At 36.8% G+C, this 72,089-nt stretch overlaps 2 protein-coding genes and 1 long non-coding RNA gene across 3 annotated transcripts; 1 reads left to right on the top strand and 2 right to left on the bottom strand.

The window, feature by feature from the left end:
• The first annotated feature begins 34,826 nt into the window (after positions 1-34,826).
• Positions 34,827-36,974, top strand: LOC114299883 (protein FAR1-RELATED SEQUENCE 5-like). The gene is made up of 3 exons (XM_028244713.2): positions 34,827-35,042; positions 35,577-36,651; positions 36,772-36,974. Exons 1-3 carry the CDS (start codon positions 34,827-34,829, stop codon positions 36,972-36,974), a joined length of 1,494 nt encoding a protein of 497 aa, XP_028100514.2.
• A 7,850-nt stretch (positions 36,975-44,824) lies between these two features.
• Positions 44,825-47,572, bottom strand: LOC114281190 (uncharacterized). Its single transcript, XM_082918805.1, has 4 exons — positions 47,198-47,572; positions 47,094-47,154; positions 46,245-46,313; positions 44,825-45,214 (listed from the first exon to the last, which is right to left on the bottom strand). Exons 1-4 carry the CDS (start codon positions 47,570-47,572, stop codon positions 45,042-45,044), a joined length of 678 nt encoding a protein of 225 aa, XP_082774931.1. The 3' UTR covers positions 44,825-45,041.
• An 8,723-nt stretch (positions 47,573-56,295) lies between these two features.
• LOC114299873 (uncharacterized) lies at positions 56,296-57,046 on the bottom strand. Its single transcript, XR_014363288.1, has 2 exons — positions 56,985-57,046; positions 56,296-56,523 (listed from the first exon to the last, which is right to left on the bottom strand). It is a non-coding gene; the product is annotated as an uncharacterized LOC114299873 (long non-coding RNA).
• Positions 57,047-72,089: the final 15,043 nt, after the last annotated feature.

Below are 72,089 nucleotides of genomic sequence, written 5' to 3'. Positions count from 1 at the left end.
AATAAACTCTCAACTCAACCAAACCCATCTGAATTGTAACCTATTTGAGACTTTCCTAAGTCTAACAATGGAATAACTAAAATTGTGGATTAATTGACAAAAAATGATAAAAGTAGCACCCAATTTTGTGTGTTAAGTACTTATTAATTTAGGGAGTAAATGAGTATTTAAATGGTGTAGCTAAACTATGTGCTTTGGCCAAATTACTTTTTTGAGGTGTGAATGCAAACTCTCAAATAATATATCTATGCATTGAGTATTGTTTGATTGTGACAAACCATACCAATGCATTTAACTAAACTTCTGTCTATATGCTCTATTCTATGTAAGTCCATTCAATATAAACGTTATATATAACTTTGCATTGAACTCCAAAAGCCTAGAAGAATATTAAATGTTACAATACTGTCAGAAATCAAGAATTTAGAAAAAAAGAAAAGAAAAAATAATATGTGATTCATATTCATTTTAAATGTGGGCCTCACCATATTAGAATTGAATTTAAAGCACACTATTTTTCTTGGTACTTTTTAATGTCTGATAATGATATTGAAAAAAAAAAAAAATCTTTCAAAAGTGATGTTTTTTGTCCACAAAAGTGATAATTAAAATTTTATAATTCTCTCTCCATCTCATTTTATGTTTCCATCTCCCCATTTTTGAAAATTCATTTTATGTGTCCTAGTTTGAGAAGTTTGAGAAGTTAAAAAATTTTAAGCATTACTTCATTATTTCAAACTATATTTAAATACAAATTCAATTACAATTGACATCCTTGCAATTTTTTTTTTTTTTTTTTGTAGATGGCTGTAATTTTTGTTTACAATGGAACTATTAGGTGTAATTTTTGTTTTGTAGATGGCTTTTGGCATTGACATTGACATTGACATGTGGATCTCCAATTTTTTTGTAGTTCGCACTTTTGAACATATGGAAAGTTTTTTGTCGTCCTTTGCTTTTTGTGTGGAATTTGGATGAATTGTACATAGATTTTTTGGTGGGGTACATAATACTTTTGACATGAAACTTGTTTTTATTGTCGTGGTATATATAAATTACCTTTTGTCGTGATACATATTACCATGGTATGCCAAATGGTTATTACAATGCATAGTATAGTAAAAATATTTTTTGTGTACGGAAGATATTGTTTCGATAATGTGTTTGTTATGTATGACGTTATTATTTATAAATGGAATGTATATAGTTGGTTTGTATATAAGTTTACATTAAAAGGTATTCTTTTTTGTTTGATGGTTGTAAGTAAAATATGTGTTATGGAATAGTTGATAATATATACATATTGTTTTGTTTGTATACTTATTATAGGTTGTGGTGGATACATACAGATTGTGGAAAAACATATTAAAATGAAAAAAAAAATGAAAACATAAAATGATCTTTTTGGCGACAAAACAATTGGTAGCCAAAAATGGAGTTAAATATTTTTAGTGACTAAAAAGCTAGTAGCGAAAAAAGAATTAAATTTTTTGGCGACTAAATATTTAGTAGCCAAAAAGAACTAAAAACAATTTAGGCAACTAATTATTTAGTAGCTAAAAAGAAAAACACTTTTGGCGACTACAAATTTAGTCACCAAAAATATAATAATTATATCATAGGCGACAAAACCTTTGGTAGCTAAAAAAAATTAGACTTTTGCCAATTAAATTGTGTAGCAACTAAACAAGAAATCAGACTTTCCGCGACTACACATTTAGTAGCTAAAACAACACTATTGGTAACTAAAACCTTGGTCGCTGTAGATACTTGAAGTTTTGGTGACAAAAAATTTAGTAGTTGAAGATGTGATTTAAATTAAATTTAGTATCCTTTGGGCGACTAATAGTTTAGTCGCCAATTTGCCTCATCAGCGACTAAATCTATTTTGTCGCGAATAGCTTTCAGTTTTGCCTACTAGAACGTTAGTCGCCATTTTGTAGGACTTTTGGTGACTAAATTTTTTTGAGTCGCCAATACCTTCTCCGACAATCTTCCCGCGACAAATCCAGCGACCAAAATATTTAGTCGGGAAAATATTTCAATGACTAAAAACCTTACTTTTGGCAACTAAAAATTTAGTCGTCCCAAGTGCAATATCTTGTAGTGGATTATGAGATTTAGGAAAGAGGAATCTTGGAGGGAGAGATTTTAGAGACTTGTAATTCAAAAATTTTGATATATTTTTTTTTTTTAATCTATAATTACTTTGTTAGCAGCCAATAGAATTATTTTTAAATATTTTTAAAATCACAAAAATTAGCAATTGTCGAATGAGACTTTAGAACTCTTACAAGACTTCTCACTAGAAACCCCATTTTCTTATATAATATACTAGTATATCACCCGTGCTATGCACGAATTGTGTTTACAATCTTTATAATATATTAAGCAAAAGGAGATTTTTAATCTCAAGCCTTGTGAGAGCTCCAATCTCTAAATCTAAATTTCTTGATTTTTTTATTTTAAAAAAAAAATTTAGCATTTATTAACTTCTCCCAACCCCCAAGTCTTACCCTCATAATAACACTTTAATGCATTAAGAACAAACATACAAAAAAAAAAAAAATCTATGAAATCCAACACATATGAATTCCTTGAAAAGTCCCAACACATATGATTATTATCCCTCATAATAACACTTTAATGCATTAAGAACAAACATAAAAAAAAAAAATTTCTTAAAAAGTCTAACACATATAATTATTATCAAAATATTAAACTTTAATATAATATAATAAAAAAAGACATTTCCTTGAAAAGTCTAACACATAAAAGAAATTTTTTTTATACTTGTTCTTAATGCATTAAAGTATTATTATGAGGGATAATAATCATAGGTGTTGGGACTTTTCAAGGAATTCACATGTGTTGGATTTCAAAGAATTTTTTTTATGCTTGTTCTTAATGCATTAAAGTGTTATTATGAGGGTAAAACTTGGGAGTTGGGAGAAGTTAATAAATGCTAAAAAAAATTTTAAATAAAAAAATCAAGAAATTTAGATTGAGAGATTGGAGCTCCCACAAAGCTTGGGGTTAAAAACCCCCTTTTGCTTAATATATAGTACAGATAGATAGATATAGATAGATAAGGTGCATTTAAAAAAATAAAAATAAAAATTGTTTAAAATTTTTAAAATATTCTCTAAAAATTAAAAAAAATAATTTTAAAAAATTAAAATCAAACACACTGAATGTGTTTCAAAGTTAAATATCTTTGACAATACATTTGTTGGACCAAATCACATAAACGACTGTTGAAAATAAAATCTTTAGCATATTTTTCATTGAAAATGTGAAGGAAAAAAAATAGAATCATCCAGAAGTGGGATACCAGAATATGAAAAATGTTTGGGGGCCCTAATTCTGTGGCTCAAATGTGGCTCAAATGGCCAAAATGACGTCGTTTTGGCCATTTTGATGTTGTTTTGTACTCAAAACGACGTCGTTTTGGCCATTTGAGCCACATTTGAGCCACAGAATTTGGGCCCTCTAGCATTGCTCCCAGAATATTGCCGGTGATTTCTATGCGTTGTAGTACGAAAGGTGGAAAGGTCTCTATATGGTAGAGAACTTCATATTTTTATTTTTATTTTTATAAATATAGTCGTTAGTATAGATGTTCCCTTAAACTCTTTCTTCAATAAAATCAAAGGAATGGTATCCAGCTTAAAGTTAATTAATTGATTGATTCCAGCGGCTGTTGTAGTCTTGTAGATGCGATTGTAGTAAGATTTTCCACTTTTCACTATCCAAGTGGGAAATAAGATTCTTTTTGATAGATCTATCGGTAAGAGTCATGTCGTGTAATTCAATTGTCCATATTTAAAGTTCAAGAAAAATTACATCATTAAAGTTGTCATATTTTAAAAAATAAAATCATTGTAAAAAAATCATAACATAACATATTTATTTTGGAAGTGACCCAAAAGATTCTGAGTATGCGTATTGTTTAGTACCTTCCAATTCACATCGTGGACAGTAGAGAAGTCTGTCCTTGCCAAAAATGGTTATTCACATAATCAAATCTGAATAAAAGTTTTTTTTTTTTTTTTTTTTTTTTTTTTTTTTTGGGAGGGGGGGCATCATTTGGATCGGCAATCCACATTGACAGTAGCATAATAAATTTCACAGAAGGTTAACTTATATTGTATTTAGTTTATGAATATAGGGAAAAATTTGGAAATGAAAAAAAAAAAAAAGTGTAAAACGTAGATGAGAGGGTAATTTTTGGGAAAAATTGGGCCGAGCTGCGAGTTGGGCTTTAATTCCCGAAAACGCGAAGGACTAAGTAAAAAAGGCCGTAATGGTTACTCCGGCCCAGGAGAGCAAGGTTACTCCGGCCTAGGAGAGACAGAGTTACTCCGGCCCAAGGAGGTGGAATTACTTCGGCTTACGAAGTAACAGAGTTACTTCGGTTAGAGGATTGTAAAGTACTTCGGTTTGGGGAGCAACTTGAAGTTAGACCGGTCTTGAAGTTAGACCGGCCTTAGAGGTATACCGGTTTGAGAGTTATGCCGGTCGAGTCGTTGGTTCGGTCCGAACATACCACGGTTCATGTATGAGAGAACCGAGATATGATAGCGTGAAGAAGAACCGAACAACTGTTAGTACGGCCTACTTTGTGGCTCGGCATAGCCATTTTTACTTCGGTCAAAAGGAAGTTCGGCCATAAAGAGAACCATCCCACTTGGTTTAAGCAGTGGGGGAGGGTGTGAAAGGATAAGCATTATCCTTAAGAGTATGAATCCTAGGAGGACTCTGCATGGAGAAATACAAGTCCTACTAGGATTGTGCCATATGAAACTTATAAAAGCTCACAAGCATCACCTTGGAGGAGGTAATTGCACACAATCTTTCTGAGAACTTAGAGCTTTGTCTATTTGTCAAGTTTTTTGACTTAGGCATCGGAGAGGTTTCCGGCACACACCCGCCGGCTAGCTCACGTTTGTGTTTTCAGGTGACAAAGCAACGTCGTACGGAGGAGCGTGGACTTGGTCAACAGGATTATATGAGGAGAATTATTTCCTCCCCGTACAATTGGCGCCGTCTGTGGGAAGAACAGACAAGAACAAAAACCTCTTGACTAAGCTTCTCCTTTTCCCATTCAATGGCACACATTGAAGACTTGCCGCAGTCCGCCGTCGACGGACTAACTCCAGAGGGGGGCGCAAGGCGTGAAGGATTACCCTCTGTCCCTCCCATGGCGGATCTGGAGCCCCAACAACATAACTCCAGGAGAAGTGGCAGGGGAAGGCGGAATAGCAGCCCTTGTCACTCTCAGAGTCCTGACAGGCAAAGGAGGAGGATTGATCCTCAAGCCCTGGAAGATCGCGTGAAGGAACAAGATGAACTAATTCGAAAGATGGCGGCGGACATGGAGGCTTTGAAACGCCAGATGAAGACTAAAGATGTGGCGACAGGAGAGGGGCGCAAGCACAAGACGCCCCCTCGCCACTCAGAGAATCGTAGTAGGAATACCACACCCTCCCAAGGAGAAAGCAGAAGCCTCAGGACAGGCGACACTCACTCCTTATCTTCAAGAACTCGTCACTCCAGGTCTGAGAGGACGAGGTCCGAAAGATCATACACTGAAGGAAGCACGTATTGGCCTTCACATTCACACCAAACCAGATCCAGACAAACAGAGCTACCCAGGTCATCCGACTTGCGAACCGTGCTAGAAGAAAAAGCACGATGCAAGGAGGACGCCAGGGCAAGGGATCCACACCGAGTTTCGGCCTTACAACGGTTGGCTCCTCGGACGCATGGAAGCGTCGAGGTTGGAATGCCAATACCGCGACCGGCCTACGAACCAACGGACAAGGCATTGGCAAGACTACAGACTTCGCCGTTTGTCCCAGCGATCGAAAACGCGCCCCTACCATCAGGCTTCCTTCAGCCGAAGTTCAATACATATGAAGGGAAGACGGACCCGTATTCACACTTGAGCCACTTTCGCCAAGTCATGGCTGTGTACAGGCGAAACAAGGCCTTAATGTGCATACTCTTCCCATCAAGTCTGGGCGACCTAGGCTTGACTTGGTTTGAAAAACTCCCAGAGGGCAGCATAGCCTCCTGGGCCCAATTGGCAGAAGCGTTCGTAACAAGGTTTCGGACAAATACTAAAACACCGGTGGAGATAGACCAGTTACTCTCCATCGACATGGGTGAAAAAGAGACCCTCAGATCTTACAACAGTCGCTACTGGGAGACATTCAACCAGATTGGAGACTGCCCCACCAATTTAGCCATTGCGCAGTATAAAAGAGGCCTACCAGTAGGGAACCGACTAAGGGATTCGATTACCATGACGCCACCCCTCACCATGGAGGCCCTGATGGAGAGAGTGCATCAGCACATCAGGGTAGAAAAGGATGGCGCACGTGCAAAAGCAAAAACTAGTACAACCACAATGCCAGAAAAGAAGACCTCAGCAAAGGTCAATACAGTAGATCGACAGAATAAAAACGGACGTGACAGACGAGATAACGGAGAAGACCCAGACAAAAGATGGTTGAGAATCCGCACTGCCATAACAACGGTGTTCAAAAAACCAATATATCGGATTCTGAGCGAAATAAAAGACAAGCCTTTTGTCAAGTGGCCAGCCAAGCTAGGGGAAGGTCAGAAGAATTACGATGACAGATCACGGTGCACCTTCCACAAAGAAAAGGGGCACCGAACTGAGAATTGCACGCCACTGAGACAGCACTTGGAAGAATTGGTGGCAGCAGGCCACTTGGACGAATACATTGAAGGAGCGCAACCGGCCCCCCAAGATCATAATGACCATCCCAATAGAATGCCAATCGATGCACCACCTCAAGGCATTATCAATGTAATTCATGGAGTTTTTGAACCCGAGCGCGTATGTGAGCTCAGAGGTTCAATCAAGAAGGCTGAGCACTTTAGGGAAGTATTAAGTGCCCAACCTGCCATCAAGAAGGGGAGGACAGAGGCAACAAACGTCATGACCTTTTCAGATAAGGACTTAGAACGAATTTACTGCCCCCATAATGATGCCCTGGTCGTCACTCTCCGAGTCAAGGATTTTGACGTCAAGCGGATTCTGATTGACCAGGGTAGTTCATGTGAGATCATGTATTACGACACATTCAAACAACTAAAGCTACAAGACAAAGACTTGGCACCTGCAGTTTCTCCCCTGGTTGGATTCAACTCCATGCCAGAGTGGCCTGTCGGCAAAATAATCCTTCCAGTCAGAGCAGGAAGTGTAACAAAACAAGCGGAGTTCTGGGTATTGAAGGTCCCCTCCACCTACAACATCATCCTGGGCCGAACATGGCTGCATGCCATGCGTTCGGTAGCGTCGTCGTACCATCAGGTAATGCGGTTCCCCAATGACGCCAGTATAATTGAAGAAGTCTATGGCGATCAGATCATGTCAAAACAATGCTTCGCCACAGCGAACGGAAGCCGAGCTGCCAAAGGATACGTTCATTCGGTGGAAGAACCAGAGAGTAATGAACTATTCGCGGACGTCGGCAAAGAGGCTGATCAGAAAGCGGTGGAAGACTTGGTGGAGGTAAAAATAGATGAGAAGAACCCGGATAAGTTCTTCTTGCTTGGCTCATCATTGTCCAGCGCTGAGAGATTAGAGGTCTTGGAATTCTTGACCTCTAATATCGAAGTGTTTTCCTGGACACCTTACGACATGCCAGGCATTGATCCAAACTTCATCAGTCACCAACTCAATGTCCACCCATCCGCCAGACCAGTCATTCAACGCACACGCAGATCGGCACTCCACCATGCCGAAATAGTGGCAGAAGAGGTAGGCAACCTGCTGGAGGCAGGAGCGATAAGGGAAGTGCACTACCCAAAATGGATCTCCAACACCGTCGTAGTGTCAAAAAAGAATGGTAAATGGCGTGTCTGCGTCGACTACAAAACAGTCAACAAGGCATGCCCCAAAGATAGCTTCCCTCTACCAAGGATAGATCAACTGGTGGACCTAACGGCAGGGCATAACCGTCTCAGCTTCCTGGATGCATACAGAGGCTACCACCAGATCGCCATGCATGAACCAGACCAGGAGGTCACATCCTTCACAACACCAAGGGGGTTATATTGCTACAAGGTCATGCCCTTTGGCCTAAAGAACGCAGGGGCGACATTCCAAAGGATGGTCACCAAGATGTTTGAACCATTGTTAGGCAGAACAATGGAGGCTTACATCGACGACATGGTGGTCAAAAGCAAGGATGAGAATGACCATCTGAAAGATTTGGGCGAGATGTTCCAGATCCTGAAGAAACACAAGTTGCGCCTCAACGCGTCCAAATGCGCATTCGGAGTTGGATCTGGCAAATTCTTGGGCTTCCTGGTGACCAACCGAGGTATAGAAGCAGACCCCTCTCAGATCAAAGCAATCCAGGAGTTGGAGAGACCAAACTCAGTCAAAGAAGTGCAGCATCTCACTGGAATGGCGGCTGCACTCAACCGGTTCATAAGCAGGTCATCAGACAGGCTACGACCATTCTTCCAAGCTTTAAAGGCCAAGTTTGAGTGGGATGAAGAATGCGACCGAGCTCTGGAAAGCTTGAAGGAGTACATGTCTTCCCCACCACTACTTGTTACTCCAGTACCTGGTGAAGAACTCTTTTTGTACCTGGCAGTTTCTCAGCACGCAGTTAGCGCAGTGTTGGTTCGTGCAGAAGGAATACAACACTTGCCCATCTTTTATGTAAGCAAGACATTGTTGGGAGCCGAAACAAGGTACTTGCCATTAGAGAAACTAGCATTAGCATTAATGATGGCATCCAGAAAATTAGCGCACTACTTTCACGCCCACACCATCGTCGTCCTCACAGCCTTTCCACTAAAAGCTCTGTTTGAAAGGGCGAACTTCAGTGGGCGAATTTTGAAATGGGCAGTAGAGTTGGGACAATTCGACATCAAGTTCCAACCCAAGACCGCAATAAAAGCTCAATCTTTGGCAGACTTCGTCGCAGAATTTACCCCTGGAAGTCATCATATCTGCCCAGTCGACCTAACTGACACAACCGAACTAGGGACGGAAGTTGACGCCGGAATAGCGCAACCCCTAGAAGTAGCTAGTCAATCAAGCACCAAGGCAGACCACACTAAGGACAACAAGGAAGAGACAAACAACGGCTCACCAACAGTTCAAACAGAGGACGAAGGGCAGACAGCCAATATGGACTTTGAAGAAAACACCATCCTTGACCCCACGGCATCGTCTGACCCTTCCACCTGCTGGAAACTATTCGTTGGAGAGATGTGGAAGCTCTTTGTGGATGGAGCATCCAACCGACATGGTGCAGGGCTTGGCATAGTCCTCATCTCTCCAGACGGCCTGGTTATAGAGCAAGCAATCAACCTTGGCTTCCCAGCATCCAACAATGAAGCGGAGTATGAGGCGCTTCTCGCAGGACTCAAATCGGCACACTTCATGAAAGCAACCGAACTAATGGTATACAGTGACTCTCTGCTGGTGGTAAACCAAATTTCTGGCGAATACGAAGCAAAGGATGACAGAATGGCCAAATACCAAGAGTTAGTCAGAACGGAGATCAAGAAGTTTGATGTGGTAAGGATAGAACAAATTGGCAGGGAGGAAAACAGCCGAGCGGATGAGCTAGCGGGCCTGGCCTCAATGGCAGATACATCAATCCCTCATCCATTACTCATCGACTTCTTACCAAGACCAAGCATAGAAGACCCCGAAGCAGAAGAAGTATGTTGCGCAGAATTAGGCCCTTCTTGGATGGATCCCATCATCCTGTTCCTAAAAGACGGCATCCTACCAGAAGAGAAAAAAGAAGCCAACAGAATAAGGGCAAAGTCGCAGCGATTTTGGCTATCTCCATCTTTGGCATTATACAAGAAGTCGTTCTCTGGGCCATACCTCAAGTGCGTTCATCCCAGCAAAGTAGAAGCATTCCTGTTCGAAATACATGAAGGGGTATGTGGAAGTCATCAAGGGGGAAGGTCGCTCGCTTACAGGGCTATTTCGCAAGGATATTGGTGGCCATATATGCAAGCAGACTCAGAAAAATATGTGAAGAAATGTGAAAAATGCCAGAAATTCGCACACCAAATACATCAACCAGCAAGAGAACTCCTACCCCTAACTAGCCCATGGCCTTTCGCAATGTGGGGCTTGGACATAGTAGGACCACTTCCAACAGCACCCGGGGGCAGAAAATTCTTCCTCGCAGCAACAGACTACTTCACAAAGTGGGTGGAAGCAGAAGCATTGGCGTCAATCAAAGAAAAAGATGTGAAGAAGTTTGTTTGGCAAAATATTATCACTCGGTTTGGCATACCAAAAGCACTGATCTCGGACAATGGAACTCAGTTCGACGGCAGAATCTTCAGAAGCTTTTGTGAAGAATACAAGATAGAGTTCTACAATTCCACACCGGCTTATCCTCAAGCAAATGGGCAGGCTGAAGCATCAAATAAAGTCGTCTTGGATGGACTAAAGAAAAGGCTAGAGAAAGCAAAAGGCAAGTGGGCGGATGAACTTCCTCACGTCTTATGGGCTTACCGCACCACACCTCGGCGATCAACTGGAGAAACACCATTTTCCTTAGCCTATGGCATGGAAGCAGTGATCCCACTAGAAGTTGGCCTCCCCACAATTCGAAGCGAAAATTTTGATCCAGACTTAAATGGAGAAGCCATAGCCTTAGAACTCAACCTTGCAGAAGAAAGAAGAGAAAGAGCGTTGGTCCACATCGCCTCATACCAACGAGAGTTAATCAGAAAATACAGCAAAAAGGTGCATCCAAGACAATTCAAGATTGGGGATTGGGTACTACGCAAAGTAATGGGAAACACCTTGGTCCTAGGAGACGGCAAGTTAGGCCCAAATTGGGAAGGTCCTTACAAGGTGGTTGGGTTAGCTGGCAAAGGGGCCTACCACCTAGAAGACAAGGATGGCAAGGCAATCCCTAGGCCATGGAATACGGCCAATCTCAAGTTATTTTACTTTTAGCTTAACTTTCAAACATATGTACTTTTCTCTTCCTTCAATAAAATGAGAAATTCTTTTCAGCACAAATTATTCTTTGTAAAAGTTAAGCTTTAAAGACTAAGTATATTGTAAGCATTCTATTCTAAGTTAGCCGTAAAAACTAACTCAGAGGTTGGCTGGATTAAACCAACACCCTTCCTAAGACCAGGATAAGAATCCAGGCTGCAGGACATTTGGTCGGAATAACCAAATACTATAAGTTAGCTGGAAAAACTAACTTTAATGGTTGGCTGGAATAAACCAACTCTTGTTACTCTTCAGCCGAAGTAAGGGTAAGGCTGAAGAGTGGTTGGCTGGAATAAACCAACACTTTGTACTCCTTAGCCGAAGTAAGTGCATGACTAAGGAGTGGTTGGCTGGAATAAACCAACACTTTGTACTCCTTAGCCGAAGTAAGTGTATGACTAAGGAGTGGTTGGCTGGAATAAACCAACACTTTGTACTCCTTAGCCGAAGTAAGTGCATGACTAAGGAGTGGTTGGCTGGAATAAACCAACTCTTGTTACTCTTTAGCCGAAGTAAGTGTATGGCTGAAGAGTGGTTGGCTGGAATAAACCAACTCTTGTTACTCTTCAGCCGAACTAAGGGTAAGGCTGAAGAGTGGTTGGCTGGAATAAACAAACACTTTGTACTCCTTAGCCGAAGTAAGTGTATGGCTGAAGAGTGGTTGGCTGGAATAAACCAACACTTGTTACTCTTCAGCCGAAGTAAGTGTATGGCTGAAGAGTGGTTGGCTGGAATAAACCAACTCTTGTTACTCTTCAGCCGAAGTAAGTGTATGGCTGAAGAGTGGTTGGCTGGAATAAACCAACACTTGTTACTCTTCAGCCGAAGTAAGTGTATGGCTGAAGAGTGGTTGGCTGGAATAAACCAACTCTTGTTACTCTTCAGCCGAAGTAAGTGTATGGCTGAAGAGTGGTTGGCTGGAATAAACCAACACTTGTTACTCTTCAGCCGAAGTAAGTGTATGGCTGAAGAGTGGTTGGCTGGAATAAACCAACTCTTGTTACTCTTCAGCCGAAGTAAGCATATCGGCTAAGGAGTGGTTGGCTGCAATAAACCAACTCTTGTTACTCTTCAGCCGAAGTAAGTGTATGGCTGAAGAGTGGTTGGCTGGAATAACCCAACACTTGTTACTCTTCAGCCGAAGTAAGTGTATGGCTGAAGAGTGGTTGGCTGGAATAAACCAACTCTTGATACTCTTCAGCCGAAGTAAGTGTATGGCTGAAGAGTGGTTGGCTGGAATAAACCAACTCTTGTAATCCTCAGCCGAAGTAAGCATATCGGCTAAGGAGTGGTTGGCTGGTAAGCGTAGTTTAAAAGCCAAAACCGAAGCAGAAATTGGTGTAATAGAAGACATTACAAATGCAAGCATACACACAACAACCGGAATAAGAGTTGCGTAAAATTTTCATTCAAAGAGAAGTCATTACATGGGCATACTTCGGTTACAAAGAAAAAAAAAAAAAAAATTAAGAAAAAAGTTCATCTATCTCGGCGTCAAAGGCAGCGTCACCATCAACTCGCAGACCGGTCTCAAGAGGAAGCTCACTCTCGGCTGCCATGATTCCTTCGGTTGGAACCACGTCTTCATTCGGCTGCTCGATAGGATGGTCCTCTACCATGGGTTCCAACCGAAGTGACGGGTCGGCACCAACAACCGGAATGTCTTCTGGAGCAGAGGAGTCATCAGTGTCTGAGTCCTCCAAAAACTCTTGTTGCAGAGCGTCTGCATATGCCGCAAGGGACTTCGGTATGAAGTATTCTAGAGGGTTGTAGACCTCGGCCTGTTGGTCATGACCGAGCTGCTCAACAGCCGCCCTCCAGCCACATTTGAAGAACAACTCCTTGGCAGCATCACATTGTTTCACATAGGCTTCCTCCGCCTCTTTGTAACCCCGCTTGTGCCCCTCCTTTTCGGCCGCCTCCATGTTCTTTTTTAGTTCGCTTATTTCGGCGTCCTTTCTCTTCTCAAGCTTCAACAACTCCCGCAGATACTTGTCCTTCATAACGATGGCTGCTTTCTGCTTCTCCGCTTCCGCCGAACTAACTAGATCGGCAAGACGACCGTTCTCCGCTTCTAGCTCGGCCATTCTCTTTTCGGCATCTAGTAGTTCGGCCGCCTTTGCTTCGGCTTCCGCCATCGCTTGCCTTGTGGTCTTGCGGAGTTCTTGGACTTTCCTATAAGTGATATTGTTCTTTTGCAAGGCCTGGCAAAACAAAGATTTCTTCTCAACCGAAGTAAGAGTTGGAAAAATTTAGACAGAAAAAACAGACAGAGCTACTTACCAAGATCATGGACTTGGAAGCAAACCGAATTGATTTCATTTCGGTGTTCAGTTGCTTCAAGTGGTGCTCCATGTCCTTGGGGAGGCACACACTTTTGGCCAGGTTAAAGGCCAGTTGGTGGTCTTTTTCAGCCACAACCGAGTCAGTGGCTTTGATGTTTCGGTCGTTGAAGATCAGCGGCGGAGCCCACTTCGGAGATCGAGCTCGGTCAGTTTGCTCTGGTTGGGGGACAGGATGAGGACTTTGGGGGACGGATTCGACCTCATCAACAAGTTGCTGTTCGGCTGACGTAGATCGGGCGCATTTGGAAGGGCGAGATGAAGAAGGCCGTTGTGAAGGAAGGGCCACGACGGCGGGCTGCACCTCAGTAGTTGGTGTTACTTCGGCCCTGGTTGTTGCGGTCAGGAGGGCCCTAACTCTGCTTTTCTTTGCCATTTCTTCTTCAGCTGTTAGTGGGACAAGTCTTATCTCGGGCAAAGTTTGGTCCGGTTCTGGGTCTTCCTCAAGAAGAAAATCGGTTACCTTTGCTTTTCGTCGACCGCTGTACCGGTAGGTCGGTTCAAAGTTCAGAAGCTTAGCCCAACTCCTTTCTTGACACCGTAGTGCGGCTCGCAAAATCGCAAGGTTGGGATAGCTATATAGAGAACGGAGGTGGGCAAAATCTGCAAAAAAGAGAAGTGTTAGTTCGGTCAATGGACTGAAGAACCGAAATACAATGCAAGGAAGAAGACCGAAGTTAAATTACCAGGCTCTCCCATTTTCCAATTTATAGGTCGGCCAGGAATTTGAGCTTGAAAATCCTCAAAGTTCCCAGAGACCCAAAAGAAATCATCATCATTAAGATCTTTGTCCGGAGTGTGTTTAATTATCTTCTCTCGGCGGCGGCGAATTCTAAGGTAATAGACCCACCCGGCATTCTTTGAGCCAATAGAGTATTGATGAAAGATCTCGGCCAGACCAAGATTTAGTCCGGTTTGGTGGTTTAATGCGGCTATTCCCATTATAATACGATATGTGTTGGTGGACAATTGGGTGGGGCACAACCTAGTCTGTCTAAGAAATTCACAGATTAGCGGTTGGACAGGAAACCGTAGTCCGGTTTCTATTATGGATTGAATGGTAAAAGGGACGAAGCCTTCATTGTCCCAGGGAGTAGCATCTTTCTTGGCCAACACCAGTTGGACATCATCAGGAATCTGGTAATCTTGCCTAAATTCGGCCATGCCACCAGGGGTTTCGACTAAATATCTATACTTACCCATTTGTTGTATAATTTATGAATAAATTATTTCGGTACAAAAATTAGGCTCAGTAGCTCGGTTGAGCACACGCAGGAATGCCTGGGCAACCTAAGTCTGCAAGGTAGAAAACAAAGGGGTTAAGCACAGATCGTTGGACCGCGCTACAAATTATAAGCAAGATATGCAAATCCTACTTCGGCTTAGTAGGCTGGTTCTACCTCGGTTTATCAAAAGGTTTGTTAGTTCGGTCTTGAGCAGACTAGACCGGTTTATCGTCTAGGGGCAGCTTTCTGAGTTCGGTCTAAAAAACTAAAGAAAGCTGGTTTAGCCCCAAGGCCTAAATCAGTTATGGAATGAATAAAGTTACTTCGGTTAAGCTTCTAGGGCGGCTTTCTGAGTTCGGTTTAGGAACCAAGAAGACCGGCTTGGCCCCGAAAGCTTAGTTCGGTTGACAACCGAAGTTCCTAGTTTTCTATATTCAAAATGTGGTGATCGTATTTCGGCTAAAGTAAGTCAGGCTCTGGTAACCCATTGAAGCTTTTAAGTTCTAGTTCGGTTCTTGACTACAGAGATCTACCTGTGGGGGCAAACAGGATCCTAGTTCGGTTACTATGTGATTTTGGATCTAGGGCTGGTTTTCTACATAATAGTTCATACATACATGGAGTTCTACTGGTTTCTTCATAAAAATCCAGAAGCAAAGCGGCAAATGAAAGAAAATGTTTGCAAAAAACATACAAAACAAAGCTATGCAGATACGAAAGCAAAACAGAACAAGAAGGAAAGAGAATTTGCTTACCAGGTTAAAGAAGAAGGGACTAAAGTTGAAAATCTGTTGCAGTGAAAAGAAGAACTTGAGCAGCGAGAAAGCAAAGAGAGAGGATGAAGGAATAGTAAAAGTGAAGATACCCTAGCCTCAGGGATTACTTTTGTTAGAGAGCCCAAAATTTGGGCGGGAACTGTTTCAAGATCACAAAGCACGAAGACGGCGTGACAGCCGTCCTTAACCAATCAAAAAATGCCACGTGTCATAAGAATGGGAAGCGTTACAGACACTATGATTGAAGAGACGTTTTTGACCGGACAAAACAGGGGCCCGGAGTAAAATTAGCTCGGCTGAAAAATTCGAGGGTTTTTAGCTCGGCTGGAACAGCTTAAAACGGCGTCAGCTCGGCTGATGGACTGGTAATCCCAATCATGCTATGCAGATGGAATTAAGGGGCAATTGAGAGGGTAATTTTTGGGAAAAATTGGGCCGAGCTGCGAGTTGGGCTTTAATTCCCGAAAACACGAAGGACTAAGTAAAAAAGGCCGTAATGGTTACTCCGGCCCAGGAGAGCAAGGTTACTCCGGCCTAGGAGAGACAGAGTTACTCCGGCCCAAGGAGGTGGAATTACTTCGGCTTACGAAGTAACAGAGTTACTTCGGTTAGAGGATTGTAAAGTACTTCGGTTTGGGGAGCAACTTGAAGTTAGACCGGTCTTGAAGTTAGACCGGCCTTAGAGGTATACCGGTTTGAGAGTTATGCCGGTCGAGTCGTTGGTTCGGTCCGAACATACCACGGTTCATGTATGAGAGAACCGAGATATGATAGCGTGAAGAAGAACCGAACAACTGTTAGTACGGCCTACTTTGTGGCTCGGCATAGCCATTTTTACTTCGGTCAAAAGGAAGTTCGGCCATAAAGAGAACCATCCCACTTGGTTTAAGCAGTGGGGGAGGGTGTGAAAGGATAAGCATTATCCTTAAGAGTATGAATCCTAGGAGGACTCTGCATGGAGAAATACAAGTCCTACTAGGATTGTGCCATATGAAACTTATAAAAGCTCACAAGTATCACCTTGGAGGAGGTAATTGCACACAATCGTTCTGAGAACTTAGAGCTTTGTCTATTTGTCAAGTTTTCTGACTTAGGCATCGGAGAGGTTTCCGGCACACACCCGCCGGCTAGCTCACGTTTGTGTTTTCAGGTGACAAAGCGACGTCGTACGGAGGAGTGTGGACTTGGTCAACAGGATTATACGAGGAGAATTATTTCCTCCCCGTACAGTAGATAAAATATAATTAAATTTTATTCATATTTTATTTATATTTTTTATTTTTAAATCTCTCTTAAAATTTGTGAATCAAACATAGACTTGAAGAATTTTTTAATTTTGGTAGAATTAACTTAAGGATTAAGCTTGGAAGTGTATGAAATGATGAAGTTCTTCTCTGGCTGCCAAAACGAGAAAATAAAATAAATAAATAAATAAAATCCTATGCCACCCAAGTCTTGCATGAAAATTTCAACGAGTAAAAGAATGTAAAATAAAAAAATGAGTGATAGCGCCTCACGATCTCTTTACCTATTCGTCGAAGTTTTCATGTAAAGGTGGCGAGTTCAATCCTACATACTCCCCTCTCTTTCTCCACATCGTTTGGTTTTAATTTTTAAATTTTTTGTATTTTTATTTTTAATAAATTTTTTAAATAGTTTAAATATTTTTTTTTACTTTTCAGATACACTTAATATAAATACAATTAAAAATTATAATATTTATGAAAAAATCTTTAAAAATTTTAATAAATATAAAAAATATAAAAAAAAAAATTCAATACATTTTTGTATCCCGTTTTGTAGACTTGTAATCCATAAGGTTCTAAATATTTTTTTTAGTGACTAAGTGGTCCATTAAATTATTGGTCGACTATTTTGCCAATGTTAGCATAGTAGGAGGACAGATGGCATGGCTATGTATGAGGAAGCTGATAGGGTATTTGTGTGTCATGTTGTTTGAAAAGTGCACTAATAACTTTTCAAAGTTTGGTTATTTTTAACACGTGCAGTATGGGATGTAAATTCCTTACTAATTATTTTTTGGCGTGTAACGTGAAGACACGCAGTAATTTTGTAACGCCCCATTTTTAATTTCTCGAAGTCATTACCAAATTCATTTACACAATTCAAGTTCAGAAATAGCATGCGGAAATAAACTCTTTAGTCCAATGAGTGGAAATAAATAATAATTCTCTTATCCGTATGCAAATTAAATACAACATGAACATTCTGAATAAAATGCCCGAAGGCTTACATCATTAAACAATCAAGAAGAAGGGTGTAACCCTTTTACATATATGGCATTCCGCTAACACAAAGAGGCCCCATGGCCAACAAATAAGAAAAATCCACATCTTGTAGCACATCCTGCTTAACACTTGAAAAAGATTCAACAACGTGGGATGAACATGTAGTCCAGTAGGGATCTCAACATGGCCCTCAACAATAACAACTTACAGATAGCTATGATCATGAATGCTCAATCTTATACTAGAATAGTAATGTGGCAGTTTATACAAAATATACATAAGTATGAACTTTTCTCGAAAGCAGTCATTTCATTCAATTGCTATAAGCGATTCATCTTTTCATTGCCCCTAATTCCCAAACTTTCATAACAATAACAACTTCTTAGAAAAACAATTTCTCTAAGCCCATTACTTTCCTCCCATTTTCCATGCTTATAACAGATGTCCCCTTTTTCAAAACATATTTTCAAAATACTCGATTTCCTTCACACTTTCCCAAAAACTCATAATGACATTTTGGTTTATTCTCAATTCATTCATATCTATACATGCATGCCTTTAATAGAAAGGAGATAACAAATCATCAACATGTATATAATCAACAAATGAGGCAACTCGACCCTCCAAAACTATAACCATCACAATCCATGATATACTCAGATACACTGAGACAATAACAATAAAGCTATGCTCTACCGGCTATATGCACAGTAAGCCAAGGATGCAACTCTCACAACAGTATGCCATTTTACCAGGTGCTAGCTGGAAGAGTGTGGTACCTTAGATTCTTAGCGCAGTCAGTTCTCCAGGCGCTAGCTGGAAGGTAACGGTACCTCTGATTATAAGCACAGGGTATAATGCCAATAATCACAATACAACAGAGTATAACCAACAAGTGTAATACATACACATAAACTATCAAGATACATAAGTAATGTGTTAAAGTATATGAACACATAGGTATGTGCGGAGTACATCCTCTATCTCCTCCCACACACTGGAGTACATCCCCTATCTCCTCCTAACAATTATACATATATAATGTATCATAGCACTTCATTACATACAATGTTCAATCAACACAGGTGTAATGCATACATGACAATTCAACACAACCATGTCATCCTCCACCGATGACCAAGGACAAAACTTCTAGATGCATGATTTTAATACACCTATTATAAAGACTCAACTCTCATAAGATCTTAAACCCACCAACGACACTAGTACGATAGGTAAGGGTAAAACCCCCAAATGTGTGTATTCAACACTCATGATACAATAATTCAATTCTCATATTTATTTTCTGAAACTCACATAGAGTCAACATTTTATTTCCCATTTTCAAGATCAACTTCCAGGATTTTCCAATTCGAAAACCCCTTTTTCACTTCACAAAACCAATTCCATTCATTATAAAGCCATAATCTGACTCGATTCAATACATTCATTTCAAACAACCCCAAAGCCATAGTTAATCCCTTAGGCATTAACACCTTCACCCAACTCATATTAAAAATAAGGACTGACAAACACAGATCAACTACCCTCTATTTTAATTTATCAAATCGAAACATAATTGAGGGCTTTTTTTTTTCACAATAACATGCTAATTTACACTCCAATTAGCCCAAAGAACTATCAATGATAAAATAATCATTCTCAAACAACCAACCCTAGGTTCCCTCACATGGTTTTTAAAGAAATTCAACATGATATGATTTTCATGCAATACAAAACTACCACATGGCTATCTATAAACGGAGTATTGAAAAAGAACAAGGAGAATCCCTACCTCAAATGGAGAACCCAAGGGGAAGAAGAGCCAAACTCAGAAGTACTCCAATCTCAAAGTTTTTTGGATCAAAACTAAGCCCTCGACAAGCTCCACACTTTTTACAAAGGCCCAAGGATAGATAATCACTCATACTAGATCAAACCCTAGAGAGAAGTTGGAGTTTTAGAGTGAGGTGCTCTCCAATGGAGGTTTTGAAAAGTAAGAGAGAGAGAGAGAAAGTGTGAAAAGTGATTTAAAATCACCCGGCTGCCATCTGATATACGACTAGTCCACTCGAGCAGAGAATAGGACGCTCGAGTGTCAAGCACAAAAACTGGACCCGCTCGAGGGCAAGAATATCTGCTCGAGCGCCAAGACACAACAGCAAAACACACCTGCTCGAGCGCAAAGGGAAACCCGCTCGAGCGTAGGTTACCGTCTTCCAGTATATTTACAGACATTGAACACTCGCTCGAGCGCAAAGGGGCCCGCTAGAGCGTGACCCGCTCGAGCGTGAAAAACAAACCTGCAGTATTTTTGCAGACGCAAAAAATGCTGAAAGGATGCAAACTCCGCTCAAGCGCGAAAGGATCCGCTTGAGCGGATCACTAAAAACCTAGGCAACAAGAATTGGGACAATAGTTCAACCAACCTGTTCGAAACACGCCCAAGACAATTCTAAACTCAAATACAAAGAGTTAAGGGACGGAAATGAAATACAGACAACAACAGCTATCAACAGCACCGAGTCTAGAAAACAATAAACATAAGAGGAAAAAGCAGGATCGCTATAAATTTAATCAAATTAGACCTGTTACGTTAGAGTGTCACATGCCATGTTTAGAAAAAGTACACTAAAGAGTTTTTAATTTTTTTAGAGTGTCACAACATACCCGTCACGTTGTCACATTTGAAAAAAGTATACTAAGAAATTGTTATTTTTTTTAGAGTATCACACCATACTTACCACGTTGTCACATTTGAAAAAAAGTATGAGTAAATTTTGGAGTGTCACATCATACTTGTCACGTTGTCACATTTAAGAAAAGTATACTAAGAAATTTTTATTTTTTTTGGAGTGCCACATTAATATCTGCCACATTGGAGTTTCACACCATACTTGTCACACATTCTAAAAAAAAAAAAAAACAAAATTCTCCAATGAACTAGTGAGGGTATATCTATCTAACTAATACACATCCACATTTGAAAAAAAACTTGCTGGTCACACACTACACCTAATAAGGATTTCTCAATCAACCATTTAAAACGTGGGACCAAATGGTACAGAAGTTTCCAAAATAGGACTTTCTAATAAATTTTCCTTTTGTATTCTTGTATATTTATTAATTTTTCAAATATTATTTTTACAAATATTTTACTTTTTAAATACGTGCATCTAAAAAATAAAAAGATTTATTTAAAACATTCACTAAAAATTTAAAAAAAAATATGAAAAAAATACATTTAATTTAAAAAAATTAAATTAGTGATTGATTTTAATCCAAACATATCTTTAAAGCACTATCCTCCGGTGCGCAGATACTTTGTCGTGTTTGTATATCTTGCTTCTTGAGGTGCTATCAAAGTGATGTCGTTTTGATAGTTTTTTTGGGACAAATTATCTATATCTCTTTTGAGATTTAAAGAAATAATTGATATTTTTCTTGAGGTTTCAAAAATTACTTTCAACTCTATTGCAATTAACGCGGTTAACGGATATTAAAAATTGACTAAAATGCCTTTTTGATAAATAAGGGCAAATTATTTACACCTCGCTGAGATTTAGCTAAATTACAAATTCTCCCATAAGGTTTATCTAAATTACAGATTCTCCCTCTGAGGTTTAGCTAAATTATCATTTTTAAATAAGTTGTGAAATGTAAAATTAAAATGAAAAAACACTTATCACACCACAAAAAATTTAAAGTTTTAGAAATCAAAATTTAGGTATAAAATTATTTTTAGGAGATCAAATATTTTTATTACGAAAAGTGTCATTATATTTTTAGTAACAAAAATGGAACATTAGTGATTAATTATTATTTTTTTGGTATCAAATTTTTTATTTCAAAAAATAAACCATTTTGAAACTAAATTATTTTGTCCTTAAAAATCTATTTATTATTGACATTTTCCAAATTGTATTGCTAAAAGTTTTATTTTTGACTTTTCAGGACAACGACGATAGAAATTAGTTCTTAAATGTCTTTTGTAACAAAATTTTTACTTAAAAAAATTGCTCTCTAAAACTCTTATATATTGTAATGTCAGATGGTAAAAATATCATAAAATTAACAAATAATTAAATAAGTTAAAAATAAAATAAATGACTTGTCAAAAAATTCTTGCAATATGTTTGGTTTGATTTTTTAAAATTTATTTTTAAATTTTTTTTAAAAAAATTAAAAATTAATTTGGTTAAAAAATAAAAAATAATTATTATTTTTATATAATTTTATCTTTTGAGTGGTTAAAAATAATTTTTAAAAATTAAATATTTTTCATATTTATTTTTATTAAATTAGTTTTTATTTTTTTTAAAAAATCTGAATTTTTTTTTTCTAAATAACAAATCAAACAGGGTTCTAAAAACTTAACTTTTTTTTTTTTCATCTAACATAATTATTTTGTTAATTTATCAAAGAAATTTCAGTAAAATCAATTTATATTTTGATGATATTAACTAACTATTCTTATCGACTAATTAACGAAAATGGTTAAATTATTATGTGAATAAACCTTGAAGGCGAGATTAATTTTTAAAATCTCAAGAGAATTGTAAGTTAACTAAATTTTAAGGAGCTGCAGGTAAATCTTTTTCCCTTCCTCCTGTTTTGCTTTCTCTCAGTTTGAGAGACCACAACCACAATCACGATCACGACTACAACCCTAAGCACCTTATGAACAGAGAGACGAAGAGTAGACCCATGATTGGATGGCGAGGCGACGACAACGGCAACAGCAATGGCGATTCCATCAAGACTGAGTGTAATGGATCCTCAACTCCTCTCTCTCTCTCTCTCTCTCTCTCTCTCTCTCTCTCTGTGCCGCTGCCGTCGAAGAGAAAAGGCCTGATTTTTTTTTCCCATATACTTATTTAGGTTGATTTGTTTTTTGGGTTTCTTTTATTCTTGTTTGCTTAGATTGTTGTTTGTGAAAAACCCGGAGAAACGATCCATAATAGCTGGGAAATTTTGGGTTTTGGAAGAGAATTGTTATATGTGAGATGGTTGCAATAAATTAATTTGTTAAATTGAAGGAAAACAAGAAAGGAGAGAACTAGGATTTAGTTTCTGCCCTACTAATCTTTGGGTTGAGATCTGGGTGGTTGACCAAAAAATCATCGTAGTTTCTATTAGCTGTTTATATACCAAAAAAAAAAAAAACCATGTCGTAGTCACAAGCATTGCACCGGAGTCTGACACAACACGGCGGCGAACTAGACATATAATAAAAATAAATAAAAACCCAGATCTAACCACTAATAAATAGCAATCCCGTCACCGATCATTTTCCGGCGAACCAATCAGGTTAATTAAGGAGCAGCAAAAGCGTCGTCGACCCACCGTTTCTCATGGACAGAGACTTTGCCGGGCTTGGCAGCGAAGGGCGAGCTAAGAAGAGCCTGAGCAGCTTTGCAGAGCTTGTTCATGCGCTTGTGATGCCGAATTCGCCGGAGCACCACTTCTTTTTCCATCGTTCCGTTGTGGGGATGGGGCTTCAATTGAAGATGGCTCGTCACGAAATTCGGCTTCGTCTCAGTCTCTTCTCGATCTTCTGAGATGTGGTCAGTTACTTCTGAGAGAGGTGGATTGTTTTTGGAAATTGTGGAAGAAGACATAATTCTTGTAATACAGGAAGGTGACAGAGAGAAGATAGATAAGATATGTTGGGAGTTTGTATATTTATATGGAGAGTATGGAAGTGGTTTGGTCGGTTGTGGGTAGATTGTGTTAGTGTTGGGGTTTGAAGCAGGTGTTTGGAACATTGGAAAAAGAGCTAAACAGGGTGCAGAGCCACAGGTTTTCTGAGGCACCACTGTTTAGATCACTAAAAATCTCGACCGACTTTGGGAAGAATTACAGTACTGTGAAATAGATTAAAAAAAAAAAGGTTTGGTTATGGTGTGCAACTTACACTTTATACCTTACACTTACACCTTACACTTACACATTTTGTAAAAAATTAAACCTTACACTTACACCTTTTTTGAGGTTGCACACCATGTGCAACCCACTTACACCTTACACCTTATACTTATACCTGACACTTACACCTTATACTTATACTTACACCTTACACTTACACTTTTTGTGTAAGTGGCACATGGTGTGCACTTGCACACTTAAGAAAACTCCAAAAAGAAATTATAAAAATACGTGAAGTACAAATCATTTAAGATGTATAAGTGTACTCTTTTTTTTTTTTTTTTTTTAACTGAACAAAAAGGGTTTTGTGATGTCATCATAGTCCCGTCAGGCCTTGACTCCGGATAATCGGTTATCAGTTAGGAATTAATCCTTATCAAGTGACGGACTCACTATCAGGACACTAATGGAGCGCGAACACACGCCACAGCAGTGGACAAGTGTCGAGGGGATTTATAGAACGTGTTCACCAAAGTGATTTCAAACACTCTCCCTAAGAATGGACATGGCACGCGGCTGTGGAATCGATGTAAGTGTACTTGTCATTTGTACTTCTTTATGTTTGTGAAAAAAAAAAAATTGTTGCCTCATTATAACGTAATTCCCCCAATGTATTATGGAATCAATAATTTCAATGATCAATTCTTTGATATATTTTTTTAAGGAGGTCAATTATAAAAATGTTATGAAGTCATCCTAATTAATTTATAATTTATTGTGAATGTATTTGTGTAGTAAAAATTAAATTAATAAAATATGTGATACATGAATAAAATAAATTTCAATTATCAATCTATTTTTTGGATAAATTCTGAATTTATAATGTTGTTGAGGTCAATTATACTGTCCTAACTTTGTCACATCATTGACATGTCCTTTGTAAATAAAATTTTAAGGGCAAATTATATGAATAACTCTTGTATTATTTTGATTTTTATAATTTTAATTGATTCAATTTTAATCTTGAATTTTTTTTATTTCATTTTAATTTGATCTAATTAATTTAATAATTATCATTTTTATATGAAAAACGAACATACAAATAGAATGCGTCATGCTTTTAAAAATAAAATCGCAATCTTAATCAACTCAATGAGTTAACTTAAATTGACTCAGTGATAATTTTCATTCAAAAACTCTAATGACATTATCAATTAAATTAAATTGATAAAATAATTTAAAATTAAATATTAAAATTGAATCAGTTAAAATATAAGAATAAAAATAATACAATGGATAAAATGTAAGGACTATCATGAAATTTGTCTAAATTTTAATTAAGTCCGAAATAACATAAATTTGTTGCGGAATGATGTGATAATAATTTTCTAAAAAATATAAATCACAATTAATAAAGCGTTTGATTTTAAAATTATAAAACTCAAAAGTGTTACATCATTCTAAATAAAATTATGTGATAATTAATCAGTCTTTGTTTTGAAAAATGCACGTGGACAAATCACTTAATTAGTCTTTGTTAGTGGTAGCACATTGATCAATAAGAGGCTCACAGTTTCATGCTGAATGGTATAGGGTATAAGAAGATAGTGAATCTGTTAGCGATGAATTTACAATAAACCACTCACGTTGTGGTTGCTCAAGAAGAGGAATTAAGGACAATTTTGGGAATTTTCATCTGAAATTCTTTACAAGATAGTGCCGAATCTAATGCTTTACTTGCGGTGGATAAAGAGATAACATGTAAAACTATACATATGGCTCGAATCTATCTATGTATTTATATATCTATCTATCTATCCATCCATCCAGCCATCTATCTATCTATCTATACATATATATATATATATATATATATATATATATTAATTATATAAGAAAAAAAAAAGAAGAGATTTTTAGTGAAGAATTTTGTAAGAATTTTAATATTTTATATTAATTTTCTTAATTTTAAACAGTTAAAAAAATCTCTATTGGTTAATTTTTATTTAATAATCTCACATCAGAAAAAGAAGAAAAAATAAGTTGTTTTACTCATATAAAGTGAATATTATACTCTCATCCCATTTAGTGAGAAGCTTTGCGAGAGTTTCAATATCTCATACTAATTTTCTTAATTTTAAACAATTAAGAAAATCTCTATCGGCTAGTTTTTATTTGATAATCTCACATTGGGAAATGAATAAGAAAAAAAAAATTGTTTTACTTATATAAAGTGAATTTTATACTCCCATCCCATTTAAGATTATAGTGTTTTGAATATTTCAATTCATTATAGTTGAAATTTTAAAAGTTTTAGTTAATTAATTATGACCTAGCTGATTAAGCTAAATTATTTTTCATTTGATTGATTCGTTGCTTTAAACGCGATTTTAGTGTTTTATCAAAATATATTGATTAGATTTGTTTGATTCGAAATAAACTAAAGATTGATATGATTAAAGATTAAAAGACTGAGATTGCTTGATTAAAAATGAATTTTCCGTCCAAATAATTATTAACATTTATTTTATAATTCCATATCGGAAAAAGGAAAAAAAAAAAAAAGTGAGTTGTTTCACTTATATAAAGTGAATATTAATAATGTAGTATTGCATATACTTCAATTCAAGAAACTTTGAATTTTAAAATTAAAATAAACATTTAAAAATTTGTAATTAATTAATTTTTGTATAAGTTGGTTGGCTATTTGACCTAACCGATTAGGCTGAACCATTTTGGATTTGACCGATTCACTAGTTTAATCTCGATTTCTCATATTGATTTTATTAATTTTAAACAATTAAAAAAAAAATCATTGGCTAACTTCCATTTAACTATATAAAAATAAAACTCTAATTAGTTTATAATTTATTTTATAATCCTACATCGAGAGAAGAAGAAAAAGTAAAGTTTGTTTCACTATTTATCTATATATTATATAAAGAAAAAAGAGTTTTTAGGAGCTCCAAACTCTTATTCTAAAATTATTGAATTTTCTTAATTTCAAAAAATTAAGAAAATTCTCATTGGCTAGCTTCCATTTATATTTTATTTTATAATTCCAAATCGGAAAAAAAAAGAAAAAGTGAATTGTTTCACTTACATAAATTGAATCTTATACTCCTATTTATATAAGCAAAATGAGATTTTTAGTGAGAAACTCTATGATCAATATTTCATATTTATTTTTTTTATTTTCTTAATTTTAAACAATTAAGAAAATTCTTATTGGCTAGCTTCTATTTAACTTTTATTTTACAATCTCACATAGACGTTTTGTTTTTAAAAATAATTTTGTATGAGATTTGAAACTCTCATAATATTTAACTTTAAAATAATTACAATCTCACATCTAGAAGAAAAAAAATGAGTTGTTTTACTTATATAAAGTGTTACAATCCCACATCGGGAAAAGAAAGAAAAAGTGAATTGTTTCACTTATATAAAATGAATCTTATAAATGAGGTTTTGAGGGAGAAGCCTTCTAAAAGCTCCAAACCCTCATTATAAAATTATTGAATTTTCTTAATTTTAAACAATTAAGAAAATTCTCAGTGGTCAGTTTTCATTTGCCCTTTATTTTACAATCTCACATCGGGAAAAAAAGAAAAAGTGAATTGCTTCATTTACATAAAGTGAATCTTATGCTCCAATTTATATAAATGATTGAGTTTTCTTAATTTTAAAAATCTCCATTGGCTAGCTTCCATTGAACTAATATTCACTACAACAAATTTCACTTTTGGCGATTAAAAGTTTAGTCACCAAAAGCCTTATTTTAGTCGCCAATTATCTTTGGCGACTAATATATTTGGTCGCCAGTTTGGTAGCTAATAGTTCGTAGGGAAAGGCAATCGGCGACTACAATTTTTTTGGTGGACAAAAGTAACCTATCGACGACTAAAACTTTAGTCGCCATATATTTTTTTAAAAATAATGAAATATATGTATATTTTTTATTTTCAGCGACTAAATTATTTAGTAGCCAATTAAGCATATTTGGTGACTAATTATTTGGTAGCCAAAAGTTTCACTTTTTGAGAATTGGCGACTAAAAATTTGGGGGAGCTGTTAAGATGTGAACCTCAATAAGATGTGCACATCATATACACATTTATTTTAAGCCATTAGATTTTTACAAACTAATCCCAACCACTGAATAATTTGATTAGAAATCTTGAGTACCTCCTCAACTGGTTACCATTTTTACAAATTTCTTCACCGATTATTCTCTTTCCAGCTGAGCTCTTCACGTTGTTTTCCCAAAGCTCCATCTGTTTTTGAGACACTACTCTGACACTCTTCTGCACCCTTGAAAACCATCCCTCGAAGACCATCCCTACGAACACGACCTACCCTCGACTTCGCCTGAAGGTATGTCTCTCTCTCTCTCTCTGTGCAACTTTTTTCTTTCCCCTTTTCTTGATCTCCATTCTATGAAGCCCTAGACCGCAATCCCTTTCTTTGAAACTGCCCCTTTCACGTTTGTGACCTCACTAGGTTGGTTTATAAAATTAGGAAAATATTAGGTTTAGGGTTTTTATATTTGTTTGCTTTCGTAGTTGTTTTGATTCCCTTCTTCGAAATCCCTTTTTGTTAACCCCTATTTCATGTATCGATTCTTGTTTCCCATTCTTCAAAATGCCTTTTTAACGTTTGTGAACTCACTTGGAGTGGTTGGATTCTAAATTTAGGAAAATATGATATGAATAGCTTTTGTTTGTAATGTTTGTTTGATTTGGTAGTTGTTTTGACTCCATATATATAGATATATCTTGAAATTTTGGTTGAGTTTGTGAAATCTGATGTGCGGGTAATCGAATTTTGTACTCATGTAACTGATACAAGACTACAATTATTTATTTATTGAAATCTGTTTATGTTTCTAATTCTTCGTTTCTTCTTATGTTATACTTCTAGTAATGGTGCTTTTGGGTTATCATTGAATGAAATATTCCCCTTTTGAATTAGTAGTTGCATATTTTACCTGTACATTTGAGGATTTTTATTGATTGATATACAATTCTTCTCATGATTGGGTGTTGTTGGTGCATTATCTATGCACATATTATTTTAATAGTAATTTTATATTTGTTTGGAATTCCATCAGATTGAGTAGGTTCTTATTAACATTCAACTCAGTGTAATACATAATGAATGGTGAAACCAATGATTTTCTGTATAAGTTTAGGGGAAAAAAATTCATTCTTTGTTATACCAACAGATGCCCAGCATAACCAATGTAAAATATTAAAAAATCCAATGGCTTTATGTTGTCCAAGAGGAAGAGTAAGAGTACGAGATAAAGGATTTATAAAATAGTGATACACGTCAAATCGCATTACTGAAGAAAAGAAAATTAAACAAATAACAAAATAAAATCAAACCAATTGATGGATTTCTTTAAGTGTTGAAACTGAGAAGCTTGAGGGAAAAGAGAATTTATTGAGGGCTTGAATAACTTGATCTCAATCAAAATTTCAAAATAATCTCTAAAATAAGAGCTTGAAGTTGTATCTTTGTGAGCCTTGATGCGTAGAGCGCACTTGATATGAGATAACGTGAAAGGATCAACACGTGGTTGAAATGCTTAATGATTCAAAGTATTGAGAGTTTTTGGCGATAATTAAATTAACATTTAATTAAATTTACATTTCTAGAAAAAATAATTGTCAAATTCTGGAACTACACTTATTCTAAATATTCCCCCTAGTGATATATTTACCTATCTCTCTAGCATACACTTTATTTTGATAGGTTGCTTATTTGGCATACACTTGAAGTCATGTCTAGGATGACTCTTGTCCATTCTTCATTTACAAAAGTGTTCCAATTCTTTGTATACACTACTTTTATTGAGGGCTTCCTACATTTATGAAATTATATTGTTTGCAGTAATCTTTTGATACTGAAATTTAAAGTAATGATGTTTGTATAGCATATGCTTTTTAATAACGGATGCATAAGAAGGCAATTTAAATGTTTTACCTGGAAAATTAGTTTTCCTTACAAATATGACTAGGATCTGTTTCAGAACCTATTTTGCAAAATATTAGAATTTGACAATTTTATTAGCTGTCATTACTGTCATCATGAATGATCTTGATAATAAAATTCTGAAATTTTATTAGAGTATGATTTTTATGATGCTCAAATGAAACATCAACTTTTCAAAAAGGCTTTATCAAGATCAGAAAATCCAATAACAAGAATCAAATAGTTAGCCTAGTTAAAAGCAACTCATCTTCCTCTTTGACAAAGAAAAGTACTAGGAATCAAACTAAGTTATGATTTTTAAGTAAACAACAATTCTACATAATCAGGAAAAATACTTAGAAAAATGTCTACAATGTTAAATGGTTAGATCAAATTGATATAGGGTGCGGTCCACATTGCATGAAGTTAAATTTATATCAGACATTCAAATTGTAGGCACTTTTCTACATACATATCATTTATGTTAAGCAAGAATTATAACCAAAGTCACAGTTGTTGTCATTTATAGTTACTTACTGTATGATGTATAACTTCATGTGACTATGATATATGGATTGATGTTAGCTCAAATAATTTGGAAAATAGACCCACAATTTTATTTTCTTTCAAATTTGTAATAATACATTGGCACAAACTTGAAAGAAAGAAATGCAATTTTTGACATAAACAACTATTAAAACACAACTTTTTCACAGATGTGCTTATACAATCTAAACTACAACTTGTACTACTAAATAAGACAAAAAAGAAAGAAAGAAAGAAAGAAAGAAATGTGCTTTGCTTTTATGACGCTGAAAACAATATATTTCCTTAATGTTATGTTTGGATCATGGATTTAGTTAAGGATTTGGAAAGGGAAAGGGAATAAGTGCGTGAAATGCAATCATATTTAATTCACATTTCACCTACATTTATCTTTTTTCTTTTAAATTTCTACTCAAATCCATGATCCAAATACAACATAATGGTTCTATGAAGATAAGAAAACCCAATAACAATAATCCAAATCCAATAGTCAAATAGATGAATAGGCTGGATACCAAGTTATCAAAAAAATAATCCAATAGTCCATCCAATCAAATAATCTTTTTTTTTTCTAGCTATTTTATTTTTTATCTTTTAAATGGTCAATCGGTTGGTGTTGGTACATTTGTTTAACTGTTTATGTAATGGTTATTGATACTTTGAACAAAGGTAGTACAGTTTCATCTCTATTATTGGTTATGCAGTTTGTTAATGTGAAAAAATGTGCAAAATTGTCACGCCCCACTTTTTATTACTCGAAGTCATTACCAAATTCATTAGCTTAATTCAATTACAAGGATAACATGCGGAAATAAACTCATATATTCAATCCGTAGAAGTGATTAACGATACTCTCATCCGTATGCAAAGTAAATATTACATGAACATACTTAATAAATTGCCCTTGGGCTTACATCACTTAAGGTACAAGAAGAAGGGTGTAACCCTTCTACAACAATGGCATTCCGCCAACATAACTGAGGCCCCGTGGCCAGTAAACAAGTAGATCCCAAACTTGCAGCTCAACCTGCTTAATACCTGAAAAAGATTCAACAACGTGGGATGAACATATAGTCCAGTAGGGAACTCAACATGATCCTCAAAAATAACAACTTACAGATAGCTATGATCATGAACACTCATTCTCATACTAGAATAGTAATGTGACAGTTTATACAAAATATATATATATATGAACTTTTCTCGAAAACAACCGTTTCATTCAACATTACAAGTGGTTTGTCTTTCCTTTTTCCTTTCATTAACCCCTGTTCCCAATCTGTCATAACATTAACAAATACTTAGGAAGTAATCACACTAAGCCCGATACTCTCTTCCATTTCCTATACATACTCAAATGTACCTTTTCAAACATGTTTATCTTTAAAACGTACGTTCTCCTCCACACTTTCCAAAAGACAAAAGACCTTTTGGTTCGTTTCCATTACTATCATAACTATACATGCATATCTTTGTAAAAATATAAATTTACAACCCACCAACATGTATACAATCAACCAATGGAGTAACTCGGTCCTCCGAACTGTAACCAATCAAAATCCATGATATTTTCAGTTACAACGAAACAACTACAACCAACTTCGCTCTACTAGCTATGTGCGTAGTAAGCCAACAATACACCTTTTACAACAACAAGCCAGTTTACCAGGCACTAGCTGGAGGGGTATGGTACCTTCGATTATTAGCGCAGCAAGCTAGTTTACCAGGCGCTAGCTGGAGGGGTATGGTACCTTCGATTATTAGCGCAGACAGTTCTCCAGGCGCTAGCTGGAAGGTAATGGTACCTTTGATTATTAGTGCAGGGTATAACACCAACAATCACAGCACATCAAGGCATAACCAACATGTATAATGCATATACATAAACTATCAAGACACCAGCAATGTGTTAAAGTATATGAACACATGACTATCTCCTTCCGAGAAGATATACATATACATAATGTATCTAGCACTTCATCACATACGATGTTCAATTAATCAATGGTAAAATGCATACCCGACAATTCTACACAACCGTGTCATCCTCCACCGATGACCAAGGACAAAACCTCTAGATGCATATAGTTAGTACATCTATTAAAAGACTCAAATATCATGAATCACAAACCCAACAACAATATTAACATGGTAGTTAAAGAAACAACTTCTACATGTGTGTTCAACACTCAAGACACAACAATCCAATTCTCAAACTTATTTCGAAAACACTTCCCTCATTTTCACAAAAACGATTCCATTTCCTTTTTGTTATCACAAAACCAACTCCACTAATCTTGTTTCCATAAAATCAACTCCAAAGCCATGGATAATCCCTTAGGCATTAACACCCTTACCACACTCATTTTGACAAAAGAGATTTACACACAATGGTCAACAAACCCCTATTTTAATTTACCCAACCAAAATATAATTTAGGGCTTTTCTTCATTTAACTACAACATGCTAATTTATATTTTAATTAGCCAAGACAACAATCAATGAAGCCAAAACCATTCTCCACACAATCAACCCTAGGTTTATTTCATGATTTTCAAACAAATCTAACATGGTACAATTTTCATGCAATATAAAAATTACCACATGTCTATCTATAGACGGAGTATTGAAAAAGAACAAGGAGCGTCCCTGCCTCAAATGGAGAACTCAAATGGAGAAGATGACCCGAAATCAAAGTGCTCCAAATCCCAAATTTCTTGGATCACAACGAAGCCCTCGACGATCAACACATTTCTTACAAAGACCCAAGGTGAGGAAAACACACTAGCTAGATCAATCCTAAGAGAGAAGTTAGGTTTTAGAGTGAGGTGCTCTCCAATGGCTTTTTCGGAAAAGTAAGAGAGAGAAAGGAAATCAAAAAGTGATTCAAAAAGCTGAATCTCGGTGTGTTATACAGGTCGCCCCGCTTGAGCGTGGAAACCCCCGCTCGAGCCTCACTCACAGACTCCCGCTCGAGCGCCAAAAACCCCGCTCGAGCGGCGGATACAACCATCCAGAAGTTTTGCAGAACAGGCCCCTGCTCGAGCGTCCAACTTCCCGCTCGAGCGTCTCACACAAACTCCCGCTCGAGCGTCAAACCTCACGCTCGAGCGTCCAACACTACAGAGGAAATACTGGGAAGGTGATTTTCCCGCTCGAGCGCCGAAACCCCCGTTCGAGCGGAAAGGTCAAAAAAACCGGGCAAAGATTCTAGGTTTTAAAACACAACCAACATAACCCAACAAGTCTAACACAACCTAAAACTCTAAGATAAAGAGTAAGGGACAGAAAAGAGAATGATACAACAACAACAAATCTACGGAACCGAGTCCGGATTACGGTTCAATAACAACAGGGAATATCAGGATCGCTATAAAAATAATATTTTTCATACATAGATTTTTCCTTTTCGTCCCATAATCATAAATCTCCTTAAGTATTGTCTTCTTTACTAACTCTGTTTCAATGTTCTGTTGTTGTTTGTCACAGGTCCTCAATTTCTACATCTTAACGTAGAAGTGAAGCTATACCTCCCCCCTCCCTCCCTCCCTAGCAGTTGCATTGGCAGGTGTGATTTTTAATTTATTTACTTTTAATTAATAGCAAGGTACTGCCAAGTATGCTTTTTATTTATTTGTTTATTTTAATTGATAATAGGATACTTGCGAGTGTGCTTTGTTTATTTATTTTCTTTCAATTAATAGCAAGGCACTGGCAGGTGTGCTTATTCACTCATTTGATTTTGATAACTAATATTTGATAGCAGGGCATTGGCAGGTGTGCTTATTTATTTGTTTGATATTAATTTATAGCAGGGTACTAGCGGGTGTGCTTTTTTGTTAATTTGTTTCATTTTAATTGATAGTAGAGTACTTGCAGGTGTATTTTTTTTATTATTTTGGTTCAATTGATAGCAAAGCACTGGTGGGTGTGCTTATTTGTTCATTTTCTTTTAAGAATTGATAATTGAAAGCAGAGTACTGGCGGATGTACTTTTTTTCTATTTTCTTTTAACAATTGATAATTGAAAGCAGAGCATTGGTGGGTGTACTTTTTTCTATTTTCTTTTAACAATTGATAATTGAAAGCAGAGCACTGGCGGGTGTGCTTTTTCTATTTTCTTTTAACAATTGATAATTGAAAGCAGAGCACTGGCAGGTGTGCTTATTTGTTCATTTTGTTTTAATAATTGATAATTGAAAGCAGAGCACTGGTGGGTGTGTTTTCTTATATTTTACTTTATAGTAGGGTACTTGCAGGTGTGTTTTTGAATTTATTTCCTTTGAATTGATAGCAGAGCATTGGCAGGTGTGCTTATTTATTTATTTGATTTTAATTTATAGCAGGGCACTGATGGGTGTGCTTTTTTATTTGTTTGTTTCATTTTAATTGATAGTAGAGTACTTGCATGCGTGGTTTCTTATTATTTGCGTTTATTTGATAGTAAAGCACTGGCGGGTGTGCTTTTTTGTTCGTTTTCTTTTAAGAATTGATAATTGAAAGCAGAGCACTGACGGGTGTGGTTTTTTATATTTTAATTTATAGTAGGGTACTTGCTGGTGTATTTTTGAATTTATTTGCTTTGAATTGATAACAGGGCATTGGCAGGTGTGCTTATTTATTTGTTTGATTTTAATTTATAGGAGGGCACTGGCTTGTGTGTTTTTTTGTTGATTTGTTTGATTTTAATTTATATTATGGTATTTATGAGTGCACTTTACTATTATTTGCATTTAACTTATGCCAAATCTGCACATCTGTTGTCAACATGCACATCTGTTGTCTATGCGATTTGTTATGTAGATATGATGGATGAACCTAAAAGTAGTAGACAGAAAGAGGTCAACAGTGAAATTGACAATCAAGTTGCTCCGGATGGCAAGGATGATGTTGTTGATGAGAAAGAAGAAGGGTTAGCTTCCCAAACCTATGATAGTTTACGAATGCTTACTAAGGTTGATGTTTTGCAAATGAAATTCAATTCAGAGGAGAATGCTTATTCTTTTTACAATGCATACGCTAAGGTCATCGATTTTAGCGTACGAAGAAGTAGGGAATGAATTTGTGGAGACAACAAATTTGTAGAGAGTAGGAAATGGGTTTGTTCAAGGGAAGGTGTAAGAGAAAAGAAATACTTACAGCATGTGGAACGGGTAAGAACTCCCAGGGCAGAAACTATACTTTTTTTGTAGTGCCACATTTCGTGTGCGTTATGACAAGACAATTAAAAAATATGTTGTGACCCACTTTGTAGGGGAACACAACCATCCCTTGGCAACACCATATTGCGTCCCTTTTCTTTGGTCACATAGGTTTGTAACAAGTGCAGACCAAGCTCAAGCAAAGGCCATGCGCAATGTGGGTATGAGAACGAGTCAGATCATGGATTTTATGGTCCATCAATCAGGGGGTTATGAGAAGGTGGGCTTCATTCACAGAGATTTGCACAACCAATTCCAAGCTGAGCGCAAAGTACAACTCACAGAAGGAGATGCAGAGGGTGCCTTAGGATACTTATAAGCTAAACTAGATGCAGATCATTTTTTTGTTTTTTCAAGTACAACGTCGATAAGGATAACCGGTTGGACAAGATTTTCTGGGCAGATGGTAGGTCTCGGATGGACTATGCTGCATTTGGTGACGTATTGGTAGTTGATACAACTTATCATACAAATCAGTATAAGAAGCCATTTGTGATTTTAGCTGGCGTAAGTAACCATTTTATGACAATCATATTTGGATGTGCTTTGTTGCCTGATGAGGCAATGGAGACATACACTTGGGTGTTGGAAACGTTAATGGATGCCATGGATGGACAAAGGCCCATCTCTGTTGTAACAAATGGTGATAGGGCAATGCGTCAGGCAATCGAAAGAGTTATTCCAAATTGTAGACATCGTTTATGTTCTTGGCATCTGGAGAAAAATGCCTCAACAAATGTCCACATACTAGAATTTACTAATGATTTCGCACAGTTGATGTTAAAGAAATGTAAAATTGTTGAGTTTGACAATGCTTGGGCTCGTATGGTGAAACAATACAAGTTGGAGAACAATAACTGGGTGTTGGAGATTCACTGCAAGCGTGATAAGTGGGCTGAGGTGTATCTTCGTGGTCACATGTTTGCTGGGATGAGAAGCACTCAACGTGTCGAGGGTATGAATGCATATTTCAATATGTTTCTAGAACAAAAGGTAAGGTTGTACGAATTTGTAGCACAATATGATAGGGCTCTTGCTAGGATGTGTGTTAATGAGGCAGAAACAGAATCTAAAACAGAGAATAATTTCTCGGTTTTGACTACGCCATTGAGAAGTTTGGAAAAACATGCAGCTGAGCTCTTTACTTGGAAGATTTTTTCATTGTTTCAACGTGAAATCAGCAAAGAGGGTAAATTGTTTGTGATGGAAAGAGTTGAGTTGGAGGATCGTCGCACCTATCATTTTGGTGAGTACAAGGCACCAACAAGCACATGGACAGTTGAGTATTTTCCAGCAGCTATCACAATAAAATGTTATTGCTTGAAGTTTGAGTCATTTGGCATCCCTTGTTGCCACATGGTTGCTTTCATGAAATCTGAACAATTAATGTGTATTCCACCAAGTTGTGTCTTAAAGAGATGGACAAGACGTGGTAGGTAAGGATATTAACAACCAAGTCTTACCCAAATTTCTAGCACCCTAACACAGACAGCCCGGTTCGGTATACTGAGCTCATGTTTTAGTGAAATGTCATATTATGCCTCACACGCAGACAACAATTTTGAAGAGGCAAGGGAAATGGCTTTCCAGATGACATTGAAGATGAAAAAGAGCTGGGCAATGCAAACAGAATATAATACCGAGGTTGGGGACAAAAATATTGCAAGGGAATTAGATTCTTTTCACTTTGGTCCAAATTATAACAAACATTATACTTCTGTGACGGAAAATGCCCCGTGGGTCAAGTTCACCTAAATTTGTACCAAATCCTCTGCTATAGACCACCTCAACATGCAACCCTCCATTATAGAACCCTTCAACGCCTACCATGAACCATCTATTTTGAAGTGTGAAAACAAAGGTCTCCAAGTGATCAAAGTAGGAAAGTTAATTTTAAAAATTCCAAAGTTTCCCTCAGAAGTTAGCAATTGGACCAAAGTAAGAAAAGACAAATAATGTAGTCATTAGGGTGGGTACATAGAGAAACAATATACATCTACGAATGAAAATACAATTTATTATTTTAAAAAGGAGTGACGGTAAAAAGGTAGTGACCGTCTATGAGATAATAGGCAAGGGCTAATACTGGTACGTGCTAGAGTTATAAACGTGTCAAACTAATTCATAGGTGACGTCATCATCTCGACATGAAGATAACACGACACTAGTAGCGGTAACAATGCTATTATAGTGGTCTAAGTCAATGATGACGGTTGTGTTTCAGTGGACCAAAGGACGTGATTAATCAAAGCTTTTATGATTTTTGGGTGGGAAGTCTAAATTCTCCATAATTTGGCTCGATATTGTGCCAATTGCTGAGATCAACCCAAATCTTCATAATTTTTTTTGTGACAAATACAAAAATAGTACCTGGAAATGACAGGAGATGCCTCTTTTGGTTGGATATTTGGATTGGAAATCAAAGGCTTATAGATGTGTTCACTAGATTGTTCTTGCTGTCTTAAGATAAAATGGAGTCTCTTACAATGATTATGGACATAAGGGGTGATTAAAGTGGTTGGGGTCTAGGGTTTAGGACAAGTTTACTAGCTTGAACCCAAAACAATAGGAATTGACAAGACTTATTACTATTTTGAATGATGCAACACATCTTAGAGAAGCTGTTGAAGATAAATTAAGATGGAGAGCAGAACCCTCAAGGGAATTCAGTGTTGACTCAATTTGTAAATGGTGTGAATATTCTCAACACCCAATCATGTTACCTCCTAAGCTGCTCTGGAATAACATTTTTCATCCAAAAGTTCAATTTCTAAGCTGGTTTGCTTGGAAAGGGAGAGTAAAAACTAAGGTATTTCTTCAAAAAATTGGGGTTGTAAATATTAATGCTAATACTACTTGTGTTTTATGTAATGGTTAGGCCGATGATGTGAATCACTTATTCTTGAGTTGTAAACCTGTACGATGTTTATGGTCTGCAATGTTAAAGTGGTGGTGAGTTCAATGGGCAATGCCAAACTCAGTGGAGGGAGTTCTAGAATGGTGGGCAGGGTATAGATGGAAGAAATTTAATAAGAAAATTTAGAGAGCCATTCCACTCACAGTACTTTGTTCCATATGGAAGCAAAGGAATGACTGTATGTTTAATACATCTCATTTTGATATGGAGGAGTCATGTCAACTTGTCAAAACAAGGATTGTTTTTTGGGGGTAAAAAGCAACTCACAAGGGATGTACTATTCCATAATCGAATTCATTTCAAATTTAAATCAGGCAAGATTGTGTTTAGGAGGAAGGGGTACTGTCTGATTTTCTGAATACACCATCACTATTTCTGTTTGGAATCTGGATATGCTTATGGGATCAGCACTCATGGCCAGGTTGCTTTAAACACATTGTGCATACGATTGCTTCAGGTTTTTTATGCTTCTCTGCTATTGCTCTGCTTGATGCTACTGCTGTTCAAGCTTTTATGCGAGGTCATTTTGGATACAATGATCTCATTTGCAAATGGTGTGTAGATTTAGTTGTTTGATGTCAGTCCATTGTATTGAATGTTGTTGTGTTTTTTAGGTTTATTGGTGTGTATATTTAGTTGTTTGATGTGAGGTTTGTTGGTTGTCCATGTTTGTTGGTTTCTCACCTTGTGCTGTGCTAACAAATGATTTGGCTCCCTTTTCGGTGTCAACCTATACCACACCAATTGAGAATGGCCAACCACACCAACCATGATCAATGGCAATGCAGCAAAATGTGGGAATCTATCTCAACCTTACATCCGCCAAAAAAACAATAAACAACACAAATCAGCCCCCATTGGAAGGATCCTCCTTTGAGCAAATAGATCTCTTGATGTAATTCTCTCTTTTAATTCCACCCAACAAAAACACTTCACTTTTGGAGGAGCAACATTTCTCCAAAGTTTAGAGCAATTATGGTTTATCATCAATGAAATGGTGGTGGAGTTTTGGGGTAGAGAACAAAACACTGTGGAAACAGATTATAAGATGCAAATATGGTATTGAGAGAGGTGGATGGCTACCATCATTGGTGGCTTCAGGAAACATGTTACTTGTTTGGGGAGATGTTTTGTCTTGCTTCAGATTCTAAATTAAGTTCAGTTGCTTTTGAGTGCTGATCAGTTAATTCAGTAATAGTATTCATGTGATACATCAGTTGCATAGAAGTGCCTTCCTTTTCAGTATGAGCTAAGTTCAGTAATTGTTCAAGTTCATTAACCTTGTTTTCAAGCTGTGTATTTCTCTCAACCAACAGTTCATTCTCTGAGAAAAACTGTGCAGCTTTCTATTCTGCCTCCGAAATCTTTCTTTTGAGTGGATGAATTTCCTAGACTTTTCAGGTTGTCTATAGATAAGGGGGATCATTAAGGATGTTTGTGCAAAATAGGATGTTTGTGACAAACTGTGAAGCTTTCTATTCTGCCTCTGAAAGTTCCCCCATGACAAATAGGACTTGTGATAACTGACGGAATGTAATCTGGATCCATAGGTTGGGAGTTAGAGCCAAATACACCCCAAACTTAGTCGAAAAAGGGCGTTTCGGGGGAAAAAAATCAAAGCGGCCCCCGATCCACCGTGGGACTCTCATGGATAGCTTCTCCATGACAAATAAGACTTGTGACAACTGACGGAACGTAATTCGGAACCGTAGGTAGAGAGTTAAAGCCGAATATGCCTTAAACTTATTCGAAAAAGAGCTTTTCGGGGGTGAAAATTCAAAATTGCCTCCGAACGACCATGTGACTCTCATAGATAGCTTCCCCATGACAAATAGGACTTGTGACAACTGACGGAATGTAATTCGGACCCGTAGGTAGAGAGTTAAAGCCGAATACGTCCTAAACTTAGTCGAAAAAGGGCGTTTTGTGAAAAAAAAATTCAAAACAGCCCCCGAACCACCGTGTGGCTCACACGGACAGTTTCCCAATGAAAAATAGGACTTGTGACAACTAACGGAATATAATCCGGACCTGTAGGTTGGAAGTTAGACCTGAATAAGTTCTAAACTTAATCGAAAAAGGGCGTTTTGGGGGCAAAATTCAAAATAACCCCCGAACCACCATGTGGCTCACATAGATAGTTTCCGAATGAAAAATAGGACTTGTGACAACTGACGGAATGTAATCCAGAGTCGTAGGTTGGGAGTTAGAGCAGAATACGCATTAAACTTACTCGAAAAAGGGCGTTTCGGGGGTAAAAATTCAAAACAGCCTGTAAACGACTGTGTGACTCACACGGATAGCTTTCCCATGACAAATAGGACTTGTGACAACTGATGGAATGTAATTCGGACCCATAGGTTGGGAGTTAGAGCCGAATATGCCCTAAACTTAGTCGAAAAAGGGCGTTTCGGGGGAAAAAATTCAAAACAGCTACCGAACCACCGTGTGGCTCACACGGATAATTTTCCCATGACAAATAGGACTTGTGGCAGTTAACGGAATGTAATTCGGACCCGTAGGTTGGGTGTTAGAGCCAAATACGCCTTAAACTTAGTTGAAAAGGGCGTTTCGGGGGCAAAAATTCAAAACAGCCCTCGAACCACTGTGTGACTCTCACGGACAGCTTTCCTATGTCAAATAAGACTTTTGAAAACTGACAGAACGTAATTCGGACCCGTAGGTAGAGAGTTAGAGCCAAATATGCCTTAAACTTACTCGAAAAAGAGCTTTCCGAGGGTGAAAATTCATAATAGCCCCCAAACGACCATGTGATTCTCACAGACAGTTTCACCATGAAAAATAGGACTTGTGACAACTGACAGAATGTAATCCGGACCCGTAGATTGGGAGTTAGAACCGAATATGCCTTAAACTTACTCGAAAAAGGGCGTTTTGGGGGGCGAAAATTCAAAACAGCCCCCGAACCACCGTGTGACTCACATAAACAGTTCCCCTATGACAAATAGGACTTGTGACATTTGATAGAATGTAATCCGGACCCGTAGGTTAGGAGTTAGAGCCAAATACGCCCTAAACTTACTCGAAAAAGGGCGTTTCTGGGGCAAAAATTCAAACAGCCTCCGAACGAATGTGTGACTCTCACGGATAGCTTCCCCATGACAAATAGGACTTGTGAGAACTGACAGAATGTAATTCAGACTTGTAGGTTTGGAGTTAGAATCGAATGCGCCCTAAACTTAGTCGAAAAAAGGCGTTTCGGGGGCAAAAATTCAAAATAGCCCCCGAATCACCGTTTGGATCACACGGACAATTTCCCAATGAAAAATAGGACTTATGACAACTGACGGAATGTAATCAGGAGCCGTAGGTTGGGAGTTAGAGCAGAATACGCATTAAACTTACTCGAAAAAGGGCGTTTCCAGGGCAAAAAGTCAAAACAACCCTCGAACCATAGTATGGCTCGCACAGAAAGTTTTGCCCTGACAAATAGCACTTGTGACAACTGACGGAACGTAATTCGGACCCGTAGGTTGGGAGTTAGAGTCGAATACGCCTTTAGTCGAAAAAGGGCGTTTTAGGAGCGGAAATTCAAAACAGCCCTCGATTTTTGCCCCCGAACCACTGTGTGGCTCATATGGACAGTTCCCTCATAACAAATAGGACTTATGAAAACTGACGGAATATAATCCGGACCCGTAGGTTGGGAGTTAGAGCCGAATACGCCCTAAACTTAGTTGAAAAAAGGGCGTTTTGGAGGCAAAAATTCAAAGCAGCCCCCGATCCACTGTGTGACTCTCATGGATAGCTTCTACATGACAAATAAGACTTGTGACAACTGATGGAACGTAATTTGGACCTGTAGGTAGAGAGTTAGAGCCGAATACGCCTTAAACTTACTCGAAAAAGAGCTTTTCGGGGGTGAAAATTCAAAACAGGCTCTAAATGACTGTGTGAATCTCACAAATAGCTTCCTCATAACAAATAGGACTTGTGACAACTGACAGAATGTAATTTGGACCCGTAGGTAGAGAGTTAGAGCTAAATACGTCCTAAACTTAGTCGTAAAAGGGCATTTCGGGGGGAAAAATTCAAAACAGTCACCGAACCACCGTGTGGCTTACACGGACAATTTCCTAATGACAAATAGGACTTGTGACAACTGACGGAATGTAATCTAAACCCGTAGGTTGGGAGTTGAAGCTGAATGTGCATTAAACTTACTCGAAAAAGGGCGTTTCGGGGGCGAAAATTCAAAACAGCCCCCGAACCACCATGTAGCTCACACGGGGCAGTTTCGCCATGACAAATAGGACTTGTGAAAACTGACAGAATATAATTTAGACCTGTAGGTTGGGAGTTAGAGCCGAATACGCCCTAAACTTACTCAAAAAAGAGTTTTCCGGGGACGAAAATTCATAGCAGCCCCCTAATACGCCTTACACCTAGTCGAAAAACTAGCAACACTTAGTTTAAAAAATGACAACTTTATGAAAATAACATCTTCATATTCTAATAATTGCCTTTATATATTTATAGGACGAAGAAATTATTTATTAGATTGTTTGTGTTGTTGGTTGGAATAAATATTGCATGATATATATATATATATATATACTTTCTTTTATTTCCAAGAAGACATTTCTCGATTGTTCTACTTTAAATGCATGTTAGAACATGTTTCATATGACTGACTGAATTGATATTTTGTAACCAATTCTAATGTTTCGTTTTTTGTTTTTCTTTGTAGATGGCTTTGTTGCGTGGACTTGTAGATAATCCATATTGGTATATGGAGAAGAATTTTCACTTTTGTGTAAAACTAATATAATACTTTTATCGTCCTCAGCTTTTGTCTAGTTTATTATTACTGATACAAAATTTTTTTGGCAATCAACAGATAATGACTGTCATGGTACATAGATCACCTTCTGTCATGGTACATATATACCATTTGTCGGCGTACATATATGACCTTTTGTCATGGTCTATAGAAAAATTTTGTCGTGGTACATATATCACCTTTTGTCGTGGTACAAATTACGATGGTAATTTGTACCATGCCAAATGATAATTTCTCTTGGTAATAAATGTAATTTTTGTATACGGAGGGTTTTGATTTTTGTATGGTATATTTTGTATGGAATTATTTTTTAGTTTGGACAATAGTTGATTTGTATGGACTTTGACATTTAAAGTTATTTATTTTTTGTATATAGATGCAGATTGTGGAATGATTGATAGTATGTATCATTTTGTTTATATACGTATTACAGGTTGCATGGAATATAGACAGGTTGTGGAGAGATTATAATTTTGATATAAAACATAATATCATGTTTTTGGCGACTAGACAATTAGTAGCTAAAAAGAAATTGGGAAAAGACATTTGGCGACTAAAAGTTTTGTAGCAAAAATAAAAAATAAAAAATAGACATTTGGCGACTAAAAGTTTAGTAGCCAAAAGAAAATCAAACATTTGATGACTAAAATATTTCGCAACCAAAAACAAAAAGCTAAAGAATAAAAACACTTTTGCCGACTAAAATTTTAATAGCAAAAAATGTGGTACTTTAGGCGACCAAATATTTAGTACCCAAAAGAAGAACTCTTTGCCGACTAAAAATTTAGTAGCAAAAAATGTGGGACTTTAGGTGACCAAATATTTAGTAGTCAAAAGAACTCTTTGCCGACTAAAATTTTAGTAGCAAAAAATGTGGGACTTTAGGCGACCAAATTTTTAGTAGTAAAAAAAAGAACTCTTTACCAACTAAAATTTTAGTAGCTAAAAATGTGAAACTTTAGGCGACTAAAAGTTTGGTTACCGAAAATGGTCTAATTTAATTTAATGTCCAACCTTTTGGTGACTAAAATTTTAGTCGAAAATTGTATACATTTGGCGACTAAAATTATAATTACCTTTACCGACAATTCCTTGATGACTACTTTTGCGACCAAATAATTTAGTCGCTAAAACTCTTCGGCGATTAAAAATTTATTCACCAAAAGTGAAAATTCTTGTGGTGTATGATTCATTAGTAAAAGTTATGACATTTTGTTAATCTTATTATGATTGTGGAGAAAAAAGTTATAGTTATGATTCATTAGTAAAAGTTATGATTTGTACTACCAAAAGTTATGATTTGTCATCGTGAATCATAATAAAAAATGTTACGATTCAAATGTTATGATAATTAATTACAAATTACTATATTTGTTATGAGTTGTCATTATATTGTTATGATTTATTGTGTCTTTGTTATGACACTTTGGTGAATATTATAACATTGTTATGATTCATTATATATTGTTATGATATTTGAAAAAAAGTTGTGATTCTTTCTGTAACCTGTTACATGACCGGTTTAGCAGGTCACTTTTTATGATGTGACACGATATGGACCACACAATAAGTGCATATCATATGCACTTTTATAAAGTGCACATTGTAGACTTTTTCAAAATTTAATAGCCAAAAGTTTTCTTTTTACAATTGGCGTCTAAAAGTTTAGTAGTTAAAAAGTTCACTTTTTGACAATTGGCGACTAAAATTTTAGTAGCTAAAAACCAACCTGTGATATTTGTTTAGTCACCAAACGGTCTCATTTAGTTTTTATAATTTGTTTTGTAATATTTTTTGCGCTACCTATAGCCTGTGTATATACAAAATTATTCATCCATCTATTCATTCATTCAATTCTCAACCATTCAATAACAAAATTCAAGCTTGCCCAAAGAATAAGATATCAGAATACTGCATTTGAGAAATTATTAGGAATAATAGGGACAACATGCTGCTTTTAGCACAAGAAATCATAGTCTTTAATTTTTTTTGCACATAACATGGAAAAATAACTATTTGTAGCTCAAACCCACAAACTGAATTTGTTGGAGATCTATCCAGGTTGTATAGGGTATGTATATGCATAAAAAATAACAGTTATCTACTCATGCTTCTTTCCTTTATCAAGCTTTCCTTTGGGAATTTTGCTGAGGACACCGGCATCGAGCTTTTGATATTGGTGTTGAAGCTGGTCAAGTACACTGTATACAAAGCCGCCGACTTGGTCTTCATACCTCTCATATAGAACTAGCAGCGCGTGAAATGCAACAAAACCTAACAAGCCAAAAACAGAATAAATTAATAAATAAATAAACCATAATAGTTAAGGCTATGTTTGGTACTACATAATAGCTCAATGGTAGTTAAATAATAACAGCATCTAAGAAATGTGATACCCAAGACAGCAAAAGAAAAATGCAGAAAAACAAGCAAGGTTTTAGACTATAATCTCCTATCAGTATTGATAGAGACCCCCTCCAATCACCACCCCCACTACCCCCACACACACGTGACGGGTGGTGATTGGAGGAGAAGGAAAAGAAAAAAAATAGAAAAGAAACACTGGCCAATAGGAGGGAAAGGAGGTCAAAGGGGGTGGGTGGGAAAGGGGGTCGCAAACATTTTTGAATCTCCTATTTTTACCATGAAAACAAAACAACTTAAAGGACCGTCACCAGATTTGACCCATTGTTCATCTAAGCTTCTATAATAATGAATCACAACTTAACACATGAAAGTTTACGTGTAAACTTGAACAAGGTTCAAACCATCTTAATTCCAGAAATTCAAATAGGAATTTAGGCAATGAATAAAGTTTGACTTTTTCCAACTTCTCAGATCGGGTTCATTGAAATTTCCTTGCATTTTCCAGTGAAGAGGTTGAGTATTGATCAAGGTTTTTAAGTAACGGAAAGCCAAATCTCTCTTCCACATGGGATAGGAAAATCAAAGGTAGCCCTCTATTAGAGAGCATACCCAAATGCCTAACATCCTACTGCACTAATTCAATCCATTTTATTATAACCTGTCATTATGTATTATTACCTTCAACCAGAGCATAACGGTGTTATATAACGGTTGCTACCCATTTTTAAAACCTTGGAATTGATAAAGCCTGCTGAATTATTTAAACACAATTTTTTTCCCCAATTAGATCCCATCCCCCATAACATATACAAAATATTCTGAGGGTTTCACCAACTGATTGCAATGTTTAAGCATGTTATCGAGTGCACATCCAGTAACCAGTCTAGAGCTTATTTCATAACAAACTAATTTCACAGAAAATAACATGACGTCTCACCAATATACAGGACCGTCAAAAAGTTCCACCAACTTCCAATCACAGCAGCAGCCCACAGCTTGGTAAAACCTAAAGCGATTTCCCAGGGTCAATTCAGTTATTTAAAGATGACACTCTTGTAATTATAAACATAACATTGATATCTTAACATCATGAAAACACTGCAAGTTTGGTAAATAAACTTTAAGCTGAGATAATTAGTTTAAAGCAAATAAATTTGCATAATTAGTATTAAATTTTGGAAATGAAAGAGAAGAAAAATCTACCAAACGACATAAACAAGGCTTTCCAGACTACAGATACAGTTGTAAGAAGTTGAGAAGAGACAAGATTTGAAGAATAAACTATGATAGTAAAGGGAAAAATATATGGTAAATAATTCCATGTTTTAACCTAGCATCCTCATGTGTAGTGTTACAGAATTTGGAGTAACAAATTTCAACAATATCCAAACATGTTAGAGGTCAAATCAAACGGTTTGCAAGCACATGCATAATAGGGAAAGGCGAAGAAAATAATGAAAATTGATGTATTCAAACATACAGCTAGAAACTGCTTAATATTTCCTCCACACGCCAAATCTTGAAGAAACACCAAAGCTTGGTTAACCTCAGCACCAATTGACTTGGTAATGTTGACAAATAATTCATCAGGTAGAACAAGACGAGGGGGTTTAGATTGAGACCTGTTACCAAACTATACAAAGCATTCAAAGAATTCATAGATTACAAAGTTTTACTTAACCTAGAGTTCAGAACACAAAACAAAATCATCATAATCAATCGAAAGGTTCACGTATAGACATAATGTATGTACACACAGAGAGAAGGTGGATTAAACGTGTCTCACCTGAATGAGTAGTTGGAATTGGGGGAGGATTCAAACTAACACAATTATCCCCAATTCTGGGTTTTTACACATGTTCTACACATCAAATAACTTATTCCAAAGACCTCCAAATGGAAAAGCCATAACAACTCACAAGGCCTCTCTTCATCAATCCTCCCCATCCTAACACTACAGCTCCTTGGCACCACCCCTGCCGCCGTGGACCGCCACATCTGCTGCCTTTGCATATCCATATCCATATCAACTCCCAATCTCCTCGTTGATGCAACCCTAATCAGCTCTCTCAGATCATAGTTGTCCGCAGACGATGATCTTGACGAAAAGCTCACGTTGTAGCTCTTCGACAACTTATGGATCGGTCCCGATTGAATGTACATCGCGCTGCCATAGGTAACCCTTTGGGCATAGTCCGTAATTATTCGAACGTAGAAGTCTCTGGCTTTGCCCAAAGCCCTAATTGGTATCGTAATGAACTGCATGAACCTGTTTTGGTTGCTTGCTTTGGTTCTCATACTTGAGAATTTTGATGGGAAATTAATTTCTCAATGTGGATGTATGTATGTGTAGATGTGAACACAGAAGATCGTACAAGTAGATAGATTCAAAGATGTGATTTGAAATGAGGCATCTAACAGAGAAAATTTGGGAGAGAAAATGTGGGTTTGGTTTGGATTGGGCAGAAAAAAAGAGGATGAGAGAGAAGAGTGAGATATTTTATATAGAAGGTTGTTGGCGACTAAAATTGTTTAATCGGTGAGAGTATTTTATAAATTCTTTTAAAATATTTGAAATGTCTCTCTTTAAAAATTTTATTTTTGTGGTGATTAAATTTTTTTTTTGTCGTTGAAAATAAATTTTTGGCAACCAAAAGTTTAGTCGCCAAAGGTAAAAAATTATTTTTTATTTTTCATTGGGCGACTAAACGGTTTTAGTAGCCAAAACTTAATATATGACGACTAAATTTCTTTTTTGTCGCTGAAAATAAACTTTTGGCTACCAAAACTTTGGTCACCAAAGGTAAAAAATAATTTTTTATTTTCCATTCAGTGACTAAACGGTTTTAGTAGCCAAAACTCAATATACGGCGACTAAATTTTTTTTTTTGTTGCTGAAAATAAACTTTTGGCTACCAAAATTTTGGTCGCCAAAGGTAAAAAATAATTTTTTATTTATCATTTGGTGACTAAACGATTTTAGTAGCTAAGACTCAATACACGACGACTAAATTTCTTTCTGTCGCTAATTTTGGCATTTTTAGCGACTAATTTTTTTTTAGTCACCAATAACCAATATACCTCGACTAAAAAAATTAGTTGCTAAATATTTTACTTTTGCCGACTAAAAAAATTTTTGATTGCCAATTCTGGAACTTTTGGTGACTAAATTTTGTTTAGTCTCCAATTTTGGTCGCCGAATGTGCATTTTGTTATAGTGATTTTACAAACCCACATCGGGAAAAGAAGAAGAAAGTGAATTGTTTCACTTATGTAAAATGACTTATGCTCTCATTTATATAAGCAAAATGAGATTTTTAGTGAGAAACCCTACAATCAATACCATTTTTTTTTATTTTCTTAATTTTAAACAATTAAGAAAATCTTCATTGGTTAGCTTCCATTTAACTTTTATTTTACAATCTCACACAGAGGTTTTGATTTTAAAAATAATTTTGTACGAGATTTTGAAATTGTCATAATATTTAACTTTAAAATAATTACAATCGTACATCGAGAAAAAAGAAAAAGAAAAAGTGAGTTGTTTTATTTTATATAAAGTGAATCTTATACTCTCATTTAATATTATAGAATTGTGCATGTTTCAATTTAAGTTTAAATTTTAAAATAAAATTTAAAAGTTTAAATTTTAAAATAAAATTTAAAAGTTTAAATTAATTAATTTTATTGTAAATTGGTTAGTATTTTGACTTAGCCGATTAGGCTGAATCCTTTTTGATTTGACTAATTCACTGGTTTAACTGCGGTTTTAGCTGTTTTATCAAAATATATTGTTTAGATTTTTTTTGATTTGAAATAAATTAAGATTGACCTTATTAAAAATTAAACGATTGAATTTGCTTGATTAGAAATGAACTTCTCGTCCAAACAACTATTAACTTTTATTTAGAATCCCACATCAGGAAAATGATGAAAAAATGAGCTGTTTCATTATATAAACCTTATGCTCCCATTTAATATTGTAGTATTGTATATGTTTCAGTTCAAGACAGTTTAAATTTTAAAATTAAAATAAAATTTAAAAGTTTTAATTAATTAATTTTTCTATAAGTTAGTTGATCCTTTATCCTAGCCGATAGGGTAAATCGTTTTCGGTTTGACTGATTCATTGGTTTAATTGCGATTTTAGCGGTTTCATCAAAATATATTGGTTAAATTTGTTTAATTCAAAATAAATTAAAGATTAACCTAATTAAAGATTAAACGGTTAAGATTGCTTGATTCGAAATAAATTTCTCGTCCAAATAATTGTTAACTTTTAAACAATTAAGTTATAATTCCACATCGAGAAAAGAATGAAAGAGTGAATTGTTTCACTTACATAAAGTGAATCTTATACTCCCATTTATATAAGTAAAATGAGATTTTTAGTGAGAAGCTTTATGGTCAATATCTCATACTAATTTTTTTGATTTTCATAATTTTAAACAATTAAGAAAATTCCGATTGGCAAACTTCCATTTAACTTTTATTTTATAATCCCACATAGAGGTTTTGATTCTAAAAATAATTTTTTATGGCATTTTGAAACTCTCATAAGATCTCCCCTTAAAAGTATTTTTTTACAAAATATATAGATATATCAATAATCTCAATGTCACTCTTATTGTTCCTTAATACAAAAATTATGAGATATATTATTATAATTTTAAATTTATATTGTGTCAATTTTAAATTTAAATTAATAGATTGTTTTTCATATTTAGTGACAGTTTAAATTTTAACAAAATAAAATTTAAAATTTTTAATTAATTAATTTTTGTGTAAGCTGGTTGGTCTTTTGATGTAACTGATTAAGCTAAACGGTTTTTAGTTTGAATGATTTACTGGTTTAACCGTGATTTTAAGGGTTTTGACATGTTACGATGATTTTCTTTCTTACTCATTAAGTTTTTAAAATTTCTTTAATTATTTTCGTTTCAAAAACTAATATGACAATTTTTTAAAATTTATATATTTATATTCTAAAATAGTGAAGTATTAGAACTATGTCATTTTTTTTATAACAAAGCATAATTTTAATTATTAGTTGTCAAGACAACAATTTTAATCTATCTATACTATATATTATAATAGAGGAAATATTTAAAACAAAACCCTTAAACTTATACCTAAAATTTTATTTACAAGGGACAAAATATAAAAAAATTAAATATAACTATTGTATTTTTAATAAATAATATACTATTTTATATAGTGTATAGCATGGGTGATATGCTAGTTTACTATGTGAAAAAATGGGTTTAACTTCTTTTCCACTGGACTAATGGGAGAGGTCTTATAAGGTAATTATTTAGTAATTTCGGAATATGGATACATGATATTCTATAGTATTATGATTGGTGGAGAAGGTGGATATGTACGGTATTGTGTTGGGTGATTAGGAAACATGAGGGGCATATTGAATGATGATTAATTAGAAAGTACAGACACATTTGTAGATACCCCATTTTTGATCGCCCTTACGACTTGGACGTCACCACTTGCACACCCAATGACAAGTGTATATTCTTGTTAAGTGTTCAGAGTCCTCAACGGAATGCCACAACTTTGAGCCTTCAAATCCTACACACCTGTTGCCTTATTTTTGGACCAAAACCAGAGTTTTTCAAGCCTGTAATCTCTTATAGCCTACCGGCTCCTTCTATTGGCTGCCAACCACTGCTTCTGGTTGCTGACCACTGATGTGGCCTGCTAGCCACCAATAGTGGCCTACCAGCCATAAGTATGTTTTGTAGATATTTTTCTACCAGTTGTGCCAACTGTTGGCACAGATGCATGCACCTTCTTACATGTGTATGTATTGATATTTCTAAGGGAGTTGCATGGTTTTCTATATATAGGAGGCCTCCCCTTCCATTTTAACGGTTGAAATTTTTAGAGCAAAAATTCTCTCTCTCTCTCTCTCTCTCTCGCTTGCAATTTTTTAGGCTTTTGCAAGCTTTTGCCTATACACTCTAAACCAAACCTTACTATCTTTGAGTTGAGGTACCTTTGAGCCTAGTTTGAGCTCTTGAGGGTGTGTTTGCCTTGATTTTTTGCCTAGAATTGGTTCTCTTCTTCAAGAGATCGATATAAAACTTTTCTTCGCGTCTTACTTTATTTACTCTTTTTCCTACTGTTTTTCCTTTGTTTTTGGATTGTATAAAATATGTATTTTTGGGCTGAAACTTGTGGTTTAAGGCCTCAAATGGTGGAGGGGTGGTTCACTGTCGCGACCCAAACCCGCCCCCATGGGTTTAGTGTCGTAACTGGCCAATAATCTACAATTATGAAAGGCCTATTTGACAATAAGAATAATAATACGATATAAAGGGGGCTGGCGGAAGCCAATCAATAAATAGAGAGTGCCCAATGAGCTGTGAGGACTTGAATGAAAATAAACTTTCATATACATAGCCATATACAACCACTTATGAATAAACACACACACACACACACACACACACACACACATATATAACATTGTACAAGTTAGGGGTTTAATCCCATCCTTAAGGAAAGTATAACAAAAGTCTTAAACATTCTTTACACTAAGCGGTAACGAAAACAAAAGGATGGGTTTGAACCACTCAAAATGCCTTGACACATAGAGGTTCAGAACCTCGCTATGAGGCACAATAGATGGCTTGACAAAAACAAGGGTTCAGGTCAGCGCCACTAACTGTGTCCCGGTGCTCGATCACCTACATATATATAATAAACTGTGAGCTAAGCCCAGTGAATAACAAGCGTGTAAAGGAATTAAGAATGAATGCCCTTTCACTAGTTAAAACAGTCAATTACATCTGTAGATTAGTTATTCAATCAAAGTCTCATATTTCATGTCATATCAATCAATTAGAAATCATAGCAGTCATACGTGGTACATCTAATAGCAGAACACTACAGTAGATCTTACTAGACTAAGCAGTTAGTTGATGGCCATCAATACAGTAACAGTAACAGTAGTTCCAAAGATTGAAACTGATAGAGATCTCTGTAACAGTAACAGTAACAGTAAACTGTAGCAGTAATAGTAACAATCAGTTACTATGGATGCCACGAGTACAGTTCATAAAATAGGACAAACATTCATTCGATAAACAATATCGTTTCAGAAAATAATTACAGTTGAACATATCTTTACAACATTGTTACTCACAGTTGGTTCCAAAGCAACAGACGGAGTTAAGTGACTTAGATGTCCTGTAGTGTGCGACCTACACAGTTACAGAATGAACATGTTCTGAATTACACACTCGGGATCATTAACTTAGTTCTTTCTTAACTTGGTGTGTTTCTACATGTTATCCTCATTACCAAGTCTTAATTTTGGCCTAGGAATGCCTAGGATACAATGAGGATGCTAAAATACACTCGAAAACACTTGACAAAAATTGCTGAAAACAGGGGTCTCACTCGAGCGCAACTTCCTTCGCTAGAGTGGACATGCAATATGTGAGTGGTCGCTCAAGTACGTATTCTTTCGCTCGAGCGGTCTGTAAACTTGGCAAAAGTATTGGTTGCGTGAAATTCCCGCCCGACAGTCGCTCGAGCGGAGGACTGAGTAAAAGGGTCCTAGCTCGAGCGCCACTTTGGTCGCTCGAGTGACCTATAAATTTTTTAAAAACTTCTAGGAACTCAATTTTCACGCTCAAGCGACACTTTCCTTGCTTTAGTGGACAGTGCGAATTCTGGAATTTCTAGAACTGCCTTTAAACTTCAAAACTTGAATTAAACACTTGAAACTCATCCTTCTTGGGCCAAAACTTCAGAAAACATCTAGAAATTAATAGAATATCATAAATTGAAGATCATTTTTCCAAAGCAAGACCCAAAAGGTACCAATTGCTCAAAACTCAAACTTGAAATTGGGAAGAATATGCCATTACATGTCATGCATGTAAAGATACAAGTTCAAGCTTTTCAAAACATGACCAAATGAGGTAGATTGGTAGCAAACAAGATGAATTTTCAATACTAAGTCAAGATGGGCACATGCATGTATGACTTGAGTGAAATTCAAACTCAAAATGTTATGATATATGCATGCATGGATGAAATTCATCTTTTTAATCTTAATTCTAGCATAACTTAGCTTACATGTTCAAGTTGGTCAATTACTACCATAAACTCCTCATTAACCAAGAATTCATCCTAAGTAACCCTTAATCTTAGAAGATAATGAATGTAGGAAGTTCAATTGTAAGAAATTTAAATGGTAGTCTTACCTTAAATTGACAAATTGTGAAGAGTTAATTCTCCTCCTTCAAGGTTCCTCCTCTTCCTTCTCTTTTCTTCCCCCCCTTCTTTGAACTCTCAAAACTTTTCCCTCTCTCTCTCTCTTAACGTATGTACACCTAGGTCCACCAAGTCCATTACTCATCTCTCTTAACTCATGGTCAAATTGATGAGTCATACTCAAATTCTTTGATCACACAAACAAGGTTCATGCTAAATAAACTAATAAATCATCTAAACTAATTTAAATTCAATTCACTCAACCCAAATTAACTCTCATCAATTAATACTCTTAATTACACTAAGTTAAATTATACCAAGGTGAATTAGGCTCCAATTCGGACCTAATTTCTTAATTCTAACTGATTAATAATTAATGAATCGGACATATTTAATATTCACTTTAACCTATCTGTCCACAATAACACAATTCAAATAATCACAAGGCATCACAATAACACTTCATAATAACATATAATCACATAATTAACCTTTTGCACATATTCATTTTAATTAATTTGTTTAATTAAGGATGTGGTTGTTACATTCACCATTCTTTCCACTTTGCTCTTCTAGCCTTTACCCTTGTGTTTTCCATCTTTACATTATCTCTTTTTGAGTTTTTAAACATTGATTTTTAGAGCTTTTTCAGTGGCTAAAATGTTATTTTGAAGTCCCAAAATTTGAGAGGTTAGCCTCCCCTCCTTGTGTTTATTTACTAGCCTAGCATGCTCCATATTTTAGCATATTGTTCTAGTTATGTTTAGCTTAATTCCAGCCTATTTTAGGACTAATTTAGCATTGTTTTAGGACCATTTTAGCTGTTTGCTGCATTTGAGCTTTGTATTGCATGCTTGTAGTGCAATTATCCTCATATGTTTGGTGGTTTAGGCCTTAGCCACCATCCTATTAGAGTTGATAGCATTTATTTCATGCTTTCCTTACTTGTGATCACCTTTAATCACCTCTGCAACCTCCCTCCTTTCTTAGCTTCTACTTTTCTTTGAGAGTTCTTTCAAACCTATTGTTCTTTTAAGCTTGAGATTGAAGTTGTCATGCTTAATGGTTTAATCCCTTTTAGGGGTTCATTATCAACGGCATGCCATCTCTCTCATGCCTTAAGCCAACTCTTGGTTTGACACTTCTCTCCTTTAGAGAACTTAAACTCACTTTTGGAATTAATTGATTAAAGAATTGAAAAGTAACTAAAATTGAGTAATAAAATTGGTGACTAAAGAAGGGCAAGATAATAATTTGGTTTGGGTTCAATCAGACGTTAATTGAATCCTTGAGTCTTGAGTCGTTTCATACTCACGAGTGATGCAAACGGCTCAAGATTTATTATCAACTACTTCCCTTGATCATTCATGATAGGGAGGTGATTTTGAGAGTCTTGTTTTGTTACATTCATTGAACTTACACATTTTTGGTATATAATCCATCATGAAATTGCATCCGTTGATGGTTTGTGAATCAAAATTTGTTGCTCCTTTGAGCTGTTGTTTGATGATAAGGAGGTGTGAGTTGTGTAAACAACCCTTGAGAATACCCTGCTCTTGCTCTGTTTGCTCTTTGTTGCAACAGGAAGAACCAGGCAACAGTGGCCGGTAGGACACTTTTTGTGGCCAGCAAGCCACCATTTGTGGATAACAAGCCATCACTTCTAGCCTGCCGGTCACCTATGCAAAATTCAGCAATGTACGTTTCAAGCAGAACAAAATTGGTCTTTAGGTGGAAAATAGTGTAAGTGTTCTACTGTGCAACAGACACTACAACAAATTTGGGATTTAAAGACAAAACAAATTTGTCCCAAAATGTATATATTTCGTCACTCAAACTAATTACGACGAAAATTTTTCGTCACCCATTTTGTCGCTAAAGCATCGTCGCTAAAGGGTCTTAGAGACAAAAAAACAAATTCGTCATTGAAAATGATAAATTTGTGACGAATTTTTTTGTCTCCAATACACTCTGTTGGGAACATACTTGTAAGTAATTAGCGACAAAATATTTTGTCATTAAAGGAAGAAATTAGAGACAAAAGTATTTTGTCATAAATATAAGAAATAGAGACGAAATAATTTTTTCACGTTTAATATAAACGAAGACGAAAATTTTTTGTCAAAGAAACTACCAATAGAGACAAAAATAAATTCATCATTAAAAATGATAAATTTGTGACGAATTTTTTTGTCTCCAATACACTCTGTTGGAGGAACATACTTATAAGTAATTAGGGACAAAATATTTTGTCATTAATGAAAGAAATTAGAGACGAAAGTATTTTGTCATAAATATAAGAAATAGAGACGAAATAATTTTGTCATGTTTAATATAAACGAAGATGAAATTTTCTTGTCAAAGAAGCTACCAATAGAGACAAAAACAAATTCATCATTAAAAATGATGAAATAATGTCAAAAAAAATCGTCACACATTGAGGGTAATAGTGACAAAATGTGACAATACTTTTCGTCATGACAAATTCATTTAGTGATGAAATAAAGAATTCATGACAAAATTAATCTTCCACCTAAGCCAAACAAGAGACGAAAAAACCTTCTTTAGGGATGAAAAATTTTGTCACTAATTCTAATTCCATAATATTTTTTTCCACATTATATACCTATTTTATCAAAATCTGAATTTTAGTTCAACAAATAAAACCTTGTTCATGTTGAAACCTATTGAATATAACAATTCCATCACAACTTAACCTAACCTGTCATCAACACATTTACGAATTAACAAAATGAAAATATCCATTCATCATTACAAATAATTTCATCCTAATACAATAAAATAGTGCAATATCCACAAAATATCCGAAAGTTATAACTTGTACAATTCCACCAAACATCCAACAATAACTAGTGCAACTCCACAAAGTATGTGTATCCTTATCAAACAAAAATGAACATTCAAGCAAATTACATCATTGTTGCACGTCAAAAATGCCACCCCAATCCAATCTACAAAAAAATAAATTAAAAGCTTTAGTAATTAATTAATTATACAAAAGATTAAAAACATTAGTAACTCATCAATTCACAATTAGATCAATTATACAATTTATCCCTCTAACATACTTTTTTTCGAGATTATGAGAACAAAAAATTAATTTTAAGGCTAATTCACAAATGGTGCATCCCATTAATGTGCCGTAAGTTCATACAACTTATATTGGTCCCCCCTAAGGTGTTTCTATTGGTTCCTATACAAATCTGTGGTTGTGTGATAATTTAGCCTTTCGACGGCCTTTTTTGAATCTTTAAGTATAGAGAAAAAGAAATATTTTTTAGACTAATTCACAATTTATACATCCCGTACACCTGTACAAATTGGATGTCCTATGCATGTTTCCATTACTTTCTAATTCTTCAAACATGTATTCTTTTATAAAATTTGTTATATTAAAGTTAATATACTTTACCAAGAAGTATGTCCACTTGTGGATGAGTCCCCTCCACTTCCAAAGTGTCCAGTGAATCCTTTTATAAAATTTGTTATATTAAAGTTAATATACTTTACCAAGAAGTATTTCCACTTGTGGATGAGTCCCCTCCACTTCCAAAGTGTCCAGTGAATCCTTGTTCATATCTTCTTTAAGATCTTCTATTTTATTGTTCTACATTTTGTATTTGTTCCTTCTGTGTCTCTATTTGCACCTCAAGGCGCTTCACATAATCATTTGTTTCAGCATATACGGTAGTGGTCCTCCTAATAGAGGATGAAGGTCTCATGCCAAGTCCTTTCACATAGCCAGACCTTGGCTTTAGGACTTTGATTGACAGCTCTTCTGCAGTCAAAAGGGTTGATCCCGGTTGTGAGAGGTGATTAGCCTGTGTTTGTATCATATTTTCCTATCAAATATTAAAAAATTAAATAATTATTAGAAAAGTAGTGTGCACATAATACAAAACATGTCTACATATATGTAGATGTATGCATACATGTGCATATCACACCTAATTATTTAAGTCTAAGTTTGGCTCAGAAGGGTGCAGATTTTAAATAAATCATTGTGAGTGTGAGATGCCAAACTTTTGGCCTACCTAAAAGTAAAAAGTTATATATCCCAAAAAATTCCCATAAATAAAGCAAATTGTGTAGATTCAAATACAGTGATGTGGGACACACCCATAGTAAATTAGGTTCATACATTCCTTTTTGGGGATACTTTTTTCTGTTAACAAGTGTTACTACTACCTAAAATTGACTGTTAGGGAAAATAACCAAAAGTTTTTTAAAGTCTTTGTACTAACATAAGGAGTGCTTCTCATGCCCACACCTAACAAATAATGAATTTGCTACACCTAATCAAAGCGAAGACCATAAATCACATTTCATAATTACTTTGCAAGGCAATGCAAAACATAAACAAAAGCAACAGATCTGATGTAAAAATTGTTGGAAATGGTTATAAATTCTGGGTAAAACCAAAATTTTATCCTAAGTTCGGTCTATTTTTTAGGTGGGTCCCGTGTGTCGATTTTCACGGGTCAAAGTGGTAACGCGTTCTATGCCGCGTTCTGATTCACGTGGTATATTTGGTTGCTCAAAATCATTACCGAGTGAATGGGAAATTGAAGCCAAAGTGTGCACCATGAAAATGGAGTTTTGGTAGAAATTCCTTAAAGGTTTGAATAAGGCTTGTCCCACATTGATTTGGTGGGAGGTTTTGAAAGGGTTTATAAGGCATGGGTTTGGTACTTGGGGTGTGCCCCAAGGGGTACCCAAGTGTTTTAGAGGGAGAGGTTATGGGCAAAATGGACTAGACCCATTGGACTCAAAAAACCACCACACGCGCGCCGCCGCCGCCTTCCGTCCGGTCGGGCTGGGCTTGGGCGCGAGTGCGTGGTGTGTGGTTTGGTTGGGCTTGTCCGGCCCAATACTAATCTTTTTGGGTCAAAAACATTTGAATTTAATTTTATTTTTGGTAAAATAAAATCCAGAATTCAAATTAAATTGGTTTGGTTTTTCTGTACATCCAAACAGGGCCCTTCCCATATTAAACCGGAAATAATCTGATCCGGATTTACTGTACACCCAAACAAGGCCCTTCCCGTTTTTGTTATCTGTTTGAATTGTAACCCAACAGATTCAAATCTATTTGAATTCAAAACCAATAGGTACCATACCTGTTCAATTCAAAAACCTAGAGCCACCATTCCATCTATAAATAGGACAGCCCTCATTTGGATTTAGTTAACTCTAATTTTCGTCCTTCATAATTCTGCAAACATCCTCTTCATTTTGCTGCATTATTTTCCTGTCAGAGAGAGTATAAACACTTTGTGTGTTCGTTAGACAAACAATTTGTAGTGCTGCTATTGTTTGTAGTAGATCATTTTATCGTTGGAGATAGACATTCACATTCTGAAAGTACCGTGGAGAGGACGAATCTGTCTTAAGGACACAGTGTCAAACACTAGACTTGATCAGATTATAATTCGAAGAAATTAAATCAAGTAAGTTATTTAATTAATTTTTGTGTTATTGTTATTTATTTAAATCAGATTTTAATTTTGTTTTTGTAACAAAATAAAATCTGTTTTTATTTATTTATTTATTATTTCGAGTTTGATTTTTGTAATCAAACAAATTCTCTCCTTTTCTTTATTTCTTTAAATTCTAGTTGTTGTTTTGTACACAATAGAATTAAATCTTTTAAATACAGTGAAGATTGTCCAACAATCTTAAGACAGATACTTTTTGGAATCTTCATTGTATTTAATTTTCTGTGATTTCATAAGACATATTCTGGTTGGAAAAACAAATAGTGTTTATGCTATTTGATAGATAGTAGTAATATACTGTCTCTTTTCTTTGACAACTAGTAGTAATATACTGGTGTCATTAACAATTGCAGAATATTAATTTGTGTTACAGAAAATTATTGTGATATTTTATTTTTCTAGTTTTAGTAACAAGGAAAATAAAATTATTTTGTATTTGTTCTGATTTTTGTAATCAGATAGTTTTGTGGTATTTTATTTTCTAGTTTTAGTAACAAGGAAAATAAAATTACAGTATTTTCTAGTTTTAGTAACAAGAAAAATAAAATAATTTTGTGTTATAATTTATTTTCTGGTTTAAGTAACTAGAAAATTAATTTGTGGTTTGGTTTTCTGATTTTTTTAATCAGATATAATTTCGGTGTTTTATTTTACTAGTTTTAGTAACAAGGAAAATAAAATTATTTTGTATTGTAATTTATTTTCTAGTTTTAGTAACTAGAAAATTAATTTTGTTAATCAATCATGTAACTTTGTGACTCGGTCACAATCTGTTAATTTTGTAAGTAATTTATGGTTTCGTTTGGTAGACCATTTTTTTTTTTTGAACCCTTTGTGAAAAGGTGTTAATTATTTTGACTTTATCATAGTTCATCGTGAGTATACATGGAAGAATTTGTTTCTAGAGTAAATTATTAGTTTTACAAACTAATTTTATTTTTATTACAATGTGGATTCATAGTCTTGAATTGTTTCTGCACTTGAGTCGGAAAAAAAAATATATATATATATATATATTCACAAGAACATTTTAGTGCATATTTAATTTGTTTATTTATGTACAAATCAAACTTATTAAATGAAAGTATGTTTTGTCATTTTGAAGTTTAAAGTTTAAATGCGTTGGATTTTATTTATGAGTTGAGAATTCTTTTATTTCATGATGCAAGTGATGGGATCGTGCATGATTAATTTATTTTGTTAATTCATTATTTTTAGTTGATGCGTTTGGTATGCATGTATGATATCAACTCAAATTATTTCTTAACAATAATTTCAAGTGATTTGGAATGCTAAATTGTTATGTCGACTTTGGACATAAGCAGGTTAATTTGAATATTTCTAATCAATTTTGAATGGGTGTTTAAACACCAGAGAAATTTAAACATGAAGATGTATGTAATTATATCGGTCTGTTTAATTGGGAAGTAATTTAAGAAATCTTTTATGTTGATTATTGAATTATGTGACATGAGATGTCATTAATAATTATTTTACTTGCGTAGTAGAATTTGTTAAACCATGAACCATTTTATTATATGGGGGTGTATCTCTTGCATTAGTTGAGATAATTTAATTTTCTTCTGTCACAAATATTTTTATGACAGTGACATTTATTTGTTATTGAGTTGCAAGAATGTATACAATCAAATGGGTTTTTGAATTGTTTGATTCTTAGGCAAATTTTTTTTTTTATGAAGATATGATTTTGTCAAAACATTAATTCTGACTTGAGTAGTCATAATTATTTTGGTTTTTTCTTGAATTTTTTTTAAAATTCATTGATTTATATTAGAAGTGATAGGGGTGGTGAATATGATGCACCATTAAATGTATTTTGTGCACAACATGGCATCATTCACCAAACTACAGCACCCATATTACTAAGTTCAGGCTTACCACAGAACTTGTGGGGGGGAAGCAATTTTTGTCTACTAATTATGTTCTTAATAGAATACCCCACAAGAAAACCAACAGCACTCCTTATGAATTGTGGAAAGGTCGTTCACCTTCCTACAAATACTTAAAAGTGTGGGGGTGTTTGGCAAAAGTTAAATTTCCTGTAACGCCCACAAAATAACAACATTAAACCCATCAGATAAGACATGCATTTACATATAAACTAACCACATTCTTTTATTCATTAGAGTCCCATTACATAAGTATTACATGTTAACATCAAAAAAAAAAAAAAAAAAAAATGCCCTACGGGCTTACAGCTTTCCAAGTTAACACTTGGTTACAACAAAAAGAGTACTAACTCATACACCTTAAGCCCTTGGCTTGTATTTACATGTAATACATCCAAAAGTAAAATGACAACATTATGTCCGCCTCAAGCCTCCCAAGCTATGTCCTTGGAGGTGGCATGCTTCCTGTACCTGAAAATGATATTCCCATATAGGGTGAGCCACAGCCCAGTAGAAATACACTAAACCAACCATGAACAATGACTAAAAGATTAGCAATTGATAGATGGCTAACACAGATACATTCACATAAATTACACATTTATGTCATACAACTTATGAGTCTAAGTTACCTTTCTTTTTCCCTTTTTCAACAGATAAGCATGCTAGCTCTATCATCATTTCCACAGATATGTATAAAACTATATCTCACATTCAGATAAGCATAAAAGCTATATCCACATTCTCAACAGATATGTATAACAGCAATATCCCACATTCAGATAAGCATATAAGCTGTATCCACACTTTATTAAGATAAGCATATAAGCTCTATCTTCACTTCTCTAGACAAGCATATGAGCTGTGTCTACGGAGTTCATCCCCTATCTTCTTCCAACGCTATCCGGTTTAGAGGTACATCCCCTATCTTCCCCTAAACCGCGGAGTACATCCCCTATCTCCTCCTCTACACATAACGTATATAAACACATTGGTTCTATATACAATCACCCAATACATACAGTTAATGTATTCTATCAACCGTCAAGTTCCATGACACATTTCATTGATTAGTTTCAGTTTGCCTAATCATCATGCATTGTCTACAACAATCACGACTATCCTCCACCGATAGCCCAAAGCAGTTATTTCTAAACAGAAAATAAATGCACAATGGATATTCAATCAACATTTCATTTCCCCATTTCTCACAATTAATCATCCCAATTAATTAAACAATGTAATTAGGTCGTTATCCATAATTACCATTTCAACCCTTAGGTCCCATTTTCATCAATGATTTAACATTTATTCCATTTCTCTATGCCCAACATGCATCTAGGTTTATTATGAATAAAACCCCCAACTTTTGTAAAATTGCACAAAAGCCCCAAACTTTCACAAAATTACCAAGCCAAGCCCAACATCTCAAAATACCAAAATTTAAAGACAAAATCTATAGAGAGGAGTAGGATATCCCTACCTCGAAGTTTAAGCCAAAAAGGAGATGAAGACTCGAAGATCAACTTGCTCCAAATCCAAACTTTTTCAGATTAAATCAAAGCTCTCAACGCCCTCTATCTTTTTAACAAAGGCTCTAGGCTAGATTCACACTTTAGGGAGATCAAATCTTAGAGAGAGAGTAAGTTTAGAGAGAGAGGGTGTCGAATATAGGGTTTGATCAAAGAAAGGAAGTGAAAAAGTGATGTTTAAAACGCTACTGTCCGCTGATATAAAACACTCTCGCTCGAGCGAAGACTTGGTCGCTCGAGCGACCAGACACAGAAAACTCTCGCTCGAGCGAAGAAGTTCTCGATCGAGCGAAGAAAAACCCAGACCGCTCGAGCCAAGAAAAGCTCGCTCGAGCCAAGAAAGGCAGCTCTCAGGTCCAGAACCAGACGCAACACTCGCTCGAGCGAAGCCACCCTGGCTCGACCCACCAGACACAACTCAACTCTCGCTCGAGCGACAAACTCCTGGCTCGAGCGAAGGACCAAAAATCTGGGCAGCAACACTAGGCTTCCAAACACAACCAACCTGAAACAAACCTGCCCAACACATCCTATAACTCAAATACGAAGTAAAAATGATGCAAACATGATAATAAACAACAACCAACATCCACAGACACATGTCCAGATCACTGTACAACAAGGGTAAACCCGGGATCGCTGTAACTTCCCCCCCTTAAAGAATTTCGCCCCCGAAATTAAGCACAAGTTTGCAAAAACAAGTTTTTCTCCATTTTAAACAATGTTACACTTTAACATTCAACAATTCGACCCATTACCGGTCATCCCATCTCTTTAACAAGAGACATATCACAATATGTAAACAACATATGTATTTTCAACATGCATCAACATTATGCACTATCTTTCCAATTTCAATAATATATTCAACACATATAGTGTCACATTCAACTTCCATGTGAGGCAAGTTCCAAAACATACTTCCACTAATCAAAACATTTTCAATGTTTCACAACTTAAGACATATATAAAAGCTCTTAAGTTCAACAAAATGTAAAATTTAAACACAAGATCACACATCAACAAACAAGTCTGGATATTTCTCACGGACTCCCAACTCACGTTCCCAAGTGGCTTCCTCCACTCCGTGATGTTTCCACAAGACTTTCACCAAAGGAATGGTCTTGCCACGCAGGACCTGATGCCGCCTATCCAAGACCCGAACCGGTCTCTCCTCATACGAGGCATCCTCATCTACCTCTAAATCGGTCCAATCCAGCACATGTGATGGATCTGGCTCATACTTCCGAAGCATACTCATATGAAACACGTCATGCACTCCGGACAACTGCGGCGGTAAGGCTAACCGATAAGCAACCTCACCAATCCTCTCAAGAATCTCAAAAGGACCAATAAACCGAGGGGATAACTTCCCACTCTTCCCAAACCTCATCAGGCCTCGTCTAGGTGATATCTTCAGAAAGACATGATCACCTACCTCAAACGCCAAAGGCCTCCTCCTACGGTCGGCATAACTCTTTTGTCGACTCTGGGCTGTAACAAGCCTCCTACGAATAAGCTCAACTTTCTCCGTCGTCTCCCTAACCAACTCCGGACCCAACAAAGGTGCATCACCCACCTCGGCCCAACAAACTGGAGACCTACACGGTCGGCCATACAAGGCCTCAAATGGTGCCATACCGATGCTAGACTGAAAACTGTTGTTATAGGCAAACTCTACCAAGGGCAAGTGCCTCTCCCACGTCCCGCTAAAGTCCAGGACACAACCCCGAAGCATATCCTCGAGGATCTGGATAGTACGCTCAGACTGCCCGTCAGTCTGAGGATGATAAGCCGTACTAAAGGTCAACTTAGTGCCCAAAGCACTCTGCAAACTCTGCCACAACCTAGCAGTAAAACGAGGATCTCTATCTGAGACGATCGTCACTGGGACCCCGTGCAATCTCACTACGTCCCGAATATACAAATCGGCAAGATGATCTACCGAATCTCTCACGCGCATAGGAATAAAGTGCGCCGACTTAGTTAACCGGTCTACAACCACCCAAATAGCATCACTACCCTGCTGAGTCCTCGGAAGACCTACAACGAAGTCCATAGTGACATGCTCCCACTTCCACTCGGCAATAGGCAAGGGTTGCAACAAACCCGCTGGCCTCTGATGCTCGGCCTTCACTTGCTGGCAAGTAAGGCACTTCGATACGAAAACAGCCACATCTCTCTTCATACCCCGCCACCAAAACTGGCGACCCAAATCCTGATACATCTTAGTACCTCCCGGATGCACTGCAAGGCGCGAATGATGAAACTCTCGGAGTACTTCCTCTCGGCAAGACTCCGGTACAAACAAACGGTCTCGGTATCTCACACTCAGGTCGGGATACACCGTCAAACCCTTCTCAACTTTCCCACTGGAGATCTTCTCTCGGAGGGATTCTACCTCAAGGTCACCTCTCTGTGCCTCTAACACTCTAATCACAAGTGTAGGCTGCGCAACAATAGAAAACAAGGCCGCAGCCTCAACAGATTCGCCCAGTAGCAAATCAAACTCACCAAGTGCTCCCAACATCTCCCATTCCCAGATGGCTATACAAGCTACCTCACCAATGGTCTTCCTACTAAGGGCATCGGCCACAACATTGGCCTTTCCCGGATGATAGTGCAACTCAAAATCATAATCCCCGATGAACTCCATCCACCTCCTCTGCCTCAAATTCAAGTCTCTCTGTGTAAACAGATACTTCAAACTCTTATGATCCGAGAATACCTCGAACCTCTCACCATAAAGGTAGTGCCTCCAGATTTTCAAGGCAAAGATCACTGCTGCTAACTCTAGGTCGTGTGTGGGGTAATTCTTCTCGTGTATTTTCAACTGACATGAGCCATAAGCTACCACTTTCCCTTCTTGCATCAACACACAACCCAAACCCTCTCGTGAGGCATCACAATAAACCGTATAACCCAACCCTCTCTCCGGAATAATCAACACCGGAGCGGTGGTCAATCTAACTTTCAGCTCTTGGAACGACTTTTCACAAGTCTCACTCCACACAAACTTGACTCCCTTCTGAGTCAGTCTAGTCAACGGTGACGCTAGCCTGGAGAAATCTTTCACAAACCGACGGTAATACCCAGCTAATCCCAGAAAACTGCGGATTTCAAACACACTCTTAGGCTGTGCCCAATCTTGCACTGCCTCAACCTTGGATGTATCAACAGACACCCCTTCCCCGGATACCACGTGGCCTAAGAATTTGACTTCCCTCAGCCAGAACTCACACTTCCCAAACTTGGCATACAGCCTATGGGCTCTAAGCAACTCAAGCACCACTCTCAAGTGTGCCTCGTGCTCCTCCTCAGAAGGCGAATAGATAAGAATGTCGTCTACGAAGACGACCACAAATCGGTCTAAGAACTCCCGGAAAATCCGGTTCATCAAGTCCATAAAGACTGCCGGTGCATTGGTAAGCCCAAATGGCATTACCAGAAACTCATAATGGCCATACCGCGTACGGAAAGCCGTCTTCGGAATATCCTCTTCCCTGACCCTCAACTGGTGGTAACCCGATCTCAAGTCTATCTTAGAGAAACAACGGGAACCCTTCAACTGGTCAAACAAATCATCTATACGGGGCATAGGATACTTATTCTTAACCGTAGCCCGATTCAACTTCCGGTAGTCAATACACAATCTCAAGGCACCATCTTTCTTTTTAACAAAGAGGGCCGGTGCTCCCCATGGCGAAACACTAGGGCGAACAAAGCCCTTATCTAGCAATTCCTGGAGCTGAACTTTCAACTCAACCAACTCTGCTGGAGCAAAACGGTAAGGTGCCATAGAAATCGACGCCGTACCAGGCACTAAATCGATAGAGAACTCTATCTCTCGGTGAGGTGGCAAACTAACAAGATCTTCGGGAAAAACATCCGAATACTCACAAACCACCCTCGGCAATACATGCTGGGTCTCACCACTCTCACCACTCTCAAAGCTGGCAAGTAGACTACTAAGCTCACTTCGCCCTCGCGAATCATACCCCGGTGGCAAAACACTACCAACCCGGTCTCCCAAGAAATGGAACCACTCCCCGCTCAAGGTACATAACGTGACCCTCTGGCGGTAGCAATCAATAACAGCCCGGTATGACGATAACCAGTCCATACCCAAAATAACATCAAAACCCTTCATGGGCATGACAACAAATGGAAAAGGAAGCCTATAATCGGCGACCTCTATATCACATCCTCTAACACCCTGTTTCAGGATCAACTCACCACCCAAAGGCGATACCACACAAATAGGAGATGCTAACTGTGCTAACTCCAATTCCAAAACCGATGCAAATGCAGCAGATACAAAAGAATGAGATGCACCCGTGTCTATCAACACACTAGCAACCAAGTTGCAAAACAGAAAAGTACCTCTCACTACTGATGGAGCCGGTACTAAATCCTGCGCGGTAACAGCATACACGCGCCCCGTAGGCCCCTGGTCTACCTGCTCACCTCTCGGAGCAAAAGACTGCTGCATAGACTGGGATGACGAAGCTCCCGGATTGGCCCTCGAGGCCTGCACAGACTGAGCTGGCTGAAAACCCTGCGTCTGCCTAGAACCAAACGCTCCCGAAGTGGCACTCAACTGTGGGCAAAACCTCTTCAGGTGCCCAGGCTGTCCACACTGATAACAAGACAAGGGCTGCCCCCTGCCCAAACTCTGACTTTGTGATCTAGCTGAAGAAGAAACAGCTCTCTGACCCCCACCCTTCTGTGGGCAAACAGAAACCTTGTGACCCAGCTGGCCACACTTGTAACAGGTGAAATCCCCCTGACCACCTCTCCCGGAGCCTGCACTCGGCACTGGAAGGTCGATCTAGCAACACCACCCTGCGACTGCTGAGGGTTAGAACCCCTCTGCCTCTTGCCATCACCCTGACCATCCTGGCTCCTCTTGGAGCCTCTCTGTTCCTCATCCTCCTCCTGCATCATAAGCTCCATATGAGCTGCAGCATCTACCAGGTGTCTATACTCTCGGATGTAAGACCCACCAACCCTCAACTTGAGGCCCCGCCTCAACTTCCGCTCAAACTCATAGCAACGGCGTTCCTCAGACGCCACCAGTTCAGGTGCAAACCTGGACAGACTGGTAAAAGTAGCCTCAAACTCGGCCACTGACAAGCCGTGCTGATTAAGCCGGCTAAACTGATCCCTCAGCTTCTCTCTAGCTGCTGCAGACAAAAACCTCTCCTGAAAAGCATTTATAAACGCCTCCCAAGTACCACCAACACGAGCCTTCTCGTACTTCCACCATTGACCCGCATCTCCCTTCAGTTGGAAGGATGCCAAGGTCACTTTCAGTGCTCCGTCCTCGATGCCAAGCATCTCGAACGTCTTACTCATTTGCTCTAGCCACTCATCAGCCTTCAGTGGCTCCTTCGAATCCCCAATAAACTCATCCGGATTAGACCGGAAGAACTCCCTCTTCAAGAAAGAAGGCCCTGCCTCAGCGGCCTGATTCCCAGCTCTAAGAATACCCAAAGCTCCTGCTATCTCTCTGGCCAAGGCACCCATAGCCTGCTGACCCACTGGCTCGGCCACATTGGCCTAACCAACCCCCTCCTGCACTGCCGGAATCTCACCCGGTAACGGTACTTCCTGCCTCGCAGGTCTACCACGCCTAGCACCTCTTCCTCGTCCTGACATCCTAATAAAGGTAACACAGAACATTAGCACATTCATAAATGTGCGGAAACTAAACACTCACGTCCTAATGCATGGACAACTGTAATTCACTCCACATAAGCACATAAACACATAAGCACTTACGAATTTCATTTCCGGATAATGATAGTCCCGAGACGTTACTAGAGTTCCGGTTAGAAACAGCATTGATCAAGTGCTTTTCCAACAAGACTCCCAGAAACTCAAGGATCCAATCAACATCCTAGAAATTAAATCCCATACCCACATAGTCACATAAGCATGTTATCAATTAAGCACATAGCATATGATACTACATCTAAGTCTCTATCAAGCGAGACAAACCCATTGTGATACTAATCACTTTCCACGTACCCAAAGTATTCGAACCCGGTACGCTCTGATACCAAGTTGTAACGCCCTCAAAATAACAACATTAAACCCATCAGATAAGACATGCATTTACATATAAACTAACCACATTCTTTTATTCATTAGAGTCCCATTACATAAGTATTACATGTTAACATAAAAAAAAAAAAAAAAAAAAATGCCCTACGGGCTTACAGCTTTCCAAGTTAACACTTGGTTACAACAAAAAGAGTACTAACTCATACACCTTAAGCCCTTGGCTTGTATTTACATGTAATACATCCAAAAGTAAAATGACAACATTATGTCCGCCTCAAGCCTCCCAAGCTATGTCCTTGGAGGTGGCATGCTTCCTGTACCTGAAAATGATATTCCCATATAGGGTGAGCCACAGCCCAGTAGAAATACACTAAACCAACCATGAACAATGACTAAAAGATTAGCAATTGATAGATGGCTAACACAGATACATTCACATAAATTACACATTTATGTCATACAACTTATGAGTCTAAGTTACCTTTCTTTTTCCCTTTTTCAACAGATAAGCATGCTAGCTCTATCATCATTTCCACAGATATGTATAAAACTATATCTCACATTCAGATAAGCATAAAAGCTATATCCACATTCTCAACAGATATGTATAACAGCAATATCCCACATTCAGATAAGCATATAAGCTGTATCCACACTTTATTAAGATAAGCATATAAGCTCTATCTTCACTTCTCTAGACAAGCATATGAGCTGTGTCTACGGAGTTCATCCCCTATCTTCTCCCAACGCTATCCGGTTTAGAGGTACATCCCCTATCTTCCCCTAAACCGCGGAGTACATCCCCTATCTCCTCCTCTACACATAACGTATATAAACACATTGGTTCTATACACAATCACCCAATACATACAGTTAATGTATTCTATCAACCGTCAAGTTCCATGACACATTTCATTGATTAGTTTCAGTTTGCCTAATCATCATACATTGTCTACAACAATCACGACTATCCTCCACCGATAGCCCAAAGCAGTTATTTCTAAACAGAAAATAAATGCACAATGGATATTCAATCAACATTTCATTTCCTCATTTCTCACAATTAATCATCCCAATTAATTAAACAATGTAATTAGGTCGTTATCCATAATTACCATTTCAACCCTTAGGTCCCATTTTCATCAATGATTTAACATTTATTCCATTTCTCTATGCCCAACATGCATCTAGGTTTATTATGAATAAAACCCCCAACTTTTGTAAAATTGCACAAAAGCCCCAAACTTTCACAAAATTACCAAGCCAAGCCCAACATCTCAAAATACCAAAATTTAAAGACAAAATCCATAGAGAGGAGTAGGATATCCCTACCTCGAAGTTTAAGCCAAAAAGGAGATGAAGACTCGAAGATCAACTTGCTCCAAATCCAAACTTTTTCAGATTAAATCAAAGCTCTCAACGCCCTCTATCTTTTTAACAAAGGCTCTAGGCTAGATTCACACTTTAGGGAGATCAAATCTTAGAGAGAGAGTAAGTTTAGAGAGAGAGGGTGTCGAATATAGGGTTTGATCAAAGAAAGGAAGTGAAAAAGTGATGTTTAAAATGCTACTGTCCGCTGATATAAAACACTCTCGCTCGAGCGAAGACTTGGTCGCTCGAGCGACCAGACACAGAAAACTCTCGCTCGAGCCAAGATGTTCTCGATCGAGCGAAGCCACCCTGGCTCGACCCACCAGACATAACTCAACTCTCGCTCGAGCGACAAACTCCTGGCTCGAGCGAAGGACCAAAAATCTGGGCAGCAACACTAGGCTCCCAAACACAACCAACCTGAAACAAACCTGCCCAACACATCCTATAACTCAAATACGAAGTAAAAAGGATGCAAACATGATAATAAACAACAACCAACATTCACGGACACATGTCCGGATCACTGTACAACAAGGGTAAACCCGGGATCGCTATATTTCCTGTTCTTAAAAAGACTAAGATTGAACCAAAAATAGTAGACTGTGTGTTTATTGGTTATGCTCAGAATAATAGTGCATATCGGTTTCTGACTTATAAATCAGAAATACCTGATATAAATGTGAACACTATTATAGAGTAAAGGAATGCTGTGGTTTTTGAACATGTCTTTCCTTACAAGAAAGGACAGGAATTAAGTTCACGGAAAAGAACTTATGATTGTACACAAAGTCAAGAGACTAATGACAATCAAACACAAGAGACTAGTAATAGTCTCGACTAACAGGATTTAACTGATGATGAACCAAGACGAAGTAACAGAGCGAGAACTTCAAAATCCTTTGGTCCAGATTTTTTGACATACCTGTTAGAAAATGAACCTCAAAGCTTTAAGGCAGCAATGATAGGTCCTGAAGCACCTTTGTGGAAAGAGGCTGTTAATAATGAAATTGAATCCATTATGCAAAATCATACTTGGGAATTGGTGGATCTTTCACCAGGTTCTAAACCTCTTGGATATAAATGGATATTCAAGAGAAAAATGAAAGCAGATGGTTCAATTGACAAGTATAAAGCATGACTGGTAGTTAAAGGTTACAAACAAAAGAAAGGTCTGGACTTTTTTGACACATATTCCCTTGTGACAAGAATAACATCCATTCACATGCTTATTTCTCTAGTAGCGTTGTTTAATTTAGAAATACATCAAATGGATGTTAAGACAGCTTTCTTAAACGGTGATCTAAATGCAGTGATCTATATGGAGCAACCCGAAGGGTTTGTAGTGTCGGGGCAAGAAAAGAAAGTTTGTCGACTTGTAAAATCCCTTTATGGATTAAAACAAGCACCTAAGCAATGGCATGAAAAATTTGATCATGCAATGCTTACTAATGGGTTTAAGATAAACGAATGTGACAAATGCGTCTATGTTAAAAACATTGACCAAGGATATGTCATAATTTGTCTTTATGTGGATGACATGCTTATCATTGGAAGCAGTCAAAACATGATCAAATCAACTAATCAGATGCCTAACAAAAGATTTGATATGAAAGATATGGGGGTCGCAGATGTTATATTAGGAATGAAAATTACTAAAACATCTGACGGATATGCATTATCTCAATCTCATTATATTGATAAAATTCTTGATAAATTTATCAAGGATAATTTGAATTTAGCTGGAACACCTGTAGATATCAGTCTTTATTTATCGAAAAATAAAGGTGATGCAGTGTCTCAGTTAAAATACTCCCAAATCATTGGAACCCTAATGTACCTAATGAATATTACTCGTCCTGATATAGCTTATGCTATCAGTAAATTGAGTAGTTACACTAGTAACCCCGGAGAAGACCATTAGAAAGCGATCATTCGGGTTCTTAGATATCTAAGATTCACCCGTGATCATGGTTCGAACTTTACTCAATATCCAGCAGTACTTGAAGGTTATTGTGATGCAAATTGGATATCGGATACTAAAAATTCAAAATCCACAAGTGGATATGTCTTTACACTAGGAGGCGCTGTTGTTTCTTGGAAATCCACGAAACTAACATGCATCGCACGATCCACA

This window comes from Camellia sinensis, chromosome 3 (assembly GCF_055761805.1).
Source record: "Camellia sinensis isolate YWXY chromosome 3, ASM5576180v1, whole genome shotgun sequence".
In the NCBI taxonomy this organism is placed as follows: Eukaryota; Viridiplantae; Streptophyta; class Magnoliopsida; order Ericales; family Theaceae; genus Camellia; species Camellia sinensis.
Note: the sequence above shows the minus strand (reverse complement) of the source record. Positions and strands in the feature narration are given on the sequence as shown.

What these genes read in the sequence shown, in the direction of transcription:
- LOC114299883 (XM_028244713.2), top strand. Translation starts at nt 34,827, where the DNA reads ATGGATGAACCTAAAAGTAGTAGACAGAAAGAGGTCAACAGTGAAATT. An exon ending in TTTACAATGCATACGCTAAG is followed by an intron (nt 35,043 to 35,576) that starts GTCATCGATTTT and finishes TGTTTTTTCAAG; the next exon opens with TACAACGTCGATAAGGATAA. An exon ending in AAAGAGATGGACAAGACGTG is followed by an intron (nt 36,652 to 36,771) that starts GTAGGTAAGGAT and finishes CCTCACACGCAG; the next exon opens with ACAACAATTTTGAAGAGGCA.
- LOC114281190 (XM_082918805.1), bottom strand. Translation starts at nt 47,572, where the DNA reads ATGCAGTTCATTACGATACCAATTAGGGCTTTGGGCAAAGCCAGAGAC. An exon ending in AATTCCAACTACTCATTCAG is followed by an intron (nt 46,314 to 47,093) that starts GTGAGACACGTT and finishes AAATCGCTTTAG; the next exon opens with GTTTTACCAAGCTGTGGGCT. An exon ending in TTTGACGGTCCTGTATATTG is followed by an intron (nt 45,215 to 46,244) that starts GTGAGACGTCAT and finishes TTGGCTTGTTAG; the next exon opens with GTTTTGTTGCATTTCACGCG.